This window comes from Chenopodium album, chromosome 8 (genome assembly GCF_948465745.1).
Source record: "Chenopodium album chromosome 8, dcCheAlbu1.1, whole genome shotgun sequence".
In the NCBI taxonomy this organism is placed as follows: Eukaryota; Viridiplantae; Streptophyta; class Magnoliopsida; order Caryophyllales; family Amaranthaceae; genus Chenopodium; species Chenopodium album.
Genome location: NC_137841.1, coordinates 29,056,127 through 29,128,215, shown reverse-complemented (window position 1 = coordinate 29,128,215; position 72,089 = coordinate 29,056,127). Strand labels below are relative to the sequence as shown.

The 72,089-nt window shown below is 37.0% G+C and overlaps 1 protein-coding gene, 1 non-coding gene and 1 pseudogene across 2 annotated transcripts; 1 reads left to right on the top strand and 2 right to left on the bottom strand.

The window, feature by feature from the left end:
• The first annotated feature begins 21,501 nt into the window (after nucleotides 1-21,501).
• Nucleotides 21,502-21,608, top strand: LOC145557096 (small nucleolar RNA R71). The gene has a single exon (XR_014092170.1). It is a non-coding gene; the product is annotated as a small nucleolar RNA R71 (small nucleolar RNA).
• Nucleotides 21,609-32,654: 11,046 nt separating this feature from the next.
• On the bottom strand, nucleotides 32,655-65,247 carry LOC145641810 (acetyl-coenzyme A carboxylase carboxyl transferase subunit alpha, chloroplastic-like). Its single transcript, XM_081692777.1, has 11 exons — nucleotides 65,092-65,247; nucleotides 64,570-64,932; nucleotides 64,416-64,490; nucleotides 37,614-37,721; nucleotides 37,302-37,462; nucleotides 36,949-37,063; nucleotides 36,717-36,871; nucleotides 34,809-34,860; nucleotides 34,661-34,729; nucleotides 34,331-34,408; nucleotides 32,655-34,106 (listed from the first exon to the last, which is right to left on the bottom strand). The coding sequence occupies exons 2-11, from the start codon at nucleotides 64,921-64,923 to the stop codon at nucleotides 32,970-32,972; spliced, it is 2,304 nt and encodes a 767-aa protein (XP_081548903.1). The 5' UTR covers nucleotides 64,924-64,932; nucleotides 65,092-65,247; the 3' UTR covers nucleotides 32,655-32,969.
• Nucleotides 46,492-46,605, bottom strand: LOC145556964 (small nucleolar RNA R71; annotated as a pseudogene).
• Nucleotides 65,248-72,089: the final 6,842 nt, after the last annotated feature.

The following is a 72,089-nucleotide window of genomic DNA, read 5'->3' as shown; positions in this document are numbered from 1 at the left end:
GGCTTTTGACTCACACACAAATGCGAAACTCTATCTATCCTATATGTCCTCTTAAGTCTACCTACAATTTTAATTACTATTCCAATTTTAATCTTTTTAGGACCTTGAAAACTGATACCACTTTGTAACACCCTAAAATCTCCCTCTACGGAAATACCAGTATAATACTTATAATTATACCGTAGAGATAGACTTAGGCGTATTACCGCCGTGTGATTATGTAAGGCTACTCAACTTACTATACAAAATAATACATTGCAGCGGAAACTTCAAAACTCTTCTTATTAATAATAACTATAAATAGAAACCAATGTCATGATTACTCAAATTAAATACAAAGACCAAGATTCCCAAATTAGTGAAACCAAATCCCGGGACTCCATGCATCACTTTATTCACTTCACCTGAAATAACACTGCTTACAATTACGGTAAACAGGGCGAATCAAAACAAATAAGAAGTACGGGTTAGCAAAATATGCTAAGTACGGTAAGTGCAAGATAATTAAACTCAATTTATTTGCAAAAATGCTTTAAAACCAATTCCAATAATCAATCCAATAATTCCAAACTCATTACTCAAAACCAAATTCTCAATATTCCAATCTCAATAATCAATAAAACCAATTCCAATTATTTTAAAACCAATTCCTCATATTATAAAAACCAATTCCTCATAATAAACCAATGAAAGCAATTAAACCAATTCCTCTCCCAAGTGTGCACACCCCCCAAGCTAACTTCTTCATGTTACAAGGCTATTCTTGAGGAAAGACCCGGTTATACAAAGTCCAAGGCCTTATCAATAAACCAAATCCGCATAGTGGGATTACTAACATGCTTATAAAGCATTAATAATAATAATAATTCAATGATTCAATAAATCCTCTTTTAAATCCAATAATTCAACCTTTAATGAAAACAATCCAAACTCCTTTTTAATAAATTCAACATTGCTTTTAAAATCAATCCCTTTTTAAACATGAATAATAAATTAATTAATCAAAACATGTTATAAAAATCAATACTCCAATTTAACTATTAAAACCAATCTTTTAAACATACTTTTATTACATAAACCAAAATTTAATTCAAGCAACATAAATCATTCAAACATGTTCATTCAAATCGATCACTTTCAACGTATCTAGCCACCTAACGTACCTTGATCCTTGCTTAGCCAAAAATAACTTCAAAAGAACTCTCAAGTAGCTTGATCAAAAACACCCTACAAATAGATATAACCTTAACTAATATAAGGCTATCAAATAATCACAAACAATATAATTAAACCCTCCCAACTATATGTACATGTACCTTTTAAATTAATTCAACATAAACATCATTAAAATCTGATTTTATATAATTAAAACTACTCATAATAATTTTATATTAATCTCCCATAATAATAATAATAATTGAATTTGAGAAAAGGAGAAGAAGTGTAAGAAACCAAGGAGAAAAAAGAATTGGATTTGCGTTGGAAAAAGGAGGCAGAACTTGCAGAGGCTATAACGCCTTCGTTATAACTCCGAATTGGGTAATTCTTGAGCCTAACCTCAAGGATTTTTTTAGAGGAACAATTTTTTGTGAAACATCAATACCCCAAAACTGACCAGAAGTTCCCGACAATTGGCCTCAAAGATAAACGGGATAATTTATGTAAAATTGAGGAGAAGAAAAGAAGAGAATTGGTGTGAAGAATGTGAGAGGTATGAAGGGGAATTTATAGGCTAGTATGATCATGAATTATGGTAGGAAAATGTAGGAAGAATTATGGTAAGTAGGGTTTAAGGGATTACTTGGAGAAGTGAGTAAAGATTTAAGGAAAGTTTTAATATTGAAGAGATTGTGTATAATTGAATATGGAAGGTATGTATGTCATGAAAAATATTAAGGAAATTGGAATCACTTGGGGAATAATTAAGAAGAATGAATGGCAAGTAAATATAATGATTGGATATTAAAAATATGGAGAATTAGAATTAAGAAAAAAGTAGATTTTAAGGAGATAATTAAAAATACAAATTACCAAAATATTTTTCCCAAAATCTACATGGGATGGCCGAAATTTTTGAGCTTTCCTAATCTCATATTTTCGGCCCTCCTATTTAGTATTTAGGAAATTATTTTGCTAGTTTTAAGGAATTAAAAATAATTGTGTATATAATATTTATTGTAATAAATAATTAAATAATAAAATACCAAATATTCACCAAATAATTTAACTAATAAAATCAGATTTTCTCATAGGAAAATCCAAAATTTATTAGTCAAATAAATGAGAATTTCGGACTTATTAAAATAATAATAAAATATAGCTTTTGCCTTAATTAAAATATCCAAAATATATAAATAATCCGGTTTTTAAAATAAAATAAATGGATAATAAATCTTATCCAAAATAATAATTTGTTTTTAAAATACTTTTGGCGCCAAAATTCAAATATCATTTTGGCTCCAAGATTTAAATAGTAAGTTAAATTACTAAAATACCCTTTTTAGAAAATAATAATTGATTAATTAATTAGGAAAATACGTATGAAAATACGGGGTATTACAAGACCCCTCTTCAATCAATGGTTGCTTCAAATTGTCACTAGATTTAGCAATTGCAACTCGATCTGGCGGAACACTTACTGTAGGCTCAATTTCCACAACTTGCTTGTTTATTTCCACCTTCTCATCTTCAAAGCCAAGACCGACAGTGTAGAGGGCTCTTTCTATTGCATCAATTTCCCTTTGCCATTTGTCTATTTCATCTGTAGAGGGTGCAACACAAGACACCGCCTCCAAGGGATCTTTTACAAGAGCTTAGGGCTTGTTAGAATAATTATGAACCACATTAACACTAAAACACTTCTCCTCTGTCATGGGGCTTTTAAGGGTATTATTCAGATTAAAAGTAATTTTATCGTCCCCGACTGATAGCGTCAATTTTCCACATCTCACATCTATAATTTCTCCTGTAGTGTTAAGGAATGGTCTACCCAAAATAATTGGGGTTTGCATATCCTCAGCCATATCAAGAACGATATGTCTAGTTTATATAGTGTTTTATCCCCGTCCCTTGGTCGTTATTAGTAGTGTTTTTGGCTCTTTCGGGCCACTTTTATTACTAATTTGTGTGTTCTAGTGTTTTCGTAGTTTTAGTTGTATTTTACAGGAAATTGCACTCTTGGAGCATTTTCCCGGGCTTATTGGATCGACTACGGAAGCTAGAAGGACACGACCACTTTTGGAGCCCAGGTTCGGTGAGAGCCGGTGATTAAGGGCTCGGTAATTGGGATCACGAGGCATTTGGACCAAGTATTCGAGACCCGAGAGGAAATCCGGATTGGGCCGAGAAATCTAGCCCAATCGAAGTCCAAGCCTCGAAGAAGAAGACTGGGCCCGATCGGGCAAGCATATGCCCGATCGGGCGGATGCGCGCAAAGGCATCCTTAAGGAAGAAGCGCGCCCGATCAGGTGAGCGTAGGCTCGATCGGGCGCGGCATGCCAGCAGTGGGCGTTGTGAAAAGGCAGGTCCGATAGGGCGGCCCTTCGCCCGATCGGGCGCGTGTTTTCTTAGAAGCTGATTAGTTTAGTTCTAATTCTTGTTTTTAGGAGAGGTTTAAATACGATTTGTACGAAATTATTAGTTAGCTTCTTTCTTAGACTTTCTCTCTCTACTTAGTATTTTTCTCTCTCTTAAATTCTCTCTAAACTTTTGTTCTTAATACTTCCTTTAATTCCAGGTTTATTTTTGGTACAATTTCTTCCCTTTTTAATTTCAGCTATTTTAATTGTTTTCTTGATTATGCTTTTAATTATTTACTTGATTAGCTTAGTTATGATGATTAGTGAGTAGTCCCATTCTAGGGTTTTTGGGGATCCATAATTAATATGAAGGGATAGTTTGTTATTATTGATTATTGATATTGCATGATAAATTCCTATTGAATTGTTTTAATTCTTTGCAATTAGATTATGAATCGAGTAGATGTAATTTGATTGTGAATGTTTAGCAATATTGAATTGATGAATCGAGCAGATATTGATTTAATATTAAAGGCTAATTTTAATAGGAACTTAGGTCTAGTAAATTGCGAGAGCCTGTTAGATCTATGTTGATTAATAAATTGCGAGAGCCTGTTAATCATGTTATCTGTGCATTGTTAATTATTAATTACTTCGTTCTATCCCGGAATATTAATTATTGGTGAACCTGTGACCCTAGGTTTCCTTATTATTGATTCTTTTCTCCCTAAACTTATTCTTCGTAGTATAGAATTCATACCTAAAAATATTGGTTACTTAGATAATTTAGATTATAATAATAAATTAGAATTAAAAAGACTTGTTTCCCTGTGGAGTTCGACCCTACTTCCCTATCTACTTTAGTTAGAGATTTAGGTAATTATTTTTTATTAGGGGATACGACTTTACCTTGTCAAAATTTGGCGCCGTTGCCGGGGAAACGGTTTTATTTTTATTTTCTGATTATATTTTTGTAGTCTAGATTATCCCCCCTTTTGCCTCAGAGAACATTAGTTCTTTGAGGCAAATCTCATATTTGTCTTTAGTTCTTTGTTTATGCCCAGGTGTTCCAGATCAGGTGACATCCCTTTTGATCCTGAGATCGAGCGTTCTTTTCATAGGCAAAGGAGACTCTATAGACAAATTCTGGCGGGTTCTGAGGAGGACAACGATCGAAGAGATCCTCCCCTGATTCTAGTGACACAGATATTCCTTCAGATTCAGAATCAGAGATGACGGCCCAGAAGAAACTCAGTGATTATTCGCAACCGAAGCTCACAGATTTCCCGCACCTTACTCCCACTCCGGCTCTAGATGGAGTTCAATTTGAGATCAAGCCCCAATTTATCACAATGATAGAGAGGAAGCAGTTCAGCGGAGCTAAGGGTGAAGATCCCAATCTTCACATCGTAGATTTCTGCCAATATTGTAACACCATTAGACAAGCCGGGGTCACGCAAGACCAAATCAGGGAGATTCTTTTTCCCTTTTCATTATGTGGCAAAGCAAAATTATGGTTTAATGGTTTGAATAGAACTGCACTTGGTATTACTGACTGGGAAACTCTTGCTTTGAATTTCTATAATAAATATTATCCTGCAGAGAGAACAACGGTGCTAAGGAGTACTATTCAGAACTTCGCTCAAGAGGCCGACGAAACATTATATGAGGCTTGGGAGAGGTTCAAGGATCTACAGAGAGAGTGCCCCCACCACAATCTAGCACAATGGCAATTGATCCAAGCATTTTATAATGGACTTGGAAATTCTTCTAGATCAGTACTAGATTCGGCAGCTAGTGGGAGGTTTATGAATTTAAATGTGGATGATGCAGGACAGGTTATCGAAGACATGGCAATACACAATTCCCAATATGGGAATCCGAGAGGGTTTGCAAATAAAGGAAAACATAATGTCGATTCCGTATCCTTTTTGCAAGCTCAATTAACATCTATTTGTCAAAAATTAGATAATCTTACTGCTGCTCCTAACTCTGTAGCTAATGTTTCTGCTGTTGCTAACCATGAAGCTTTTTGTGAAAATTGCGGAATTGTAGGTCATTGGGAGCAAGATTATAGGAGCTCTATGGAACAAGTTAATGCCTTTCAAACCTATAGGCAAAATAACCCCTATTCCAATTCCTACAATGCCGGTTATAAAAATCATCCTTATCTTTCATACCGGAGTACCAATGTACAAAATCCTCCACCTCCACAACAACCACAACAGCAAACACCACCACATCAAAAATATTATCATCCTAATGCCAGCCAGAAAAGCCAAGCATCACCCTCATCATCTTCCGACCCTGCCATGACAGAAATTAGAGCAATGCTTGCCAATATGCAAAAGCATATGGAGAGTAGGGATGCGCAAATTGATTCTATTCTAGCCCATAATAAAATCATGGACAATCAAATTGCACAACTTTCATCTACCCTACAATCCCGTCAGCAGGGAGCTCTACCATCACAACCTATCCATCCTACAGATCATGCTAATGCAATCACTCTAAGGAGTGGTTCACATTATGATGGACCTCCTATGCCAAAGGAAGATAGACCAGTTCCTGATCTAGATTCCTCTATACCAAACGGTAATCCTGCTAGCCCTGTAGGGCTACAAATAGATACTAACCCTACTAATGTTTCTGTGCAGGGAAAATCGCAGGATAAGGGAGGAGATGTGCAGAGCCCAGTTATCAAGCTTCCATTCCCTAATAGACAATTGAAGAGTAAGCTTGATAAACAATTCAGTAAGTTTTTAGAGGTTGTGAAAAACCTACAGGTAACAGTTCCTTTCACTGATTTAATCACTCAAGTACCTGCTTATGCTAAATTCATGAAAGACATTCTGACTAGGAAAAGGGCTTTTAATGAAGTAGAAACTGTAGCTTTCACAGAGGAGTGTAGCGCTTATTTGCAAAATAAATCCCCTCCTAAATTAAAGGATCCCGGTAGTTTTTCTATCCCTTGTCACATTGGGAATGTTTTTATTGATAAAGCTCTGTGTGATTTGGGTGCTAGTGTCAGTGTCATGCCATCATCTATCTGCGCTAAATTAAATATGGGAGAATTAAAAATTACTAATATAACTTTGCAAATGGCAGATCGTTCGGTAAAATACCCCTTAGGTATTTTAGAGGACGTACCTGTCAGAGTTGGTAAATTTTTTATTCGTGTTGATTTTGTTGTTTTAGATATGGCAGAGGACACACAAATACCCATTATATTAGGTAGGCCTTTCCTCCATACTGCAGGAGCGATTATTGATGTGAAAAATGGTAAACTAGCCCTTTCTGTAGGTGACGATAATGTTACCTTTAATTTAGGGAAGGTTTTGAAAGGGCCTATGTTAGAGGAAAATTGTTGCTATATTGATACAATTGATATAATGGACGATATTTGTGATGATAGCTTGCCACAGGTTCTTGCGAAGGATCCCTTAGAGGAAGTTCTCTACGGGAATTTATCTAGCGACAATGCAAGCGTTTGGGGTAATGAGGTACAGGATATTGAAAAGGCTCTTTCCTTAGAAGAGTTAAGCCCCAAGGAGACAATGAAGGTAGTAAATTTAGTTCAGGAATCAAAACCTGCAGAGGTCAAGAAACCTGAGCTAAAACCTCTCCCTTCTCATTTAAAATATGTTTTTCTCGATGAACATGAAAGATGTGAAGAGTGCAACTTGGTCCTTAATTGGGAAAAATGTCACTTTATGGTGACAGAGGGAGTAGTCCTTGGCCATATTGTATCTGATAAGGGCATACAAGTAGACAGGGCTAAAATATCAGTGATTGAGCAATTACCTCCCCCAGTCAATGTAAAGGGAGTTAGAAGCTTCTTGGGTCATGCGGGGTTTTATCGCCGCTTTATCAAAGATTTTTCTAAAATTGCTCAACCACTGACACAGCTTTTGCTCAAGGATGCCCCATTTATTTTTACTGACGAGTGTCTTGAGGCTTTTAACAGGATTAAGCAGGCTTTGATATTGGCACCCATCATATGTGCTCCCGATTGGAACCTTCCTTTCGAGATCATGTGTGATGCAAGCGACTTTACCCTGTCAAAATTTGGCGCCCTAGGAGCCGTGCTCGGACAGAGGAAGGACAAGGTTTTGCATGCTATTTATTATGCTAGCAAAACCTTGGACGAAGCCCAAGTCAACTATGCCACCATAGAAAAGAAGTTTCTTGCTGTTATTTATGCTTTAGAAAAATTTAAATCATATCTAGTTGGTTCTAAAGTTATTAATTTTACTGATCATGCAGCACTAAAATATTTGATAGCCAAGGCGGAATCAAAGCCAAGGCTACTCCGGTGGGTTCTCTTGCTCCAAGATTTCAACATAGAAATAAAAGATAAAAAGGGAGCAGAGAACGTAGTGGCAGACCACTTGTCACGTATCAGGTATGATGAGGGTAAGGATTCTTTACCTATAGATGATTCTTTCCCTGATGACAACCTGTATGCAGTTGTAGAGCATCACCCTTATACTGATTTTGCTAATTATATAGTGGGTGGTACTCTACCTCCTGACGTGTCCTACCAACAGAAAAAGAAATTCCTTTATGATGTTAAACATTATTTTTGGGATGATCCTTTTTTGTTTTGTGAGTGTGCAGATGGATTATTTCGCAGGTGTGTTCCTGAATGGGAGGTTCACGGCGTCCTTAGCAGTTGTCATACTTCACCCTATGGTGGACATCATGGCCCCGCTAAAACGGTGGCTAGGATTAATGAGTCAGGCTTCTTTTGGCCTACTATGTTTAAAGATGCTAACACTTTTGTGCAGGCTTGTGACTCTTGCCAGAGGACTGACAACATTTCGCGGAGGCATGAGATGCCCCAAACTGGGATTCTCGAAGTTGAAATATTTGATGTTTGGGGTATCGATTATATGGGGTCGTTCCCATCTTCCAATGGGAATTGTTACATACTTGTAGCCGTAGATTATGTGTCCAAGTGGGTAGAAGCCATAGCTTCACCAACAAACGATTCTAAGGTAGTCATCAAGCTCTTCAAGAAGATCATATTTCCCAGGTTTGGTGTTCCACGAGCTATTATTAGTGATGGGGGTACCCACTTCCATGAAAAACAATTGGATAACCTCCTTAAGAAGTATGGCGTATATCACAGAACAGGGCTTAGTTACCACCCTCAAACTAGTGGTCAAGTTGAGGTCTCTAATAGAGAAATCAAGGCGATCCTGAAAAGGTAGTAGCCAAGTCAAGGAAAGATTGGAGCATGAAGCTTGATGACACACTTTGGGCATACCGAACAGCATTTAAGACACCGATTGGTACTTCACCTTATAGATTGGTTTATGGTAAGGCATGTCATCTTCCCGTAGAATTGGAGTACAAAGCCTTTTGGGCGATCAAAGAGCTTAATATGAATTCTAAGGCCGCGGGTAAGAAGAGACTTCTTCAACTCAATGAGTTGGATGAGTTTAGATTGTCGGCATATGATAGTGCGCGGATCTACAAGGAGAAGACCAAGAAGTGGCATGACAAGAGGATCTTACCAAGAGAGTTTGCACCGGGTGATAAGGTTCTTCTCTTTAATTCTAGATTGAAGATTTTCCCAGGAAAGTTGAAGTCTAGGTGGTCCGGTCCCTTCACTGTCACAAAGGTGAACAAATTTGGTTCGGTGGAGTTGTTGAATGACAAAGGTGAAGAGTTCAAGGTAAATGGCCAAAGGTTGAAAGTGTATCATGAAGGTGCTACCATTAGAGATGTGGAGGAGACTCTCCTAACTCCACTTCCAACATGATCTTCAAGGTGGTAAGAGGGTCGTGCGGAACCTAGATAAACCGGCGCTTTGCGGGAGGCAACCCGTATTTCATGCTTTCTAGGCTAGTTTTCCTTTTCCTTATTTTTGTTTTTTTTTAGAGAGGCGAGGAGAGTGATATTTCACCAGTTTTAAGTGTTGTTGTACAGGTATGAATTTGACAGGTATAAAGACTTAGAAAAATTTGACTAAGAAAAGAAATCGGTGAAAAAGGGCTGCTCGGGCCTGATCGGGCGAGGCTCGCCCAATCGGGCGCGCAAGCAACCCAGATTTCAGCCGCAAATTCGCCCGATCGGGCGCGCAAGCAAGCTTGAAATCGGACCTATTTTCGCCCGATCGGGCGCGCAAGCAGGGCTGAATTCAGAAGCATTTTCGCCCGATCAGGCGAAGCTTGCCTGATCGGGCGCTTTTTGTGGAAAATCGAGTGAGAAGGAAAAGATATGTCGGGCGACTACTAAAGAGTAGTACTAATATTTTTGATAATACATTGCAAGGTACAACTCCAGGGAAGGTAGCAACTCCAGATAAGAGTGTCGGTTATCAAACTTCTATTCCCCAATCGTCATTTAAATACAAATTTGGATACGCAGTTTGGTAAGTTTCTTGAGATGGTTGAAGATTTGCAGGTAGCGGTTCCCTTCACAGAATTAATTACACAAATTCCTGCATATGCTAAATTCATGAAGGAAATATTGACTTGAGATCTATTAGTGAGGTAGAGACAGTCGCTTTTACTACATAGTGTCGTACTGTAAAATAAATCTCCACCTAAATTGAAAGATCCGGGTAATTTTTCTATCCCTTGTCATATTGTCAATCTAATGATTGATAATGCATTATGTGATTTGGGTGCTAGCGTTAGTGTCATGCCATTGTCTGTGTCTTCCAAGCTAAATATGGGTAAATTAAAAGCTATTAATATTACTCTACAAATGGTCGACCGTTCTTCTAAATACCCCTTAGTTGTTCTAGGGATAAGCAACAAGTCTTCTAATGTTACCTCTAATTCGAAGTATTCTTATTTGATTAGTGAGAGGGAATTAGAAAAAGAGATTTGCAGCAACAATGTGGTATATATACTTTTTTCTAATGAGATTCGAATTGATCAAAATAAACAAGCAAAGAGGCCGTATGAATTGGAATCTGTTTTAGAAGAATTCAAGGATGTCTTTCCTAAGGAATTACCTCCGGGACTACCTCCTATTCGTGGGATAGAGCATCAAATTGACTTGATTCCAGGAGCACCATTACCTAATAAGGCAGCCTATAGAAGTAATCCGGAAGAAACAAAGGAGATGCAAAGGCAAATTGAAGAGCTTATGACTAGAGGATACGTGAGGGAAAGTATGAGCCCTTGTGCCGTGTCTACTTTACTTGTCCTAAAGAAAGATGGGATTTGGCGCATGTGTATTGATAGTAGGAGTGTGAATAACATCACTATCAAATACCGATTTCCTATTCCAAGATTAGATGATCTACTTGATGAACTACATGGTTCAAAGTTGTTTTCTATGGATTTTATTGTGGGATTGCCGAGAACACAACGGGGGAAAGACTCTATTATGGTTGTTGTGGATAGGTTTTCTAAGATGGCTCACTTTGTTCCTTGTCACAAAGTGGATGATGCTATGAAAGTGGCGGAATTATACTTCAAAGAGATTGTTAGATTGCATGGAATTCCGAAAACTATTGTGAGTGATCGAGATACAAAGTTCATGAGTTTCTTTTGGAAGTCTTTATGGAAGCTTGTGGGAACTAAATTGCTCTTTAGTACATCTTACCATCCACAAACTGATGGACAAACCGAGGTTACTAATCGTACTCTTGGTGCGCTTTTGCGTGGGTTAGTGAGTAAGACACAAAAGGATTGGGACATCAAGTTAGCTCATGCGGAGTTTGCTTATAATAGATCACCTACATATGCTACCAAACATAGTCCTTTTGAGGTAGTCTATGGAGTCAATCCGAAACTTCCAATTGATCTTGTTCCATTGCCTAAGGGTGAGTTAATTCACAAAGATGCCGAGTCTAAGTTGAAGAGTATGCTGAAATTACATGCTCAAGTTCGAACAAGAATAGAGAAAGTAAATGACATGTACAAAGCTAGAACAAACAAGCATAGAAAGCAACAAGGTTACAAAGGGAGAAAATTCTCTTCGCGTTCGCGCCCGATCGGGCGGAGCTTGCCCGATCGGGCGCGCAACTTGAGTTCTGGAAATTCCACCTTTCGCCCGATCGGGCGAGGCTCGCCCGATCGGGCGCGCCATCAGTCCGTCCCCCTTTATCTTCTTTTCTCTTCTTTCTTTCCTCACGTTCTCCTTATTTCATCTTCTTCATTTCACTTTCTCTCTCTAAAACCTCCATTTTCAAACCTTCAACCTACACTTCAATCCAAGATCTCCTCCAATTCTTCCATCCAAACTCAAAAATTCTTACATATTCCATCTCCCCTCATCCTCCTCTACGATCTACACTAATTTTCCCCTATTTTCTCTCAAATTTTCTCAAACCCTAAGAGAGAGAAACCTACAATTTGCCACTATTTTATAAAGAAGATGGCCTCAAAGCGTTCAAGGAACCAAAGGGGTGAAAGTTCGAGGGCACCACAACCAACAATCAACCTGATGTGAATTATTGATCCGAAAATCAACAAAACACAAGGGATATGTTTAAGTCTAATTCTATACAGGAAATCCACCAAGAATTAAACAAAAACTAAGATTAATCAATTAAGAATCCACCTAATTAATCAATCCAAAGGAATGTTTTAACTAAAACAAGTAAAACAGCAATTGATCACAATCAACAAAAACTCAAGTATGCAACTTAAGAAATAAATCTGAATATTAATCTATATATGTTTATTCGTGTGTTTACAACCCTATTTATAAGACTTAGTTTACCTAGGAAGATTAGGACAAGTCCCTAATTCAATCCTAATTAAACTAGAATTCTAACTTGCTTGAAGAGCAAGCACCTTGGCGCACAAGCATACACCAAAATGATTTATTTTGCTAACTAACTGATTTTTAAAGCAACTAAATAAATAAATAAAAACTAAAGAACTAAATAAAGATTAAAGATCCTAATGCTTGAACCAAGAAAAACCCTTTCAAGTGAAAGGTAAAAACTTGTAAGCAAAATCTAAGTAAAGAAAATTCAAGAAAGTTCAAGAAAGTGAACTAGACTCCAAGAAAAGCCACTAAGCAAACCGTGGCTTTGCTTTGATATCCAAGAAAGTGTCCATGCAATTCTTGGCTTGAATCAATGTTTAGGGACAAGCTATCTTGATGCATGATAAGCAAATCTTCGAAGTTCTCCATGCTTAGACTTGCATCATCCTCCTCTTCTTCGAAAGAATTTGTCCTCAAATCTCGAAGTTCTTCATCAGGAATATACTTAGCCAAATCGCCAACATTGAATGTAGCACTAACTCCATATTCTCCCGGAAGTTCTAACTTATAAGCATTGTCATTGATCTTCTCAACAATCTTGAAAGGACCTTCACTTCTAGGCATCAACTTATTCTTGCGTTTTCCTGGAAATCTTTCCTTTCTCAAATGTAACCATACCAAGTCTCCAACATTGTAACTTTGTTGCCGTCTATGCTTGTTTGCTCTAGCTTTGTACATGTCATTTACTTTCTTTATTCTTGTTCGAACTTGAGCATGTAATTTCAGCATACTCTTCAACTTAGACTCGGCATCTTTGTGAATTAATTCACCCTTAGGCAATGGAACAAGATCAATTGGAAGTTTCGGATTGACTCCATAAACTACCTAAAAAGGACTATGTTTGGTAGCATATGTAGGTGATCTATTATAAGCAAACTCCGCATGAGCTAACTTGATGTCCCAATCCTTTTGTGTCTTACTCACTAACCCACGCAAAAGCGCACCAAGAGTACGATTAGTAACCTCGGTTTGTCCATCAGTTTGTGGATGGTACGATGTACTAAAGAGCAATTTAGTTCCCACAAGCTTCCATAGAGACTTCCAAAAGAAACTCATGAACTTTGTATCTCGATCACTCACAATAGTTTTCGGAATTCCATGCAATCTAACAATCTCTTTGAAGTATAATTCCGCCACCTTCATAGCATCATCCACTTTGTGACAAGGAACAAAGTGAGCCATCTTAGAAAACCTATCCACAACAACCATAATAGAGTCTTTCCCCCGTTGTGTTCTCGGCAATCCCACAATAAAATCCATAGAAAACAACTTTGAACCATGTAGTTCATCAAGTAGAACATCTAATCTTGGAATAGGAAATCGGTATTTGATAGTGATGTTATTCACACTCCTACTATCAATACACATGCGCCAACTCCCATCTTTCTTTGGGACAAGTAAAGTAGGCACGGCACAAGGGCTCATACTTTCCCTCACGTATCCTCTAGCCATAAGCTCTTCAATTTGCCTTTTCATCTCCTTTGTTTCTTCCGGATTACTTCTATAGGCCGCCTTATTAGGTAATGGTGCTCCCGGAATCAAGTCAATTTGATGCTCTATCCCACGAATAGGAGGTAGTCCCGGAGGTAATTCCTTAGGAAAGATATCCTTGAATTCTTCTAAAACAGATTCCAATTCATACGGCCTCTTTGCTTGTTTATTTTGATCAATTCGAATCTCATTAGAAACAAGTATATATACCACATTGTTGCTGCAAATTTCTTTTTCTAATTCCCTCTCACTAATCAAATAAGAACTCTTCGAATTAGAGGTAACATTAGAAGACTTGTTGCTTATCAAAGGTTTTAAAGAAACCGGTCTCTCTTTTTCTTCTTTTCTCACAACATACACATTAGTCCTTCCATCAAACTTCACAAATCTATCATATTGCCAAGGACGGCCTAATAGTATATGACAAGCATCCATAGGACAAACATCACACAAAACTTTATCATGAAATTTACCAATTGAAAAGGAGATTAAGGCTTGTTTAGTTACCTTAACATCACTCGAATTATTAAGCCAATGAAGCTTATAAGGGCTTGGATGTTCAGTAGTTGGCCACTTCAATTTGTCTACCAAAGTAGTAGATACCACATTAGTGCAACTCCCCGTGTCTATGATCATGTCACACAACCTATCTTCTACCTTGCACCTTGTAAGAAAGATTTTCTCCCTTTGATTGTTTTCCATAGGTACGGTTTTAGAGTGTAGCGCCCTTCTTAGAACCAAACTTTGACCATGAGTCTCGGGATCAATTTCGTCAATATGCCCCTCCTCTTCTTCAAAGTTTTCCTCTTCGTTCTTTTCTTCATAGTCACTACCCTGCTCACACTTAGCTTGTTCTTGTTCCCACTCTTGAGCAGTCATTACTCTTTTTGATGGACAATTAGTTGCAATGTGACCAATACTACCACACTTGAAGCACTTCCTATCTTCAACAAGCTTTTTAGGAGCTTCAAATTTTGATTTAGTCTCCTTGTAATTCGAACTAGAACCACTTTTCTCCAAGTTGTTCTTCTCAAAAGGTTTAGTGAAACCTTTTACAAAGGGCTTAGTGTACGTCCCTTTCTTCCCCTTTATCTGTTTTTCAACTTTCAAAGCTACCTTGCAAACATCCTCAAAGGACCAATATTGTTGCAATTCAACTTTTTCAGCAATATTATCATTCAACCCCGAAATAAATCTAGCAATCTTATGCTCAACAATCTCTTCTAAGCCACATAGCATGCATAACTTTTCAAATTCACCAATATAATTCTCAACAGTTATAGAATTTTGTTTAAAAAGTTGCATCTTAAGATAAACATTTTGAATATAATCACTAGGTACGAACCTTTTTTTCATGTGCTTCTTGAGTTGTTCCCAAGTTGAGATTCTTGCACGCCCCTCCTTATGCCTCTTCTTCTTTAGATTATCATACCAAAGACTAGCATAACCGGTCAGTTTTAATTCAGCCAATTTGCATCTTTTCCTTTCATCATACTCCTTGTAATCAAAGAGTGTCTCGGCCCTTCTAATCCACTCAAAGTATTTTTCAGGTTCATTCATACTCCCATTGAATTCGGGAAGATCTAATTTAAGGTTCCTATCATCATCCTTTGGTCGATCTCTTCTCCTAGGCCTTGGTGATTCATCACTTGAGGAATAATTATTTCGTGGCCTCCTTGGGTTCCTCCTTGGTTGTTCTTCCTCACTTGAACCAGAATTAGGGTTAGAATTCCCTTTCCTTGAAGAATCTCCAGCAAGAGTATCAAGCCTTTTTAATATCTCATCCATCCTTGCTGCCAACTCGTCAATTCGCCTATCTCTTCTAAGATTTTGAGCCTGTTCTAAGGTTAATCCCCTTGGAACCTGTAGAACCTCCTTGTCACTCATGATTCCTACACAAACCAAGTCAGTTTATGCAAAAATCTTGATTAAAAGATCGAATCTTGAAGGAAAACTAGGCAACACAAAAACCGGACTCCCAACCGCAAATCAGTGCACAAACAACAAACGTTTGAGGCTGTGTAGAACGCCTTACTCAACTAAAAATTATGAAATTTTATATGGTGATAGCTGGACGTTTTTAGAGTTCACTGCAAAAAGAATCACGTAAAAATTCCCAGCCAATTGTTCCCAGTTTAATTTTTGCCGAAGTTGCGCAAACCTGGCTCTGATACCAAAGATGATGTGAATTATTGATCCGAAAATCAACAAAACTCAAGGGATATGTTTAAGTCTAATTCTATACAGGAAATCCACCAAGAATTAAACAAAAACTAAGATTAATCAATTAAGAATCCACCTAATTAATCAATCCAAACGAATGTTTTAACTAAAACAAGCAAAACAGCAATTGATCACAATCAACAAAAACTCAAGTATGCAACTTAAGAAATAAATCTGAATATTAATCTATATATGTTTATTCGTGTGTTTACAGCCCTATTTATAAGACTTAGTTTACCTAGGAAGATTAGGACAAGTCCCTAATTAAACTAGAATTCTAACTTGCTTGAAGAGCAAGCACCTTGGCGCACAAGCATACACCAAAATGATTTATTTTGCTAACTAACTGATTTTTAAAGCAACTAAATAAATAAATAAAAATTAAAGAACTAAATAAAGATTAAAGATCCTAATGCTTGAACCAAGAAAAACCCTTTCAAGTGAAAGGTAAAAACTTGTAAGCAAAATCTAAGTAAAGAAAATTCAAGAAAGTTCAAGAAAGTGAACTAGACTCCAAGAAAAGCCACTAAGCAAACCGTGGCTTTGCTTTGATATCCAAGAAAGTGTCCATGCAATGCTTGGCTTGAATCAATGTTTAGGGACAAGCTATCTTGATGCATGATAAGCAAATCTTCGAAGTTCTCCATGCTTAGACTTGCATCACAACCCGGATCTTCAAATTCCGGGATGGGAGGAGGTTGTCATTACCTCGGAGGAGCAACGGGTTAGGATGGTCAACCTCATCGATCGTCAGGTACTCTCTACCCATTTTATTCATCATCCCACATTAGTTAGGTTAGACCTAGATAAATATGTGGAAAAATTGTTCAAAGGTATAGGCATGAGTGGTTTTTTTTTCAAATGTGCCATGATACATATGATTACTTAACATTGGAATTTATCTCAAGTTTTAATGTTATTAAAATGAATGCACTAATTACTCATGTACAATTCCGATTATTAAACAACGATGTGAGACTAACTCTTAAAGAATTTGGAAAGTTGTTTGATTTAAAATCGGATAAACCTATTGAACCCTCTCAAGACCACACCGCCGTGGTCTATAAGAGGCTAACTGGGGAGGATTTAGTGAACCTCCAGCATGCCAAAGGGACATGGATTCAACATCCCGTCCCAAAACTTTGGCAAAGATTTGCCGGCCTCACTATTTTTGGGAGGCATGAACCGGCAAATGTTAGGAGAGATGAATTGGAACTATTGGCATCCTGTATAATTCCTACTGCTGAAAAATTGAACATACCCCATAGGATAGCCAATCACTTCCAAAGGGCGGCCAATGCGGCCGAAGCTAGTAGGTCTAGGGCACCTATTTACTTTGGGGGGTTAGTGACCCACATTGCTAGGAAACACCTAGGTTGGAACCCGGATGGGCATAGAAAAGTTGTGGGATCGAACCTCATGGACCTACCCTATTTAGGGGGTTTGAACTGTGTGCAACCTGCGGGGAGTGATACTTGGTGGATAGTCCACCGACAATCGGGTAGGAGAGACCAAGCCTTTACCTTACCCAACCCCGCCTTGACCAAATTCGAGAGGGGGAAGCCCTCTTATACTTTTGAGATAAATGGTCAAGGTGAGGTTCAACCACCTCACCCCTCACCACAACCCCACCATTCCCCCATTCACCACTCACCACACTACCAACCACCTCCACCCTTCACCTATGGCATGCCCACTTCCTCGGTCGATTACAACGTCGACCCCAATGCCCCATATGACTTTTCGGCTTTTAGGAGCCAATTAGACCGCATCGAGACGGGGCAAGGGAGAGTTGAGGGTATGATGCAAAACCTAGACTCTAGGTTAAGCACCTTAGATGGGCGGGTTGGTCATATAGAGAGGAACCTAGGGAGGGGCCTTTATCCCATGTACGATGATTACGCCCGTCGGGGGGCTATTCCTCCCGATTCACTTACTCCCGATTGGTTCCAATACCCCCAAGGAGGGTATTCCCACCCCGGTGCGTATAGTACTTACGTGGACTACTCTTCGGTCCACGGATATGGGGGTGATGCTCCTTTTGGGGGTATGGGTGGGAATGTGGACCCTAACTACTATGCAGGTGGTTCGGGGTATGGAGGTGGTGGCTCTAGCCATGGAGGAGCCGGTTCTAGCCACGGCGGGGGCTATTCGAGGATGGATGAGGATGAGGAGTAGGCTACTCTCCCAAGTCAATGAGGGCATTGCTTGATTTGGCTTGGGGGGGTGTTCTTTCCCTTGGTAATTCTCTTCCTTTTCTCTCTTTATTTGCTTTCTAGTTTAGTTTTTATTTGCTTTCCTAGTGTAGTTTTTATTGCTTTCTTTATATATAAAAATACAAAAAAATTTGAAAAATAAAAAATTCAAAAATACGTTCCAATAAATTATAAATCATGCTTCCCTGTGCCCCGTACTTGAGAATCTTGAATTCTATATGCTCTTGTGGTTTGCTCTACTTGACAATTGTTGGGGAGGAAGGGTGATTAGATGAATAAGATTGATTGATGTTGAAGCATGTTCACTAGATTTGCCTTGAATCGTTGGTTTTATATTGGATTATTGGGGTGAAGTATGTTTTATGTGTTCATTGATGAGCTCTTTGCTTAGGGACAAGCAAAGGTTTGGCTTGGGGGAGTTTGATATGTCTAGTTTATATAGTGTTTTATCCCCGTCCTTTGGTCGTTATTAGTAGTGTTTTTGGCTCTTTCGGGCCACTTTTATTACTAATTTGTGTGTTCTAGTGTTTTCGTAGTTTTAGTTGTATTTTACAGGAAATTGCACTCTTGGAGCATTTTCCCGGGCTTATTGGATCGACTACGGAAGCTAGAAGGACACGACCACTTTTGGAGCCCAGGATCGGTGAGAGCCGGTGATTAAGGGCTCGGTAATTGGGATCACGAGGCATTTGGACCAAGTATTCGAGACCCGAGAGGAAATCCGGATTGGGCCGAGAAATCTAGCCCAATCGAAGTCCAAGCCTCGAAGAAGAAGACCGGGCCCGATCGGGCAAGCATATGCCCGATCGGGCGGATGCGCGCAAAGGCACCCTTAAGGAAGAAGCGCGCCCGATCAGGTGAGCGTAGGCTCGATCGGGCGCGGCATGCCAGCAGTGGGCGTTGTGAAAAGGCAGGCCCGATCGGGCGCGTGTTTTCTTAGAAGCTGATTAGTTTAGTTCTAATTCTTGTTTTTAGGAGAGGTTTAAATACGATTTGTACGGAATTATTAGTTACCTTCTTTCTTAGACTTTCTCTCTCTACTTAGTATTTTTCTCTCTCTTAAATTCTCTCTAAACTTTTGTTCTTAATACTTCCTTTAATTCCAGGTTTATTTTTGGTACAATTTCTTCCCTTTTTAATTTCAGCTATTTTAATTGTTTTCTTGATTATGCTTTTAATTATTTACTTGATTATCTTAGTTATGATGATTAGTGAGTAGTCCCATTCTAGGGTTTTTTGGGATCCATAATTAATATGAATGGATAGTTTGTTATTATTGATTATTGATATTGCATGATAAATTCCTATTGAATTGTTTTAATTCTTTGCAATTAGATTATGAATCGAGCAGATGTAATTTGATTGTGAATGTTTAGCAATATTGAATTGATGAATCGAGTAGATATTGATTTAATATTAAAGGCTAATTTTAATAGGAACTTAGGATTAGTAAATTGCGAGAGCCTGTTAGATCTATGTTGATTAATAAATTGCGAGAGCCTGTTAATCATGTTATCTGTGCATTGTTAATTATTAATTACTTCGTTCTATCCCGGAATATTAATTATTGGTGAACCTGTGACCCTAGGTTTCCTTATTATTGATTCTTTTCTCCCTAAACTTATTCTTCGTAGTATAGAATTCATACCTAAAAATATTGGTTACTTAGATAATTTAGATTATAATAATAAATTAGAATTAAAAAGACTTGTTTCCCTGTGGAGTTCGACCCTACTTCCCTATCTACTTTAGTTAGAGATTTAGGTAATTATTTTTTATTAGGGGATACGACTTTACCCTGTCAAACAACAAAATCAACATGTATATAAAATTTACCTACTCTAACAGGAACATCCTCTAAAACACCTAAGGGGTATTTAAAAGAACGGTTGGCCATTTGTAGAGTAATATTAGTAGCTTTTAATTTACCCATATTTAGCTTGGAACACACAGACAATGGCATAACACTAACGCTAGCACCCAAATCACATAATGCATTATCAATCATTAGATTGCCAATATGACAAGGGATAGAAAAACTTCCCGGATCTTTCAGTTTAGGTAGAGATTTATTTTGAAGTACGGCACTACATTCAGTAGTTAAAGCTACTGTCTCTAACTCACTAATAGACCTTTTTCTAGTCAATATTTCCTTCATGAATTTTGCATATGTAGGAATTTGTATAATTAATTCAGTGAAGGGAACTGTTACCTGCAAATCTTTAACCATCTCCAAAAACTTACCAAACTGCTTATCCAAATTTGTTTTCAAGTGACGATTGGGGAATGGAAGTTTGATAACTGGCTTTGGAGCATTACTGCTCTTATTTGGAGCTTCTACCTTCCCTGGAGTCGTACCCTATAATGTATTATCAGAAATATTAATGCTACTCTTTAGCCCTGCAAGGCTATTAGCTACATTGTCAGGTTTAATGGAATCAGAATTAACATTATTTATTAAAACAGGTTCATCATCTCTGGGCATAGGGGGCCCTTCATAGTGTGAACCACTCCTTAGAGTAATTGCATAAGCTTGATCTGTAGGCCTGGTTGGCTATGCTGGTAGGGCTCCCTGTTGACGGGCTTGTAGAGTAGCAGAAATCTGCGCAATTTGATTATCTACAATTTTATTATGTGATATGATCGAATCAATTTGGGCATCTCTACTCTCCATGTGCTTCTGCATACTAGCCAGCATTGCTCTAATTTCTACCAAAGCAGGGTCGAAAGATGAGGAGGGTTATTGTGGTTGGTTCTTCTGGCCAGCATTTGGGTGGTAATATTTCTGCTGAGTTTGTGGTGGTGCCTGTGATTCTTGTGGAGGTGGCGGATTTTGAACATTGGTGCTCCAGGAGGAAAGATATGGATGATTCTAGTACCCAGAATTGTAGGTGTTGGAGTATGGGTCATTCTGCCTATAAGCTTGAAAGGCATTGACTTGCTCCACGGAACTCCTGCAATCTTGCTCCCAATGACCTACAATTCCACAATTTTTGCAGAAAGCCTCATTAGCATTATTATTAACTGCAGAAACATTAGCTACATTTGCGGTACTAAGATTATCTAATTTCTGGCAAATAGAGGTTAATTGAACTTGTAAAAAGGATACAGGGTCGACACTATGTTTCCCTTTATTAGCAAAGTCTCTAGGATTCCCATATTGGGAATTATGAATTGCCATATCTTCAATAACTTGACCTGCATCATCAACATTAAGGGTCATAAACCTCCCACTAGCTGTAGAATGCAATATTATTCTAGATGAATTTCCAATCCCATTGTAAAAGGCTTGGATCAACTGCCATTGTGCCAGATTATGGTGGGGGCATTCTCTCTGTAGATCCTTGAACCTCTCCCAAGCCCCATATAGAGTTTCATCGGCCTCATGGGCAAAGTTCTGAATAGGACTCCTTAGTACAGCTGTTCTCTCTCCTGGATAATATTTATTATAAAAATTTAAAACAAGAGTCTCCTCGTCAGTTATACCAAGTGCAGTTCTATTTAATCCATTAAACCATAATTTGGCTTTTCCACATAAAGAGAAAGGAAAGAGAATCTCCCTGATTTGGTTCTGTGTGACCCCAGGCCAGCTTGCCTGATGGTATTACAATACTAACAGTAGTCTGCAATATGAAGATTTGGGTCTTCACCCTTAGCTCCACTGAATTGCTCCTTTCTATCATCGTGATAAATTGGGGTTTAATCTCGAATTGTACCCCATCAAGAGCCGGAGTGGGAGTAAGGTGTGGAAAATCTGTAAGCTTTGGCTGTGAATAATCACTGAGCTTCTTAGGTACCGCCATCTCTGATTCTGGATCTGAAGGTATCTCTGAGTCGCTGGAATTAGTTGGAGGGTCTCGGCGATTGTTATTATCACCAAAACCCGCCAGGATTTGCCTGTAAAATTCTTTTGTCTATGGAAGGATCGTTCGTTCTCAGGATCGAATGGGATATAATCTGATCTGGAACACCTAGGCATAAACAAAGAACCAAAAGAAAATATGACACTTGCCTCAAAGAACTAACGTTCTCTGAGACAAGAAGAAATAACCTAGACTACAGAAAACAATCAGAAATAAAAATAAAACCGTTTCCTCGGCAACGGCGCAAAATTTTGACAGGCTCAAGTCGTATCACCCAATCTAAAGTAATTCCTATATCCTCTAACTAATGCAGATAGGGAAGTATGGTCGAATCCACAGGGAAACTGGTCTTTCTATTCCTAATTAGTTAAAGCAATCTAAATTATTAAGTAACAAAATAATATTATGGTGAAAGGAAACTAAACTACGGAGAGTAAAAGTAAAGAAGAATAAGAATAGAGAAAATCAATGAATAAAAGACCTAGGGCATAGGTTCACCAATAAACAATATTCCAGGGTAAAACATAACAATCAATCATCAATGCATCAATTAATCAGATCATAAAGGGCTTTCGCTACGTATTACAATCACAGAATTAATTTACCGGTATTAAATCTCATATCTCGAATCTCGACTTAACCATTTATAAATTAACCTGCCTATTGAAACTAGACCTAAACATTAATTCTCATCTCCCGAATCTCGAATCAATATTGTCAAACTCATGCATAAAAGATCAGGCCTAATCTAGTCACAGAGCATTAAATCAACCAATAGAAAATTAATCTAGCATTGATAATCAACAACAATAAATTACCCCTTCATATTATTCATGGATCCCCACAAACCCTAAAAAGAAAACTATTCATACATAATTAAATCTAAACTAATCAAAGCAATAAAATAAGACATGATCGAAGGAATAAAATAAATAACTGAGATTAAGAGAAAAGAAATCGTTACCAAAGTTATCGGAATTAAGAGTTGAGTAAAGAACAAAGTATAAAGTGTAGAGAGAGAAAATAAGCTAAGTAGAGAGAGAAAGTCTAAGAGAAGAAGTAAGAAAGAGTAAAAAGAGATACTAAGCTTGCTTAACAAAATCGTACTTATACTAAGAAAGTAATCCTAAACTAAAACAAACTTAAACGACGCTTAAAATCTCCTAATGTTGACACGCGCCCGATTGGGCGAGGCACCACCCGATCGGGCCCGCCTTTTTGCTATCAAGTGCATCTCTCGCACCCGGCAGGGCGCAAATTTGGGCACCAGCTGCTGATACAATTACTCCGCCCCGCCCGGTCGAGCGCGCCTTCGGGCGGGAGCTCTCTTGGCCGGGTGGCACTCGTGGGCTACAATGGACTCCTCGTTTGGGCTTGTAATTCAAGCCCGAACCAAATATCCTCCTTGGGTCTTGAATACTCGGTCCAATTGCCTAGGAATCTCAAATGCTAGGCCCTTAATCACCGGTTCAATGGCTCTAACCGGCCCTGGGCTATAAATCTGGTCGTGCTCCTCCAATGCTTGTAGTTACTCCATAAAATCCCGGGAAAATGTTCCGAAAGTGCAATTTCCTACAAAACTCCACCAAAACTACGAAAACACTAGAAAACACCAATTAGTAAAAAAAGTGGCTTTATAGAGCCAAAAATACTACTAATTATAACCAAGGGACGGGGGTAAAATACTATATAAATTAGACACATCAAAGTACTTCATACATTGTGATGTAGTGACGATTGATCTTGATATGACAAGGCATGCTTCAGCAATGTGTTAAGATTTCATGACAAAGGGCTCCTAAGGGAAGTATATTTGGTCATGTATCTGTGCAATGTGTGAAAGTGACACTAAGGTTAGGCCTCAAAGGCTAAGTGTATGGAAAGATATTATTTTGAGAAGAGCCAAAAGATGGTGACTCTTAGGCTAGGTACGCTAACAATGTAGGGGTCTAGGTCTAAGTAGATAGGGATGAGCATAGGGGATTCCTTGATATGATCATTTATGAAAGTAGATATGAATGAATGAATTTTTATTACGGCTGCACCTTGATGTGAGGTTGCCTACGTATCCGTTAGGAATCAGGCCGAACGTAGCTCTAGCCGAACCTCGCACAAGTGTGTGTTCACCTCAAAAAGGTCTTTTGAAGGGTTATAACGTGATTAGGCTAAAGGTTTGAAGAAGAAGGGGATAAAGGCTCAACACCCTAGATAAGCCCCCAAGGTGTACGTGCAACCTTGCTTTTGAATCTTTATATTTTATGCTTGAGGGTTTTAACTCTTTTTTAGCTCTCTTTTCTTTTTTTGTTTTTGCATTTTTTTATTTTGAACCTTTTTTATAAGTGTGGGAAATCCCGATCATGCGATCTATCACTCACTTGGCATTCATGTTTCTCAGGCACGGTACTGAGCACTCGATAAGAGACGCAATCTGAGACGTGATCATATCGAAGACATTTTCATATCAAAGACATTGGAACACTTGCCCTTTTGTACACTTTTATTATTTTTTTATTGCTTTTTTATTTATTTTGATCTTTTGAAATCACTCAAGCTTTTTAAAATTACATAAGTTGCACACTATCCCATCCCAAGGTTAGGTAGATGTGGGTTGAAGAAAGAAAGGTCAATCGTTAGACGAGGCTCAAAGTGGTTTATCAAAAAGGATTGTATATTTGAAATGTGAAAGGAGATATGATGTGGCTAGCTACAAGGGGTGCCTCAAATCATTGGTATACCTTGTGTTTTGTTCGAATTTTTTTTTTTTTTTTTTTTTTTTTTTTTTTTTTTTTGCAATGTAATGATCATATGTAAGGAAATAAATGCTCATTTTTTTTAAAAAAAAAGTAAAGGGTAAAAATCAAACTCTAAGAAATAAATTAAAGGAGGATGAAGGGTGTCTATGCTAGACTGATTGGGGAAAGGGTTTTGAAAAACATAAGAAGAAAGCATGAAATCTTGGTGAGAAGCTTGCCTTGTGCATTTGTTTCATCATCACACTCATTTTTTGTTTGTCAATCACATGACTCAAACTCGATTCAACATGCATGGATGGAAGAAGGTAGGAATAATGAAGGTTGTGATATGGATAAAGCATGTAGAGAATGAAAAGATGGTGTAGATGGAGAGATATGAAAAAATTAGGAATAGATCGAATGTACCCCAAACTCAAATGACGGAAAAAATCGACTCATGCATGAACCTTAGACATGGTCATGGTGACATATACACAAAGTGTGTGCTACGACTAGTGAGTGTAGGTGAAATGTTAAGACTTGTGTCATGACCATGTGGCTAGACTATGTGACTAGAATCAAGCCAAGACTAAGTTAAGACTTCAGGTATATGCATTAAACAGGACAGGTTGTGGTATTTTAGTCATAAATTTTGATCTGAGACTCTGATTGCGATGAAACCAACGCCAAATTAAAGATAAAACTTGGGGCTACAGATCCATAGGTTGTAAAACCCGTAAATCTTCCTAGAACTCCGGCTATGACCAAAACAAGTTGACGCTTGTGCAATATACGGGAATAAAATTCGGGTTGACTTAAAGGAACTATGACTCGATTAAAGGTATATTTTTTAGCTCAAATTAATCAATAAATTAATTAAGCAAAGCCCTTTAGTCATTGGTTAGTTTATTAAGACTTATCTACAAACACAAGTTAAACCAAACGGTTAGTTTAGTCACATAATAAGTATGCACAAGTAGTCAAGTAGTCACAACATGATGCAATGAGTTTGCAACCTAACCATGGCTCTAGTTTTCTAAATTTCGGGATATGGGTTAGTCAAAGAGGGTCCATGGTTATGAGTCCGGATGCACCGCGCGGAAGCCTTACCTTTGGAAGGGTTGTCGCAAGTGGATGGGACCTCGCGAGTTAAACTCGCTTCCATGGTTTGGTGAATTCAACATTCTCGAATGTACCCTTTGTTGCTCAGAGCGTTCAATCGGCTAGATGGAGCATGAATTCCCAGTGGGTTATTTCCATATGTAGAACACATATGGGTTTCAGAAAAGAGAGAAAAACTCAATCAAAAAGTAGAATCGAGCCAACAGTGCTAGAACTGGTCGAAATAAGAACGCATATTTCTGGCTCGGTATTGGAAGAACGCAGCGCCAGCCAACAGAGACTGTCTCCGGGATATGAGCCCTGTCGCCTGGCAACAGAATTTTCGCTCCGCAACAGAGCCATATCTTTAGTGACAAGCTCTGTTTTCTAGACGCCAGTTCCTACATGCCTCAGCAGCTGTCTGCGTCCTTAAATTTTCTAGTTTTTCGCAGCATTATTTCGATTCTAGTTGTGAAAGATATTCCTCAAATTTCCTACGTGTAAAAATCCTATGTTTTTAACTCATTACGGATGGTCTTTCCAATGAGAACCTTTTTTTATCCATATGACAATAATGTTAATTAAAATTACGGACATGAAATACTTAGAACTTTTCGAGTCTCATCCACTCATTCTAAATCATTGCCAAAATAAATTTCAGGAATTAAAATAGAAATCCTCCCCAGTGGAGTCGCCAAAAACTGTAGGGAATATTTCAAACATTACCCCAAACTTGAACCCCACTGTGATCATACACTTAAGTATGGTGGCGTCCAAAGGGAAGGAAGCTAGAGCAAAATAGTCGCTAACAAGTTTTAGGAACTTGTAAACCGTTCACAGGGTGAAGGTTACACCCCTTAACGATCTATGAGATCGTTAACTCCAATAGGTCTAGAACCAAGATTGGAAGTTCGGGGATGAAGGTACAAATCCAATCTAAAAGAGAAAGAACCTGCCCTAATATTAGGCCTCTACTTTATTCTTCTCGTATTCATGTGCGCTTTCTAATTAACATGCAATCAATAGGTTTACCCTAAAGCTGTTTAATCTATGTTGGTTGAATATTAATGCACAAACAAATCTATTATTGGCGATCACTTGAATTATAATCATATTTACCCTAAATAAGATTATTAATTATCTTATTAAGCGTGATTACAAGAACAAATTCCCTTTAAACATGCATAAAAGGCGTGATCAAGAAATAACAATAATAAACATCAAGCAACGTAATAATCATAATAATAATCATAACAATAATCATAACAATTATGAAAATAATCATGTTAACAATAAAGCATAATAATAGCAAGATCCTAGGCATGATACTAACAAGATTAATAACAAACCCTAACATATCACTAAACAATAAAGATCAAAGCTTTAACCCTAACATGATACTAACATGTTATTAAGAAAGAAAATAAAAAGCATCATAGAAATCATAATTGATATAATTAAGAAACTTATTCTTTACCCTAAATATCATACTAAGAAAAGCATCCTAACATGATACTAGGAATCAAAATAATAACCTAAACATGTTTTCAATATCCAAATATCAATTCAACAATTAAAGTACTTACTTGGATGCCTCGTATCTCTTTCTAATAACAAAATACACACGTTAGTAACTTCAAGGAAAATAATAAAATCAAAGAATTAAATTAAATAATTAGAAAAAGAAAGTTTAGACTAGATTTGGGACCAAACCCTCAGAAATATCAAACCTTTCACGTCTAGGTCAAAGGCAATTTCGAACTTGCCTAGGTGTGTCTAGATCTTGTGAATGCGGAATTTTTTTGTAAAAAGGTTGGTTTAGAAAAAGAGAGAGAGAGAAAGTATCAAGATTTTCTTGATGAGAGTTGGTTAAAGTTGATGGGAATTGATGGGAATTAATGATTAAAAACGGAGGTCTAAGGACGCTATTTATAATGAAAACAGTCCGGATTTGATAAAAAAGAATCAGAGTTCGAAGAGGAATAAAACACGCCGCTGTCGCCGGCGCCGCAAGACAGTTTTTGCGGATTTTGTTTTTATTATATCTTTTGATCCAGAAGTCCAAATAAGGCATATAATATGTCGTTGGAAAGCTATTAAAGTCTAATTTTCAACCTAATTTGAATCAGATTAAAAGATTTTGTAGATAAAAGATATAGTCGAAATAGTGGAAGGGTGTCAGTTTTGGATAGAGTTTCATATTCCATTCATATCTTTTTCGTTATAGCTTGGATTTAATATTATAATATATCATTGGAAAGATAATTTTAAGATCTATCCAACCATATAAAATTTGGATAAAGATTATGAGACACGAAAATAATATCTGAACATATTCCATCTCGTACAAAACAAGGGTTCTTAAAAGGAGTAGTTTTATTCAATTTCAAACTCTTTGAAACATAATTATCAATCCTAACTCTATTAGGATTTAAGAGAACCTTTTAGAGTATTCTAGAAGACTATAATCAATCCTAATATCTTTAGGAATGATAATTAATAATAGGCCCTCCTCTAGATCATTGGGATGTATGTAAGAACTAAACCGGGCCCAGTTTAGTATTTTGGTCATAACTTCTTCATTATTCATCGGAATTGGGCTTATAATATATCGTTGAAAAGGTCTTTTCAAATCCCATCCAAATACATTATTATTGGACCCTTGTCATGGACCAAACTAAACTGGAATGCACATTTTTTTTATAAATAGGGTAAGAAAAGAAATATTTTCAAAAACAGAAAGAAGAGATATTTTAATAAAAACATCTTCATCACTAGACTTTCCACACCTTCACTTCATTCGATTATGATTTAACGTGAAAGGTATTTATCACCGGGTTTGGTTTTGGGGAGACACAAATGGGTATCTACAATAATAATAATACAGAGTGCAAATAATAAATCATATCACACATAATAATACGAAATATCAAACATGTCCAAAGTTTCGTGTGATTACATATAATAATAATAATAATAATAATAATAAAAATTACACATACATCTCCAAATTTATATAGTGGGATTACATAAAATAATACAATTAAATTAAACATGCATCTCTAAAGAAGTTTGTTTGATTACCTTCAGGCACATAAAATCTCAAACTATAAAAGTCCAAGATTAATTTGTTTGATGAGGAACATTGTCAACACACTACCCAATCCTTTACTCGTACAATACAATTTCATGAATATATGAGATGCATACTATATCAAAAATAATAGTTGACCTTGATTTTTAGATAATATAATTGCGAATTTGCTTCACAAAACACAAAGAAAGTTCATGAATTTTTTTTGTGAAAGTCGGAATAGCAATAGAGGATAAAGCTAAAAGGTGGAGTACATGGAGGCAAAGCTGAAAATAATTGGGTATAAATAATATTTATAGTTTTGTAAACAAAGAATCCTACTAGATATTACTCCCTCCGTTTTTAAATACTTGCCCCATTTTTATTTTTTGCACTATTCATTTGTCCTACTTTGACTAATGTTTGTGATTTATACATAAGAAAAAATATAGTCTTGTGGGTACTTGTTGGAATCATCTCAATGAATAGATTATTAATTTTGAGCTGTTGGAATTTATACTTATTGATAATTAAAGATATTAGTGATCAAAGATTAGCATCGACATGCGTGTCCAAGAGAAATAGAGCAAGTATTTAAAAACGGAGGGAGTAATAGGGTTAAAAACACTTTATGAACTCTAAATAAAAATATGAGATTAAGAATGTTATAAAATAAACTATATTTTTATAAAATATATTATGTAAAATCATAAATTATCCGGGTATTACAATAATCGATCCCTCCTAAAAACAAGTTTCATCCTCAAAACTTAAAATAGAAAACTTTAGAGTATTACAAGCGAATAATAAGAAAATGTTGCATTTAAAATAACACATAGGTACTCCCTAACCTTTTGAATCGATTTGTTGATCTGATGACTCAATTCAAATTATTCTAGGTCAAATACTCCTTTCACGAAGTATCCAAATCTTCTCTAATCTAGGTTTTAAAATTATTTGATAAAGTTTTTCGAGCCCTTTCTCTAAATAATGTTGGGAAATTATCTAATTCCCAAATTACAACTACTCTTTTTTTAATTCCCACCGAATCGTCCACGTCAGCTAAGGAAAACAAACCGTTTTTTTTTTTTCTCGATCCAGCAACAAACTGCTACTTCAAGTAGCGGTTTGTTCTGTAAGGTTTTTTTTTTTTTTTTTTAAAAAAAATATCTATAAATAAGTAAACCGCTATTTGAAGTAGCGGCTTTTAGTAGCACACCGCTACTAGAAGTAGCGGTTTTCTAATAAACCGTTTTAAAAAAAAAAATTCCCAATGAACCGGTGACGTGGACGGTATGGTGGGATTTAAAAAAAGAGTAGCTGTAATTTGAGAATTAGATAATTTCCCAACATTATTTAGGGAAAGGGCTCAAGTTTTTCTTATACCTACTGTTTATGGTCAATTTTCAACCGCGTCCTGACGCACGACCTGTCGCACGACAATGTGAGACGATGAACGAGCTCATAAATGATTCAACGAAAGAGTGGATCAACCAAGGCTTAAGATAGTACTGCAGCTATTTCTTGGCAACACAGGTAACCTATTTAAATCAAAATCCATCCAGAAAGGTTTTCAACAAAAAGATAAGCTCAAGACTTAGTCTAAACAACGGTCGTCTGATATACTAGGGAAGTGGTTTGCTGCTTCCAATGGCATTATTAGCTAGGGTAAGGCATCTTAGCTGATATTATAAATAGCATAGCACTTGTACTCAGTAGAAAAAAAAAACAAACCGCTACTTCAAGTAGTGGTACCGCTACTTCAAGTAGCGGTTTGTTATGTAAGGTTTTTAAAAGAATATCTGTAAATAAGTAAACCGCTATTTGAAGTAGCGGCTTTTAGTAGCACACCGCTACTTGAAGTAACGGTTTTCTAATAAACCGTTTTTAAAAAAAATTCCCAATGAATCGGTGACGTGGACGGTATGGTGGGATTTAAAAAAAGAGTAGCTGTAATTTGAGAATTAGATAATTTCCCAACATTATTTAGGGAAAGGGCTCAAGTTTTTCTTATACCTACTGTTTATGGTCAATTTTCAACCGCGTCCTGACGTACGACCTGTCGCACGACGATGTGGGACGATGAACGAGCTCATAAATGATTCAGCGAAAGAGTGGATCAACCAAGGCTTAAGATAGTACTGCAGCTATTTCTTGGCAACACAGGTAACCTATTTAAATCAAAATCCATCCAGAAAGGTTTTCAACAAAAAGATAAGCTCAAGACTTAGTCTAAACAACGGTCGTCTGATATACTAGGGAAGTGGTTTGCTGCTTCCAATGGCATTATTAGCTAGGGTAAGGCATCTTAGCTGATATTATAAATAGCATAGCACTTGTACTCAGTAGAAAAAAAAAACAAACCGCTACTTCAAGTAGTGGTACCGCTACTTCAAGTAGCGGTTTGTTATGTAAGGTTTTTAAAAGAATATCTGTAAATAAGTAAACCGCTATTTGAAGTAGCGGCTTTTAGTAGCACACCGCTACTTGAAGTAACGGTTTTCTAATAAACCGTTTTTAAAAAAAATTCCCAATGAACCGGTGACGTGGACGGTATGGTGGGATTTAAAAAAAGAGTAGCTGTAATTTGAGAATTAGATAATTTCCCAACATTATTTAGGGAAAGGGCTCAAGTTTTTCTTATACCTACTGTTTATGGTCAATTTTCAACCGCGTCCTGACGTACGACCTGTCGCACGACGATGTGGGACGATGAACGAGCTCATAAATGATTCAGCGAAAGAGTGGATCAACCAAGGCTTAAGATAGTACTGCAGCTATTTCTTGGCAACACAGGTAACCTATTTAAATCAAAATCCATCCAGAAAGGTTTTCAACAAAAAGATAAGCTCAAGACTTAGTCTAAACAACGGTCGTCTGATATACTAGGGAAGTGGTTTGCTGCTTTCAACGGCATTATTAGCTAGGGTAAGGCATCTTAGCTGATATTATAAATAGCATAGCACTTGTACTCAGTAGCATCATCATTCCTACGCTCTCTATTCTTATCTAAGCTCTCATACTAGTGTACCCAAAGATATTCACAGTAGAATGGTGGTCTTGCAATCACTCGCAATTTTTCCCGCATTTGGGTTTACGACGTCATCAAAACACCTTGTCTTTTATTGTTTTTACTGTTAAGTCTATTAGTTTTCCATAGTTAATTCTCTAGCCGTGGAACGTCACATCCTTAGGTCGCCCTTGGGTGAAATTTGGTATAAACACCTACTGTAATCCATTTCTAAAAAAGCAGGGGAAGTATTATACTTCCATGTTTTTTTCAATAGCAAATTAATATTTTATATTTAAAACTACATTAAATTTTCAGCAGCTACCTCTACTTTCAAAAGCTAATATTTTCAACTTATCATAAAAGCTAACTCCACCACTAAAACCTACCCTAACCACTATTTTGCCAAACACTCACATTTTTTGTTAAATAGTGGTTTGACCAAGTCAAAGCACTAAAAGCTACCTAAAAGCTACTCAAACGCTAGCGCTGAACACGCCCTGTATCATTTGGGTTGGGCCCGAGATTTTTTTAAAAAAAAGTGTAAAAATGAAGTATATCAAAAGTGCCCATGAGGGAGAAATAAGGTGTGAATACGTGTCGTTATCACATGTGAACAAGGGTAATTAGGGAATTTTGTGTGTAAGCACAACCAAAAAGTTAAGAAAAAATACATAGTACCATATAAGAAAATGGTTCCTTAATACAAGTAGTATTAAAGTATAGGATGTTGGGTGCACGGTGAACCTAAATTTTAGTTCAAATTGTTAAGGCAGAAAAAAAGAAAAAAAAAAATATTAAATAAAAAATCTAGTAAATTACAAGGCCCCTTGTTCAAATGTTGGCAGCACTTTCCTGTCACCCTAAAATTACAAGAAATCTAATAAAGTTTGACTCTTCCACTTTTCAAGTGGATGCGAAGCAATTCATAAGGAATAATAAAGTAAGAAAAATGGACAACATGCATAAGTAATAAGAGAACAAATGGATTATAAATATACTAAGCATAGCTGCGCCCAGCTCCAATGTTAATCTCATCCACCTTTGATCCAGTGTCAGGACTTTTACTTGAACTACCATTAGATTTTAGTACCTTTTCAATCTCAGATCTAAGTTTTCCATGCTTTTCAACAAGCTCAGAAGTACTCAGAGTCTGTGCGAGACTCTTCTTTATATCATTAGTCAAAGCCTGAATTCTGTTTTGCAGTTCTGCATCAGCATTCTTTCCAGCCTTTGCTAGCTCCAATTTCAACAAATCTATTTTGTCCCTCAACTCCGATGTGTTGACAGTGTTCTGAATTTTTCCTTGTATTTCTTCATTCAGTTCTCCAATCATGCTTTTTAGGTTTAAGGGCAAACTTCCATCAACAGAAACTACAGCATTTGGTTCTGCAATCTTTAGATCCAAATCTAGGGACTTAAGAACATTTGCAAATTCTACTTCTATCTCTTTCTTTACCTCCATGATCTTATTCTTCAGTACATGGTCAAAATCATTCGGAGTGGATGCCCCAGAATTCTTAATTTCAGACTTAAGCATTTCAACCTTCTTCTTTACATCAGGATGATTTAGGATCTCTTTAAATTTCTTGTTCACCTCCTGCTTCAACATGGCTGACCTGCTTTTACTTTCAGAGATTTTCTTGGCTTTGGATAATTCTTTCAGCATGTCAAGCTTATAACTAAGGCTTTCGTAATTAGGAGCTGCAGATAGACGTTGACTGAAATCGTCCTTAAATTTTTCAACCCTTTCCAGCTGCATTGGATGCATGTTATCCTGGGCATTTCTTGCTTTTGAAAGTTCTTCCCTCAACTTCAAAAGCTGGTTCTTCAAGCCTAAGGCTTCAGCAGCTTCAGAAAATTCATGGTCAACCTCTTGTCTGAGCTTCTGGATCATTTCATCTACATTTGGAGTTTCAATTGACAAATCCTTGGATTTTAGGATTTGCTCCTTCAGCTTTTCAACCTCATTCTCCAGCTCCAGGGTTGAAGCCTTGCTTTGAAGTGGTTCTTCTTTCTTCTTCATGTTCACTTTTTTCTTAGGGTCAACTGGTAACCCCTCTTGAAAACCACCAATTTTCCGGAACTTCTGTGTCCTATGATGCAAGAGCTCTTCAATGTCCATTTGCACAAGCTCCTGCCAAAGACCAACATTTGATTGTAGCATTTTAAACAATTCGAAAAGTTATACTGCCCGTCATATCCCTGTGGCCCTATTATTTGCCAAGTTTCATTGAGAAACTTGTTTATTGTTAACAGTTTTCTGTACACGGCATTTAAAAAACACAAGATGCGTGTAACCCATTAGGGCCTGTGGTTAAATTCTCATGCCCCCAAGAATGAACTGTCATGAATACTTACATCCATCGATTCTACAATTGCCTTCTTGATTTGTTGTGATGTCCATGATGAATCAGCATGTGCACCACCAAGCGGCTCCTGCCAAGCACCCAAGACAGTGAACTTAAATAGGGTGCCTTACTAAAGGATTGATACCTCACGTAGCAAAGGATGCAAAAAAGAAAGATAAAGAGGGGGGGGGGGGGGGGGGAGGGGATATACTGAACCACCATTCCACCAATGGCATGTGAAACAACTAGGGAATATTGGAAAGATACAAAAAGATTCATGTTCTGCAGTAAACAAACACCACGAAGTGAAATGAAAAGGTATTCAAGAGAAATTCATTACAGGTATGACACCATCTGCAACCTGCAATCTGCACAGTTCATTAGCAGTTATCCTCAGCTTTTCTGCTGCCTGCATGAGACAACATAAGTATAAGATGTCAATCATATTCTTATTTCCATTCATATATAAAGTATGAAATTGTATATACCTTGGGAGCAGCTTTAGCACTCTTCCACAAGATAGCTGCACATGCCTCTGGACTGTATAGAAATTCAAAATGTAATATCATTCAATATATTCCAATATCAACTTAATTCCGGGGTACAATGGCTTTTTAAGCACAGGAGAACACCCCCTCCTCCGTGCTCCCTCCTAAAAAGAAGGTTTGGGGTAGGGTAGAATTGGCTGCTGAAAGATAACTTAGTAATTTGACCAGTATAAGTCTAGGCAATTTTTCACTATCTACTAGATTTTATCTTAAATTTGCCAATTACTAAAGAGATACTTCGTATTATTTTAAACCAGGATTTAAAAGAAACCTTATCTTAAAAAGCAGTAAACACATGAACTACTGGAGGAAATACAATGCTGTGCCAATTATTCATCAGTAGATTAATCAATCAGAAATATCGTTTACATGCATTTCCGAAGCAACATAAGAAAATGAATTTAAGCATCTTTTATGGAATGAGGAATAGTATCAGCAAATGTTCAACATTCTCTCCACATATCTTTGAAACATACATTATGACCAACACCAATACAAGCAGACATAAAAATCTTGAAGATATGAGAATACGCTCTTTGAATATCAGTCGTGACAAGTACAGATTGCAAGAATTTTGAGTATACTGCAGCTGACATATTAGGCCACAATTATCTACATCAACCGCAAAAGTGGATCATTTCATTGACCATTACACATGTTGACCTCTATGATGTTTTGATGATGACCCAAAGAAAGCTTAACTAATGTTTCTATTCAGTTTCTGTGCATAGATGAATGGAGTTCTCGAGAAGGAACATGGAAGAATCTGCAGACTTAGCAAAACAAGTGAAGAAAATCAAGCGTTTATCTTGTTTCTCTTGGGGAACAAGTGTTTATCATGTTCCTTTTGGTGAACAAGTGCTTATCATGTTCCTTTTGGGGAACAAGTATATGTCATGTTCCTTAGGGGCATGATCCAAGCTTGATACGAAGGCATGAAGCAACTTGAAGCTATAGAGTTAGAGCTTTGAATAGTGAAGACATAAATAAATTTATTTTAGGATTTATGTAAGTGTTGGTAGTTTGTAGTGATATGGAACTCAATAGGAACACACTTGGTTTAGGTTTTTGGAAATTGGGTTGAGTTAACTCTTGTTGTAATCAGGCTTTGAGTTAAGTCTAAGGGTGTGAGAGAGAGCTTCAGAGTCAAAGCATGTGAAGATAGTTGTTTGAGGGAACTGTAGGAATTTGAGTATATTGAGAAACTTAGTAAAGGTCCAAATAATAGGTTGTACTAGAGCAGTTACCCTGTATTGAAAGAGTAAGTAAGATTCCAAATGGTCGTGGTTTTTCTTGATTGGGCCCATGAAATTTCCACGTGAAATTCTATCTTGCATTTTCATGTTCCTATAACTTTCATTTAAAATTCCGCTTTAATTTTGCTATAAGTTCCCGTCTACAACCCCCCCCCCCCTCTCCTTGTAAGTTCATATGGTTAACAACACACACATTGAGAATACTCTACACCAGATCTCTCTTGCCATGAGTTCACAAAACACCAGCTTCTTTATTTAAAAAAAAAAAACCTTTTATTCATTCTCAGTTCCTAGTTATACAAAAATCCAACCACGTCTTATATCATAAACCCGTCATACTAATACTTACTCCATATATAGATAGACATATACTAGATTACTAAAATAAAATTGAAAATTTAAACAACACCATGCGTCATTTACTACACATAATATGCTCTTATTATGTTCATAAAGCAAAATTTAGGCATCCAAAGAACCATATAAGACTAGCATAGTAGCTTTGATTTTACGACAAGGGAAAAATATTTTACACTTTTTGTGTATTATCAGTGATTTATTTAAGACATGAAAAAAACACTCGAAACATCACCTGGCTACATAGAAGACTGCATTTTCTAGCATCAGTAATTTGTTAGCACATCCAATGGCTAAAGCACCACCAGAACCACCTTCACCTATAACGATGGATATAATTGGTACTTTTAACCCAAACATAGTCCTTAAATTGTGGGCGATGGCTTCTCCCTGGATTCCAGTATAATGAACAATTAATCAAAAACAGCATGTTCTCATGAATAGGAAAGCAACTTGTAGATACATACTTGCCCTAGCTCCTCTGATTTTAAATCTGCATACGCCCCTGGTGTATCAATAAAGGTGACAATGGGAAATCCATGATGATCAGCATAGTACATCATGCGAAGAGCTTTCCTATATCTGTTATCAGAGGAAGAATAGAAATAAACTATCAATTTGAAGCAATTAACAAATATGCATTAAATGACTCTTGATAATTTTGATCAAATAAGGATGGACCCCTCTAATAACAGCCATGCTAATATTTTTACACGCACTAACTTGCTAATATCAATATAAGCAAGTGTGTGTGTGTGTTTACTTTCCAAACAATCATTAATTTGCATATTGATGAATCAAAATATAATAAAACACACACCCATGAGGAGTAGGCATTCCGAAATTGCGTTCAATATTCTCCTTTGTGTTCCTTCCCTTTTGATGACCAATGAACATGTAGCTCCTACCATCTATCGTACCAAGACCAGTAACTATAGCAGGATCATCGTAACCAGCTCGATCTCCATGAAGTTCCACAAACTGATTATACAAAAAAATGCGATATAGAATTAAATGAGCAACCTCAGTACTTAGGTTGATAGAACAATAGTGTGCGTGTATTTTAGAAGATTGAACAGACACTATAGGGAAACATTTTAAAAAATTAAATTCAAAAAAAAAAGTCAACAACCTTCTCTGTGATATTAAAAACATGGTCAAGAAAAGTAGGACGATTGGGATGCCTTGCAATATTCACACGTTGAATAGGGGTAAGATGTAGGTAAAGCTCCTTCAATGCCTACAAAGAGATATATTGACAGTTAGAAGAAAACACAAGAAATTATTAACAAAAAAACTATCATCTCGACAAATACTTACATGCAGCAAATAAAGCCAACAGACATAAACATAAGCCCTTAATAAAATCACATATGATCTTATCTGTAAAATCAAGGAACGGCAAATGCTGTTCATGGTGGAGTGTTACATTAAAGCAATAAGAGGTTAAAAGGATAAAAATGACAGTATCAATGCTTTGGTGCAACAGCTAACAAGGTTTGAACTGTGATAAAATTAAGGTTAATGTTATACCTTTTTTTTTTCTCAGTAAATTTGACAGCTTTGGCTTAGTGTATATTATTCCTATTAAGCATATTTCTAATAAAAGGCTTAGTGTATATTATTCCTATTAAGCATATTTCTAATAAAAGTAACTTAATTTTGATGACCCTAGCCTATAGTAAGTATAGTTTATCATAATTTTTGTTGTACTCTTTTAGTTGAATGTAACGTGTTTTTAGTCTCGGTGAATCGAGTTGGATTCATGCCGAGATGACCAACTGTAGATGTTATTCACCTTATTAGCCAAACAATGCAAAATTATAAAGATAGAAAACACACGGTGATCATTGACTAGGAGGACATGAAAATATATTAAGAGAAGTTCTGTGAAGAACAAAAACGTGGTAATGTTTATGAAGGAGTTACAATGCCCATGTCTTCTTGATTTGGAAGCTTCTGCTCTATTTATCCTCTGCAATCTCAACCCCATGTACCTACTAAGTCTCTATGGTAAATGATATAGATGCCTTTTTCTCTTCTTTCTTCTATCCAATCTGCTATTCAATAAAGTAGCCGAAAGTATCTCGTTCCCATTCCCATTCCCATTCCTTAACCATGTGAACCCCTCCCCCTCCCCCTCCCCCTCCCCTCTTTTCTGATTTTTTTTTTCATAAAGTTCTTAATTAGTTACTCCATCCGTCCCTCATTTACATGCCTGTATTCCTTTCAAGGGTGCCCAGAATGCTAATCTTTCGACTTAAAGCATGTACTTTTTAACAATATTACCCTCATACAATTTACTACCTTAGTTTCATATTATCTGCAACATTTTCCAAAACTGGATGCTACATATTATCTGCAAACAAACCAAAACTTTCCATTTCTAGTAAAATTTTTTGAATGAATTTACCAACATACCCTTACTAAAATTCAATTAACTCTTTTAATTTGATGTTTTACACATATTATTAACTTAATTAAATTTAATGTTGTTCACATAATTCAACCATAAACTAATTAATTCAACCTTTTCAATTCACCCCATCCAATTAAAATCATCTTTCAACTCAATTCCATTTCTGTTTCTCCACCTTCAATGGAAACTCACCACCACCTACAATGGCAACCACTACCACCTTTAGTGGAAACCACCATTCCACCTCCACGGATCTCAATTCTCTTTATCCACCTACATATTTCTCCTCTCTTCGTCTCCCTTCGGATTTCGACCGCCACCTTGAACGGGACCAACTCACTCGCCGCCCTCTTCTCTTCAACGCCGCCATTGCCTTTTCCTTGCCACCACCTCCCCCTTCTCTCTCCTCCCTTTCTGTTTCATCCTTTCTACTAAAGCTCTAAAACTTTTTATGGTCAAATATGACCATTAAAACTCTAAATCTAGAGTTTTTATAGTCAAATTAGACCAAATTAAGTATAATTGATGATAATAAAGGTAATAATTTGTCAATTCTTGTTCATATTTTATGGTTATTGGTTTTTTTTTTTTGTATGGATGTCGGTTGTTTTTGTTGTTGGTGTTGAGGTTTATGGTGGTGGTGGTGGTGGTGGTGGTGTTGAGGTTGTCGGTTATATTTCTTGGTGGAGGTAGTATGACTGGTTGTTGTTTATGAGGTAGCTACGGTTAAAGACGGTGGATTTACGCTGGGGTGGGTAAGAGGTGAATGTCAAGATCTGGTGGTGGGTAAGGCGGTTTTGGTGGTTAGGGTGTGTGGCGTTGGGGTGGTCGTTAAGGTGTTTGGGTGGGCATACTAGTGGGGGCAGATGTTCTGGATGTTGTGTGGGTGGCTTAATTAAATCATCCCACTTTCTTTTTTACCCTTAATCACTTACCCTTTATTTTTGCTAATATGCTTTTACAGTTTTACCAAATTTTGTCTTAAGGAACGTGCAACCAAGTTTGTTGCAGATAATACGAAACGGAGGTAGTTTTTTATTCCTTCCATCTTCCCTTTTATTTGATGAGTTGTCCTTTTTTGATAATAGATGCTTTTTGTCATCAATTCCTAACCACACCTTTTCTCTTTCTTTTCTCTCTCTTTTTATTAATTTCCAACCACTTTTTCTCTCTCTCTATCTCTTTTATCAATCCCACATGCACCATTGTACTTCCAATCAAGTGATTTAAGGAATCTCCAATTTTCTTAATTCATGTGAAAAAACTAAAACAGCATGTTATTGAGGGACGCAGGGGGTATTAAACTTAAAATTGAGTTTTTTCTACATACTAAAAAAAATTGCACCTCATATATGAATGCTACGTCAAAGACATGAAGACATATTGAATATAGAGGGTTTAGGCTTAGTAGGAGCAATGGTTATTAAAGTGTAGACGTTGTGACGTTCGATGGTAAGGAGTTACCTATTAGCGAATGTTTATAGTACATATAACCGATTCCACAAAGAAATAGAGACATTGATCTTTGAAATTCTCAAATTGAGAATGGCCTAAAGGCTAAAAAGAAAATCCTACTAGAAAGCATTTAAAGCTACATTATTATGGGTTAGGGTGTTTATGAAGGATCACATTAAAGAAAGGAGTGTAGTAAAGATATGTATGTTAAGATGGATGTGTGAGTAAAAGTTTAGGGATAGAATTAGAAATGTAGATAATTGGTGGAAAGTTGGAGTTGCGGTAGTGGATATTGACTAAGATGAGGAAAAATGGTTATGATGGTTTGGACATGTGAAATATTGACATGAAGATACACGGATAAGCAATGTGTAGGGTTAATTATAAAGATCACATGCACAAGACCAAACTTGACTTGAATGGAGGGAATTGAAAATCACATGAAGAAAATGGACTTACAAGGAGCAATAGCATTGGAGAAGCTAACAAAGGAGCAATTGTGTGCTCGACCATACATGATAGGCTATTGATTTATGAAGCCTCAACATATTTGGGAATAAGGTTATGCGTTATTATTTTGATCAATGATGGCAAGAAACCATGATCCATGTACATGAATGTTTCGGCTATAATGCTATATTTGGTACTTCTATTAATTTAATCGCTGATATTATTGCCTAAAACTCTAAAAGTCCACATCGCCAATAATAACAACAATAATAATAACAATAACAATAACAATAACAATAACAATAACAATAATAACAATAATAATAATAACAATAATAACAATAATAATAATAATAATTTCAATATCGTTATTGCAAACTAATTTTACACTCTAATTTAGAATAATTTCAACAATTCTACTAACACATTTGTCAGCCAAAAATTATGACAATAGTAATATGTTATTATAAATTATGACAACAGTAATATGTTATTAAAAGACATTCGACATTCCCACTATTCATATTAAGTGTGATCGCTTACCAAGGAACAAAGTTCAAAAGTAAATGTACCATGTTATTATCACATGCACTTAATTTTCTATTCTTATTTGTCACTTAATTTGATGTAGAATCATGTAATGTTACATAGATTATTGGATAGGTACTTGGCTATTAAATGCAATGCAAGGTTGAGGGTTCGATGAGTGTCAATTATGGCACTCCAAGAAATAAGTTTTAGGTTATGTTTCCATAATTTTTCATTTTTTTTTCTTCCCTTTTTCTTTGATTTTCCTTATTTGACTCATTTAGAGCATTTTCTAATTATTATATGTATTTAGTTCATATTTTTGTATTTTGTAGATATTTCTTTTATATTACATTTTTAGAATTAGGATTTAGTTTTGCGTTAATAGCTTTTATATTTTCCTCGTTTAATCTCTTCTATTTTCTTTTATATTCTTTTGTTTTTGTCCTCAATAAATGTTTAATGTCTTGTGTTTCAGTTTACTTTTGTGTTTTGTTGCATTTAGATTCTTAAGTTTATGGCATAAGTCAAGGTCTCAAGGAATGATCCAAGGCTTCAAGCAAACATGCAAATATTGTGCTGCCAGCTTATCTTACACCCCCACCCCCCTTTAAACTTCCCTGCAACTTTAGCTACCAATCCACCCAAACAAACAACTCCTCTTGTTGTTGCAGCCCCTCAGCTTTTCCAGTTCTCCCCTTTTCCCTTGTACCTCAAACATGCACAGCAGCAACAACACTTCCCTGCTCTCCTCCTCCAATTCCCACAGGCAGTCATTGCAATCGCCACAAATCACCTCATAGCATTCCCAGCCATCCCACCACAAGCAACAACTCACAAACAACCAGCACCAGTTCAGCTCCCCTCTCTTCGCAACTCAGCAACAACGGCTCACCAACTACTCTCCCGCTCACTGCACCAACTTTAGAGAAATGAAGGCAATGGCAGAGAAACGGAGATGGGAAGATGAAGTTCCATTTCTCTTCCAAATCTATCCAATTTTAGATGAACAGTGTAGAGTAAAACGGGAGAGAAAATAGAACCCTCCCTCTCCCTCTCCCTCTCCCTATCTATCCTTCTCTCCCCTGCCTCTAATCCACATTAGTTCCCCTCCCTCCCCCTAGCCCTTCCCTCTCTTTCTCTCCTTGGTTATAAAAAGCGCGCCTCACTCCTAGGCTCTAGGAAATGGGCTGTAGCTAGGCAAGGCTCAGTCACCTACGGAAGGCGCGCGCCTCAAAGCGCCTTTGGTAAGGCACGCCTTTGCACCTCAAGGAAAATAACTAAGATTTAAGTTATAAATCAAAGAATGAAGGACATTTTTTCAAATTCAGACTACCTTAGCTTTACATATATCATTATTTAATTTACTATGAATCTTTTTAATTGGTATTAAGTACAACCAAAATTGTTGGAGATTAAGTGGCCTCCAAAGTCTATCCTATCTTAAACAAGTATTTGCTACTTGATTTATATCACTTAAGGGGATAATATCTATAATTTAGGAAAGTAAATAAGATGATATTTATCCCGTAAAGAGTTGGTTACACCTAAAATTTTAAGTGATAAGGACTCCTGATATGATAAATATGACATCAGTTGTAGCCAATAGACGTACAATTTCACAGAGAAATAATCCACAAAATTGAAAGTGTTTTCCATTAGAGTCATCGTCCTAGACTTTGGGTTTTGGAGTGTGACAATCATTGAGGACTCTGGTAGCCCTCTTGGTGCGGTTCGTAAGGCGAGTTCTAGATCTTGTTGAGCTTCCGCTAGAAAGGTAAGTATCGTGACTTACCCATTTAATTCCTGTATTGGTATCAAGAGCCCATGTACTCGTTTTCGCCGTGATTATAATTCATGATATCATGTTTTGTCAACAAGTGTTAGTCGCATAATTATATCAACATGTTTGCTGTCATTTGTTATCTAATGTAGATGGTTGACTTCTTGATTTCATGTTTTTTATTTTACGAGATCATTCCCCTATATTTAATTATTTATCATGCCGGCTTGAATACTTTATTCCTTTTAATATCTCTGATATGTTTGTAGAGTAATATAAAGTATGTGGTGCAATTTTATAATATGTAATTAGTTTACAATTGTATGTCATATCTCCTAATTGGCATATTTCATCAAGTAATATTATTAGATGAAATACTTTTATTGAAATCGTCTTGGTCAGATCCATTTTAGCTCAGCAATTTGCGTGCAGGATTGTATATAGTTAGTCTGAATATTATGTCGTATGATGATCCCAAGTATTTATTTATTTTGTTAGTCAAAAAAATCATGATTGCAAGATGAATAAGTTGTGTACTTCTCTTCAAAATATAAATCGGTGTACTTTAATTCCTTGATGATTAGTTCTATAAATTACATAAATTCACATGGATTTTTCAATTAGTTTGATTAATCTTCTTTGTATCAGTTCACAATTTCAAGCAGAAATTTTTTTTATGTATTCTTGTTTTGTACAGAGTACATGATTACTTAACTCATCAAAACCCCTAAAAAAATTATTAATTAATTAATTACTCTTTAAAAGTGTTTGTCACACGCCCTTGTATCAATCAATTTTAGACTTTTATTTTTATGTTGTATGCGGGGGTTTGTCTTACCGATATATGTATTAGTTACATCAATGTTTTGAATAGGTGATACAAGAAATAAGTGGCGATTTATGTGATCGTAAGGTGGGGTATTTTCATATATTGGTGAGAGTACTTTGTGTATTTTATAATAAAATATAAGAAAGAAAACTAGAGAATGGGAGGGATGTGTTTCTTTTGTGGATGTGTTTCTCTGTTTTCATTCTAAATACACGGACTATTTGTATTATGGAAGTTTAAATATTTAAAAAAAATGCAAAATGGAGTTGGTCTCTTTTATAGTTGAGCTGATGAGTGTCATTTATGGCACTCATAGGGTAGTGTTTTAGGATGTTTTCACTATATTTTTCATGCTTTTCTTTTATCATTTTAGTCATTTCTCCTTTAGTTTCTGTATTTCTTCTTTCTTCGTGTTTTACTTTCCTTTATGTGCTTTTCTTCGTGTTTTCAATTTATATTGCTCTTTTTCTCTTCTATTTTCTCTCTTTGGTTTCTTTTGTAGGTGCCTAAGGACTTAGCTTCGCAAAGGAATCAAGAGGAGCAAAAAGAGTTAAGCAAAGGAGATTCAAGCCTCTTAAAGAGGGCTCGAAGAGTGCGCTCTGCTTCTTCTCTTTGTTGCGGGCGCGGGTTAAGGGCATCAATTTGGTGATTTTGGGCAAGAACTCTCCACGCCCTAGCCGCGGGAGTGGAGAATCTGGAGATACCGCTCCAGATAGAGAGACCCGCGGCCCCCTATCTTCACCAGGGAGCCGCGGCCGCGGGTCTTGCCCATATTGCCCGAGGAGTTAGTTATGGGTTCTGTACCCATTTCTGCGCGCCCGCGGGATCTTCTTGGAGAGGGCGCGGCCGACAGTTTTTCTTCTTTGTCTATAAATACTCTTGTAAATCCTTTTGAAGGCAAAACTTTTAGATAATATTTCATTTGCTTAGTTTTTAAAGAGAAACTAGAGAGAAGTTAGAGAGAAAGTAGAGATTGTAATTCTTGGATTTGATTTGTAATTCAACATTGCTTCTTCAATCAAGTTTAGAATTCTTTTTCATATCAATGAAAGTTTGTGAGATTTCTTTCCTTTGAATTTACTTCAATTGCAATTTTCTTTTATGCTTGAATATTTGGTTTGGATTTTGATTTAGTTTTGAGAATTTGTTGATTGATTGTATTTCTTTTTGATTTAGCTAGAGATGAATATGTTTATGATTAATTTGTTTTGGCTTTAAATTTCACAATGATTAGTGAGTAGGTTAGTTGCTAGGGAGAAGGGGAAGCATGCTTGATTGATGATTTTTGCTAGTTGATGATCATTGATTGATTGAATTTTTGCAATTAAATTGGTTGACATAGTTGTGCATGTGATTAATTAGACTAGGAGTGATCAACCTATAAGATTAATCTAGATTGCATTGCAAATTTCAATGACATGAACCCTTGATTTGAGAATTGCTTTAATTGATTGAATTTGATTGTGATTCTCCTTGTTAGCCCTTCATAGTGAACCCTAGCTTGGTTTATAGGAGATAACATTTGAATTCCTTTAATTGCAACTATTGTTTGTCCCTTGCAATGTTTGAATCAATTAAGCGATCTATCAATTAGCATAATTATTGAGCTTGCATGTGGAACCTATATCCCTAGTGTTTAGCATATTGATTGAATTCTTTGACTTGCCTTGATTCTTGTTATTCTAGTTACAAAACTCAACCATTGATATTCTTCGATTTAGCTTAACATTAGACTATAGCATAGCTCCGATTCATTCCTTTGGGTTCGACCCTTGACTTACCGCGTACTAGTATAAGGTTTGTTAAGTGTTTACAAATTTAGTTTGACCAAGGGAGAATTAGATGACGACCTAGTTTTACCCCTTGTCAAAATGGCGCCGTTGCCGGGGAAAGACATTGGTGCTTTGTTATAGTTGTTGAGTCTATTTCATACTAAAAAAAAAAAAAAAACAAAAAGATTTTCCTCTTTAAGGCTACACTTGTAGCCGTGCTACTCATCATTTCCTTTGAGTTGTATGCATAGAGCACGTGGTCATTCACTAGTGTCGTTTGATTCGGAGATTGAGAGGACTATTACAAGATTAAGGGTTGCTAGGCGATCTTTGAGCTCTAACATTTCAAGTAGGAAGAATAGCAACAAGAATAACAAGCAAGGATGGGAGAGAATCCGAGAGAGGCATTGAGAGAATTGGGGATTCCCGGTGCATATAGATTTGAGAGTGGAATTGCTCCACCTACAACACCGGCAAATGATTTTGAAATTAGGCCGGCTATGATCACTTTGATAGAGAGGCGACAATTTAGTGGAGCCAAGCATGAGAGCCCGCTAAATCATCTCAGGGAATTTGAAAAATATTGCAATACTATCAAGGTGAACGGAGTTTCCCAAGAATTCATCCGCCTCAAGCTCTTTCCCTTTTCTCTCATTGGGCGTGCTTTGGAATGGCTAGACAAAGAGGTTAAGCCGAATTCTCAAACTACATGGGACGAGGTTAAAAATGTGTTTTTAAAAAAGTGTTTTTAACCCGTTTCTATCCACAAAAGAAAACGGCGGAGGTAATAGCTTTGATTCAAGGCTTGAAACAAAAGCCAAGTGAGAGCCTCTATGAAGCATGGGAGAGATATAAGGAGTATCAAAGGGAGTGTCCTCACCACGGGTTTCTAACCTATCAAATTATTCAGATTTTCTATGGAGGCCCAAGTCCCCCAGGCAAGTCATGCCTAGATGGAGGAGTTGTAGGTCCCATCATGAATAGGACGGAAGAAGAAGTGGTGGACATCATTGAGGATGTTGTGAGGTACTATAGAGATTGACAAGATGGTGAGAGAGAATCAACTAGCAAGAGTAGCTCTTCGGTGTACTCGGTTGATCATTTAAATGCAATCAACAATCTCTGCTCACAAATGGCAACTTGGGGAAGGAAGTGAATGCAATCAAGGATAAATTGGAGAGTTCTTCTTCCCAAGCTTCAAGTCTTCCCTCCCAATTTAAGGGGAGAGGTACTCCTTCTAACTCTCATCCCCCTCCTTCTTCTTGTAACATTCCTAGTGGTTGTTTGTTTTGTGATGTGTGTGGTTCATATGATCATGATTCTAATAATTGCCCTCATTCTTTTCCGGATAGTAATGATGATTTTGATAATAATGAGAGTGAACATGTGAACTATGTGTCAAACAATAATAATGTGCAACGGTTTGATAACCATAGGGGTCAATGGAATAGGAATTACCAAAACTATGGTAATTTTGACAATTATAACCAAGGTGGTGGTTATAGGAACCAAAGGAACCAAGATTCTCGAGGTAACTATAACAATCAAGGTTATAGTGGCCAAAATCAAAACCAAAATTATGGTAATCAAAACCAAGGTTATGGAAATCATAATCAAGATGGTGGTAACCATAATCAAGGTTATAGTCAAAATCAAAATAGGGGTAATTGGAATAATCAAGGGAAAGGCAATTTTCAAAATAATGCTCAAGGAGGCGCTCCACCCGGATTTGCTCCAAAGACTCAAGTTGATAATTGTTATTCACAATCCTCTTCTTCTAGGACTAATTTGGAGGAAATCATTGAAAATCAAACAAAGTTGTTGAGCACTTACATGGCCGTAAGTGACAAGAAATTTAATGAGGTGATGACTCATAATAAGATGCTAGAAAACCAAATTTCTCAACTTGCCAATGCTTTGAAAGACCATGCTAGCCCTTCTTCTTTACCTTCCCGAGGCTTAGATCCCAAGAGACCCGTGAATGCTATTGTTACAAGTGGTAAGGTTCTTGAGGAGAGAATGAGAGAAATGGTGCATCTTTGAATGAGGTTGTTATTGAGACACCTAGAGAGGTGAGAGTGGAGAAAGAAATTGTGAAACCCAAGCTTCCATATCCACAAATATTCATGAGACATAAGTTGGATGAACAATTTGGAAGATTTATCGACATGCTTAAGCAACTTCATCTTTCTCTACCTTTTACCGAAGTTGTTACCCAAATGCCCAACTATGCAAAATTCCTTAAAGACATTTTGAGTGGTAGGAGGACTTGTGATGTGGTGGAGACGATTAACTTGACCGAGAATTGTAGTGCAATCATAATGAACAAGATGCCACCCAAGTTGAAAGATCCCGGAAACTTCTCTATCCCTTGTGCCATTAACAAGATGCAAATTGATAATGCCTTAAGTGACTAAGGAGCTAGTGTTAGCTAAATGTCATATTCGGTTTATCAAAGACTTGAGTTAGGGAAACTTATGCCTTCCAAAATTACCTTGCAATTGGCCGATAGGTCAATTAAGATTCCTAAGGGGAAGGTTGAGGATGTTCCTTTGAGAGTAGGGAAGTTTGTGATTCCGGTAGATTTTGTGGTTCTTGAAATGGATGAAGATGCTACCATTCCCATTATTCTTGGTAGACCTTTTTTTGCTACCTCGGGTGCTTTGATTGATGTTAAGAGTGCGAAAATTTCACTCATGGTAGGAGAAGTGGTCATTGAATTTGACTTGAATGAAAGCATGAAGTATCCATGTTCTTCTTTAGAAAATTGCGTGGTGATTGATTCTCTTGATCTTCTTGTATTTTCCATGCACGAGCACTTGCTCACTTCTAATAATCCTCTTGAAAATGTCTTGTTGAACAAGGATAAGATAGGTGCTCCTATTAAGGAAGTGGCAATGTATGAGGATTTGCTAAATGAAATCATTGAGGAAGTGGATGAGCACATGTGCATGAATATTTCAAGTCAAGAAGCTTTACAAGCCGCCATTTCAAAGGAAGGTAAAGGTGTACCAATGGTTGAGCTCAAACCTCTTCCATCACACCTTAGGTATGAACTTTTGGGACCCAACTCTACTTTCCCCGTGATTGTTAGCTCTTCTTTAAGTGAGCTCCAAGCTCAAAAGTTATGTGATATTTTGAGGAAGCATCAAGGTGCTTTGGGATATACCATTGATGACCTCAAAGGTATAAGCCCCACTTTGTGTACACATCACATAACTCTTGAGGAGGGTACTCTACCATCCATTGAGAGGCAACGAAAGCTACATCCCCAAATGGGAGAGGTAGTGAAGAAGGAGATCACCAAACTTTTAGATGCAGGAATTATATTTCCCATTTCTAATTCTAGGTGGGTTTCTACCGTTCACGTCCCAAAGAAGGGAGGTATAACCGTCGTTGAGAAGGAGAAAGGTGAGCTCATTCCAACGAGGACAATCACGGGATGGAGGATGTGTATAGACTATAGACGTCTAAACACATCCACAAAGAAGGATAATTTCCCCCTTCCTTTCATTGAAGACTAAAAAGACACAAGTACTATTGTTTCCTTGAAGGTTATTCGGGATTGTTCCAAATTCCTATTCATCCAAATAACCAAAAGAAAACTACTTTTACTTATCCCTATGGTACCTTTGCCTATAGGAGAATGTCATTCGGCTTTTGCAATGCTCCCGCTACTTTCCAACGGTGTATGATGAGTATCTTTGGAGACATGTTGTAAGAGGAGATGGAGATGTTTATGGATGACTTTTCCGTAGGTGGAGTTTCCTTTGAGGCGTGCCTTGAAAATTTTGAAAAGTGTTTGGCAAGGTGTGAAAAAGTGAACTTGGTGTTGAATTGGGAAAAATGCTATTTCATGGTTGAAGAAGGAATAGTACTCGGGTACAAAATTTCTCACAAAGGCATAAAGGTAGACAAGGCAAAGATTGAGGTTATTGAAAATTTGCCACCTCCGGTCAATGTGAAGGGTGTGAGGTCATTTTTGGGCCATGCCGGGTTCTATTGAAGATTTATCAAAGACTTTTCCCTCATTGTAAAGCCCCTCAATGATCTTCTTCAAAAAGATGTCGAGTTTGTATTTTGATGATAAGTGTTTGGAGGCATTCAATAAGTTGAAGAAAGCTCTAATCTCTACTCCTATTGTCCAAGCTCCAAGATGGGATTTACCATTTGAGTTTGTGTGATGCAAGTGATTCGGCAATAGGAGGTGTCTTGGGTCAAAGAGTGGACAAGAAGCTTCATGTGATCTATTATATTTCCAAGACTCTCAATGGAGCTCAACGGAATTACACTACAACGGAGAAGGAATTCTTGGTTGTAGTTCATGATTTAAGAAGTTCCGTTGTTATCTATTGGGTTCCAAAACCATAGTCTTCACGGATCATGCGGCTCTCAAATATCTTTTTGCCAAGAAAGAGTCCAAGCCAAGGTTGATCCGGTGGGTTCTTAAGCTCCAAACCTTCGACATTGAGATTAGGGATAAAAGAGGAGCGGAGAATGTTGTGGCAGACCATCTTTCTCCTCTAGATGATTCTCAAATTCAAGATGATGGTTTTCCAATTGAGGATAAGATGCTTGATGAATTCTTATATGCTATTGAAGCAAAGGAGCTCTCATGGTTTGCCAATTTGGTGAATTTTCTTGCATGTGGGGAGTTTCCTCCTTCATTTTCTAAGAATCAAATAAAGAAGCTCAAGAGAGAGGCGAGGCATTATGTTTGTGATGAGCCCATCTTATACAAGCGAAGGGTCGATAGCTTACTTAGACGATGTGTGCCAAATGAAGAGGTGTCTAATGTTTTGAAAATGTGTCATTCAAATCCAAGCGGGGGCCACATGGGTGAATCTAAGACCGCCACTAAGGTCCTTCAATGCGGTTTTTGGTGGCCACATCTCTTTAGGGACTCATGGAGCTTTGTAAAGACATGTGACCAATGCCAGAGAGTTGGGAACATCTCCAAGAGAAACGAAATGCCTCAACAACCCATACTCGAGTTGGAGGTATTTGATGTATGGGGTATTGACTTCATGGGGCCATTTCCTTCATCTTTCGGAAATCAATTTATCCTTGTGGCGGTCAACTACGTGTCTAAGTGGGACGAGGCCATTGCCTCCCCAACTAATGACCACAAGGTGGTTATGAAATTGTTTAAGAAAATAATCTTTCCAAGATTTGGGGTGCCGAAGGCAGTGATAAGCGACAACGGTTCTCATTTTATTCACCATGCCTTTCAAAATATGTTGAGGAAGCATGGAGTCCATCAAAGATTTGGCCTCCCATATCATCCCCAAACGAGCGGTCAAGTAGAAGTCTCTAATCGTCAAATTAAGCTCATCCTTGAAAAGACGGTTGCGAGAAATCGAAAAGATTGGTCGGAAAAATTGGATGATGCTCTTTGGGCCTATCGAACGGCTTTCAAGACCCCCATAGGTACCACTCCATACCGCCTAGTATATGGCAAGTCATGCCATCTCTCGGTTGAAATTGAACACCGTGCTTTGTGGACAATCAAGAACATAAATTTTGACTTGGCAAGTGTAGGGGAGAAAAGGTGGTTGGATCTTCATAAGCTAGAAGAGCTTCGGCTTGATGCTTATGATTGTGCTAGTGTGTACAAAGCTCGTTCCAAGGAAACACATGACAAACTTATTGAGAAGAAAGATTTTTGTGTTCTGATAAAGTTCTTCTCTACAATTCAAAAATGAAGTTGTTTCCCAAAAAGCTTATTTGGTCAAGAGTGTCTTTCCAAGTGGTGTTGTAGAGGTTCGATGATGGATTCTTCTTCTTCGTTTAAAGTCAATGGTCATCGCCTCAAGACCGACAACCACCTTGAATAGGTGGTAATCGTCGAGCTAACGACGTCAAACAAAAGCGCTTACGGGAGGCAACCCGGATTCTAAACCTCTCTTCTCTTTTCTTTCCTCTTTTATTTTTGTTATTAGTCTTTGTTTTTACTATTTTTCTTGTTTTTGTTTGTTTTGTAGGTTGCTTTCCATCATCAACTATGGATATAGGGTGAATGATGAGAAGAGTACAAGAAGAGTTTGTGATGCAGGGGAGAGGGCACCCCGCGGGCATGGAGAGGCCGCGGGGTTTCTGAGCTTCAAAATGACAAATTTTGCAAATTTCGACCATGAACTCTCCGCAGTTGCCCCGCGGAAGGAGAGAGGTGCGGGTCAATTAGAGAGGGCGCAGCTCCTCATTAAAGCAAAATTTGAAGAAAAACAATCAGTTTATGGCCGCGGGCTCCCCGCGGGCGCGTCAATATGGAGAGCCCGCATACCCTCATTAAGGTAATTTTCTCCAAATTTTCCAGGAACTTGCCGCGGGCTGTCCGCGGGCGCGGCGATGTCAGCGCGGGTGCAGGGGGGTTTAATTTTATGCGGCCGATTCTTTTTCTCTCTCCTCTCTTATTTTTCCCATCACTCATATTTTCCCCTCTTTCTCTCTCATCTTCCTCTCAAACCCTAACCCCCAATTCATAATTTTCTCATCAAATTGCTTGATTTCTCTTAAATTTTCACCTTAATCTCTTACTTTTCTCCACTGTCATCAAGTTTGGAACCTTTTTCTCGTGATTTTTCGGGAAAATTCGGGTTTTTGAAGCATTTTTAAACTTGCTTGGTGCTGAGTCCGTTTTGGTACCTTGTAGTATTGGGGGTGTTGTGTAGTTGTGTGGAGTATTGGTGGTGGAATTAGTGTTGAGAAATTGTTGGTGTGATTTCTTTTGAGCTATTTGCTGTTTTTGATTTGGTTATCATGGATTTGTTGAGAAAAGCCAAGGGTAGCAAGAAGCGTTCCCATCAATCACCCGGCCAATCTTCTCATAGCCAATCTTCTCAAAGCCAACCTCCTACTAATCCCAATCCTCAAGATACAACCCATCTCTACCTCTTCCACCTCTTAAATTCTACAATCGGTCTAAACAAGCTCCCATATATAATAAAATGAAATCCCGAAAGTTTAGACAGACTCGGAATTACTATCGTGATGACATGGTCAAGTTAGGAATTGAATCCGACCTTGACATCCTCCTCCACAACCTCCGTTTGACTGAGTTTGTTCGAACTTCTCCTAGAACATACTTGGAACCCACCGTCGAATTTTTCTCAACATTTGAATATAATAGGGTGGGGGATTCAGAGTATCTCATTTCATTCCAACTGTTCATTGTCAAACACACTTTAAACCTCTTTAAATTCAATGAAGCTCTCGGGTTCAACCCTCATGCAGATATTCTTGAGTCACTCCTTTCAAACCCGACCACTTACAATGAAGTTGCTTGGTGGAGAACCATTGCTCATAAAAGAACTTTTGATTCCAAGAATTCAATTGCTAGTGAAATCATTCATCCGGCCCTTAGGATTCTTCATAGGGTCCTTGGTTATGCCGTATTCAACAAGCAAGTTCTTGGTAAGCTTTCTAGAGAAGAGATCATGGTTCTATGGATGGCCACCAAATCGGATTTTAGGCCTCGGGTTAATTTTGGATACATTTTATGGAGTGTTGTCGGGTGATTATTAGTGGGGTTAAAACCGGTGAAATTCATTGTGGAGGAATGGTGACGAGGTTGATAACTCATTTGAAGAAAGACGGGTTCTTGAAGTCTTGCACTCCGGTTGGAGGGAGTGAAGACATGTTACTAAATTTGAAGTAACTTAACACCCTTCGCTTCATTAATAGTACAAGGAACGCCGATATTTATTCTTGGCTAGTGAAAAATGAGCACCACTGCTTGCTCCCAAACCCGGCCGCAACTTCTATTAGTCGGGAGGCTAGGAATGTTTGGATTCCTCCTAAGGATGCGGGGCAAGTAGTAGTGGATATGGAGGAGGAGGAGGATGAGGATGAGGATGTCAATGATTATGATGATGATGGTGATGATGGTGATGGTGATGGTGATGAACAACAACACTTTCAACAACATCGACAACTACATAACTACCAACAAGATCCCTACCTTAGGGAAATGACGGCAATGCGAGAGCAAATGGAGCGCATGCAATTAAGCATGCAAGGTATGTATGTCGGTAACCAAAACATGGCTTTTCAAACTAGCGCCTTATACGATGCTAGTGTACGTAGGGGGGAGGTCACTCCTCCGGTTAACTACCCTTATGAGCAGGCCCAACTAGGGCCCGTGCCATCTTGGGGTGGTGACAACCTCCCAACGTACCCTTATTAGCAAGGGGTCTCAAACCCCGATGTACCTAGGCGTGAATTCCCTGACAAGTCCGGTCATTATGACTACCGGGTTTCGGGGGGGAGTGACTATAGGGGTGATCCCAACTACCCCTATGTTCACCCCACTCACCCCGAGTTTTGCATCCAACCCGAGCCATATGACCAATTGTCCGCATCCCAACTTGACCTTTTTAAAGGTCAGTATGGGTGGCCACCCGGTTACACCGGTGGTTGGGATCCCTATGGCCCCTCATCGGGTTTCTCTTATGATGGGGATGCGGGTGATGGTTGTGTTGGGCCTAGTGGGCATTAGTCCCCCTAGGGTTGTTTATTTACCCCTTTTTGATACCTCTCCTATAGTTGCCTTTGTGTGTAGAGAGGTGTCGTAAAGGGTGTTTTAGGGTAGGTTTGGGGGAGGCACCTTGGACTTGTGGGATATGTTTGAAAAGGTTTTGGTCGATTTTCTTGCTTTGCTTTTTGGTAGTCAAGTTGGTATGTTGTTTATTATGTTGTCTTACCTTTGATGTTGTTTTGGGATTTCCACCATTGATGATGATGATGATGTTTTTCTAGGTTTTTCTATATAGTTTTCTATTGAGTATTCTTTTGTTTGCTTTTGTTTGGAAGTTACTAACAATTTTCTTTGTATATAGTTCTTTATTTTTCACTTTGCTCTATTGCTTATGCTTTGGATTACAACGATTCGTAAGGTGCTCTTTCACCTTGATTATGTAGCATAGCTTTGGCGCCCGGTAAGATCTTTCTATTTCTTTTCTTTTTCTTTTCTTGGTTGCTTAGTTTAGGATTAGCTTTAAGATGAGTTGAATGGTTCGAGGATGTTTGCTTTGTAACACCTAGCGTGTTTGGGGTCATTGGCGTTGTTGCCGAATGACCATTTGTTTGACGATTGGGTATTACTTGTAATTGCTTACATTCTTGTGCTTTTCTCTCTTTATTTTGATTTTTAGTTCTTTTCTTTCTTTCAAATAAAAATAAAAACATTTTTGAGGCTATTCTTTTTCTTTTTGCTTGTTTAGCTCTTTCTTTGGACATTCTACAACTCGGAATTTTGCCTTTGCATGTATGCTTTCCTATGTTTTATTGGTGTGCATGTTTTGAGAGTATTTGCGGTTGACTCTAGGATAGGGTATGCTAAGGTAGCGGTTTAGACCTTTTGGGGCCTTGAAGCCGGATTCCTTTGGGTTTGTGGTAAGACGGAGTTGCTTCCTTCGGTGGATTTGACACCTTTAGTGAGTTTTTGCTACAACCTTGTGAGAATTTTTCTTTTTCAAGCATTCATCATGTATTGATTGTGCGGCATGGATCCTTGGCCTTTGCATACCTAATCTTAAATCTTGACTTATCATTCTCAAACACGAGACCAAACCAACTAGGGAGGACAAAGGCATCTTTTCGAGGTGGTAATTTTTCATTTCTAGGATTTTTCTTTCTTTTTAGTTCATTGGGTTTACATTTGCCTTCTTACTAACCATTTGAGCCTTTTCCCTTCTTTTCAAGCCACATCTTTAGATCTTGAGCCTTTTGCATTTTCGTTTCCATTATTGGTTTTGTGAAGCAATTGATCTTTATTGTTGGAGTTTGTGGTGAAGAAGTTTGGGTAATTGGTTCTCTTGAAAGCAAGTTTATTTTGTAATATTTGTGTGAATAACGGCAAGTGAATAAAGTAAAAGTCGTCTAAAGTAAAACAAAAGGCAAGGACAATGCAATTGCAAATTTGTAAAAGTCGTCCCAAGTTTAAGAGGCATGGACAATTGTTTTGATAGAAATGAAAATACAAAAAAAAAAAAAAAAAAAAAAAAAAAAAAAAAAAGGAGTGAAAATGAGAAATTTTCAAAAAATATTTTGATGTAAATTCTTTTCCCTTTCCAAGAGGACAATGCTTCCTTTTAGCTTGGGGGAGAAACGTTTATGCTTTTTGTATATATGCTTGTGTATATAGCTTTGAATAAGCTTGGGGGTGTTCGTTTGTTTTTGTTTGGTGACTACTTGATTGTGATTCTAAGAAAGGGACCGTTCTTTGCTTCAATTTTAGGGATACCACCAAATTTTAAAATTTTAGCCTACCCCTAACCTTTTGCCCTTACGTTACAACCTTTGGGAAAGTCCTTTCGACCTATTGGTTAAGTCATATACCGAGGGAGGGCATTATGAGTTAAAGCCTAAGGAAAAGGGATGCAAGGTCAAGATGTCGAGAAAACCCTCAAATTCTACTCTTTTTCCGGTTCCTTCGAGGAACCATAGAGACGCTTACTAAGGGAAGATTTGAAACCATAGGCGGCTAGATTGGTTGGAATGAAAGAGGATTACGCCTCATTAGTTCTCTACGCTTAGCATACCTTATGTTTCAATAAACCGTGAATATCTTGAAGCATGCATACCCATTTCATATAGAAAAGTGTTCATGCATTTACATTTGACCGTTTGTGAAAGTCTTTGTCAAGAGCTATTTGTTTGGATATTAGTTTTCCTTTCTTTTCTTTTTAAATGATTTTTCCTCATTTTATTTCAAAGAGTTGTGGGTTAAACTCTTAGGAAACCCTTACGAGACCTCACTTGTCCTCTTAGGTGACTTTGGGGTTTAAAGGGCTTGTAGCTAAAAACAACCGTGATTCCTACGATAGTGAGTCTTAGTGTATATTCTTCTTCTCTCTTTTTCTTTTCTAAATAAACCCTCCTTATTCTTTTTTAGCTTTTGTTTTGTTCGGGACGAGCAAAAGTCTAGCTTGGGGGAATTTGATGAGTGTCATTTATGGCACTCATAAGGTAGTGTTTTAGGATGTTTTCACTATATTTTTCATGCTTTTCTTTTATCATTTTGGTCATTTCTCCTTTAGTTTCTCTATTTCTTCTTTCTTCGTGTTTTACTTTCCTTTATGTGCTTTTCTTCGTGTTTTCCTTTTAGATTGCTCTTTTTCTCTTCTATTTTCTCTCTTTGGTTTCTTTTGTAGGTGCCTAAGGACTTAGCTTCGCAAAGGAATCAAGAGGAGCAAAAAAAGTTAAGGAAAGGAGATTCAAGCCTCTTAGAGAGGCCTTGGAGAGAGCTCGAAGAGGGCGCTCTGCTTCTTCTCTTTGCCGCGAGCGCGGGTTAAGTGCATCAATTTGGTGATTTTAGGCAGGAACTCTCCACGCCCTAGCCGCAGTCTAACCGCGAGCGCGGAGAATCTGGAGACCGCGACCCCCTGTCTTCACCGGGAACAGGGCATCTGCCGCGCCCTAAGCCGCGACCGCTACAGTACCCGCGAGCGCGGGTCTTGCCCAGATTGCCCGCGGAGTTAGTTATGGGTTCCGTACCCATTTCTGCGCACCCGCGGGATCTTCTTGGAGAGGGCGCGGCCGATCAGTTTTCCTTCTTTGTCTATAAATACTCTTGTAAATCCTTTTGAAGGCAAAACTTTTAGATAATATTTCATTTGCTTAGCTTTTAGAGAGAGAAACTAGAGAGAAGTTAGAGAGAAAGTAGAGATTGTAATTCTTGGATTTGATTTGTAATTCAACATTGCTTCTTCAATCAAGTTTGAAATTCTTCTTCATATCAGTGAAAGTTTGTGAGATTTCTTTCCTTTGAATTTACTTCAATTGCAATTTTCTTTTATGCTCGAATCTTTGGTTTGGATTTTGATTTAGTTTTGAGAATTTGTTGATTGATTGTATTTTCTTTTGATTTAGCTTGAGATGAATATGTTTATGATTGAATTTGTTTTGGCATTAAATTTCACCATGATTAGTGAGTAGATTAGTTGCTAGGGAAAAGGGGAAGCATGCTTGATTAATGATTTTTGCTAGTTGATGATCATTGATTGATTGAATTGTTGCAATTAAATTGGTTAACATAGTTGTGCATGTGATTAATTATACGAGGAGTGATCAACCTATAAGATTAATCTAGATTGCATTGCAAATTTTAATGATATGAACCCTTAATTTGAGAATTGCTTTAATTGATTGAATTTGATTGTGATTCTCCTTGCTAGCCATTCATAGTGAACCCTAGCTTGGTTTATAGGAGATAACCTTTGAATTCCTTTAATTGCAACTATTGTTTGTCCCTTGCAATGTTTGAATCAATTAAGCGATCTATCAATTAGCATAATTGTTGAGCTTGCATGTGGAACCTATATCCCTAGTGTTTAGCATATTGATTGAATTCTTTGATTTGTTTTGATTCTTGTTATTTTAGTTACAAAACTCAACCATTGATATTCTTCGATTTAGCTTAACATTAGACTATAGCATAGCTCCGATTCATTCCTTTGGGTTCGACCCTTGACTTACCGCGTACTAGTATAAGGTTTGTTAAGTGTTTACAAATTTACTTTGACCAAAGGAGAATTAGATGACGACCTAGTTTTACCCCTTGCCAGGAGCTTGCAATATTATGTATAAATAGTTGTATTCCACTATCTATTTTAATCTCTAAATTACTAGTTGTAACATTCTGTAAATTTTTGCATGTCACTTGCATGTCTTTGTGACGAGTGGCAAATTTTACTCAAGCATGTTTGACTTTATATTGTAAATATATTTAGCATATTTATAAATAAATCATGCACACATGTTTCCTTGATCATATATCTATGTGAATGATTTTTTGGCTAATTTGTTTGGCACTATATTAAATATTGGGATATGAATTGATTTCATAAGTATATATGTATTGTTTCTGTATGAGCAATAATTAAATTGTTATTCTTATTTTCTTTTATCATAAGTGATTATTACTAGCTTAGTGAAATTTTCGAACTTGTGGTATAAATAAAAGTTTTTAATAATTTAATTAATTATTGTGCCTAATGTCCATTATTAAATATTTGTAGAAATGGGATTCAAAACCTTGGTTGGTGATTTGTCCTCTACCTGACAAACTTGATGGCACCAATTATGACATAGGAAAATTCAATATTTGCTAAATGAACGCGAGGTTCTAGAACCCTTAACCGCTAATGTGACCAAACCTAAAGATCCTAAACATGAGAATTACGATGAAGAAATGCAAACTTACCTTGAATGGTCCAAAAGGGAACGTTCTGCACGCTATACTATGTTGTACTGCATGCATAATGACCTCATTGGTGAGTTTTGGAGTTGTTCCAATGCTCAAGAGATGTGGAACAAACTTAAGGTCACATATGGTCAAACATCTACTACAAGGCTTCGTGCTTTAAACCTGAAATGGATGCAATACTCAAAGGATCCAAAACACACCATGGCAGAACATCTTCGTGTGATGGGAGCCTTGATTCGTGATCTTAAGACTGATGAAGAACAAATCTTGGTTGTGATTCGTTCATTACTCGATGAACCTGAACATCGGAGGAACTTCAAGGCTCTCATGACTCACACTGAGAATATCAAGACCTTTCAAGACATCTCTAGACACCTTGAAATGGAGGATGAACGCTTACAAGCAGCTGGTCCTAAGACTGCTAGTGCCCATGTCGGCCAAGATGTGAAGCGTAAGGCTAAAGATCCCAAGCAAAAGAATAAGGCTACGAGTAAGCGTTCTTCCAAAGGACCTAAAAATGGTGAGATTCGTAAGCACCAAAATGGTAAGTCCCAGGAAAAAAAATGTAGCTCACATGACATGCTACAATTGCCGAAAGAAGGATCATTTGGCTCGGGATTGTCCCGAACCAAAGAAGGTATTGTTTTTCTCCAACTATTCTAAGTGTTTTCTATGTTCTGATGCATTAGTTGCTAATACTCTTCCTCGATGGATTGTAGATACAGGAGCAAGCAAGCACATAGTTTGTGATAGAGTTGGCTTTGTGGAATACCATCAAGAGTTCCGGTGGGCACGTAAACTGTCATGCTTGGAAATGGTAGTGATGAAGAAGTCCTTGGTGTTGGTACCTACCAACTTAAACTTCGTGGAAGAAAGACCTTGCTATTGCATGATGCTCTTTGTAATTTGATTTTCTGTCGTATCATTGCTACGTTTAGAATTTTCATTTAATTTCCAATCTGATAGTTTAGATATTCGTTATCATGACATTTTGTATGGACATGGTAGTTTGGTTGATGGTTTCTTTAGACTTGATTTGGATGATAATTATTATAATAATAATTCCACGTTTGCCTACGTCTGTACTGATAATTATGAATCTGACTCGTTAAAATGGCATGCTAGACTTGGTCATATTGGCCAAGAAAGAAAGACAAGATTAGCTAAAGAAGGTTTGCTTGAAAATATCACTAGGGCTAAGTTACCTAAATGTGAACCATGTTTCGCAGGTAAAGCATTAAAGAAGCCTTTTGGTAAGGCTCATAGGGCATCTTTTCCCTTAGAATCAATTCATTCTGATATTAGTGGACCCATGAATGTTAAAGCACGTAATGGTGCTACATATTTTCTCACATTAATTGATGATTATTCACGTTTTGGTTATGTATATTTGTTATCTCATCGTTATAAAGCACTTAATTGTTTCAAACGCTTTGTAGCGAAAGTTGAGAACCAAAGGGAGATCAGTGTCAAAACTCTTCATAACGATTTTTGTGAGAAAAAGGGTATACTTAGACAGCTTACAATTCGCGACACTCCACAACAAAATGGTGTTGCGGAACGGAGGAACCATACCTTACTAGACATGGTAAGATCAATGATGGCCCATGCCAACCTCCCTATTAGTTTTTAAGGGGATGCACTTTTAACGGCCACCTATATCCTTAATCGCGTGCCTAGTAAAAGTGTACACACCAATCCATATGAGTTATGGACTAGAGCCCTACACACAAGTATGGGAAACTTGGTGTTCATTAGATACCCATCCCAATCAAAAGGGTATGATATGTATGGTGAACATCCTAATGGAGGCATGATTGAAATGGAGTCTCGCAATGTTGAGTTTCTAAAGGATGAGTTCCCTAGTATAGGTGAGATGAAGAAGGACCTAAAAGTTACAAGAAGATCCTTCACTTGGAGTGGGAGGGGAATTTGAAACTCCTAATGAAGTCTAAATGTTACCCACTAGTGATCATGATCCTACAATCTTAGGTGATAGTGGGAAAGAGTCAACTAGTTTGAGCGACAATGGTGGTCCTACTTTAAGGAGGAGTGAGCGTGGAAATATACCACGATGGTACTTTCAAATTGAAGGTGAAGTGTACCTTTGCACTCCTTTAGCTATAGATGAACCTTCTTATGGAGAAGCAACAAACTCACCTAATAGTTCGGAATGGATGGATGCAATGAGGGATGAGATGGAATCAATGGCAAGGAATGAGGTTTGGGAATTGGTCCATCTCCCAACCAATCGTAAGTCTATTGGAAATAAAAGGGTCTTTAAAATTAAAAGAAGGGCAGATGGATCAATTGATAAATTTAAGGCCCGTTTAATAGCGAAAGGCTATACCCAAATGGAGGGCATAGACTATGAAGATACCTTTTCTCCTGTGGTGAGATTAGCGTCTATTCGCTTACTTCTAGCCTTGGTTGCCCATTTGGTTTTGGAATTATTTCAAATGGATGTTAAGACCGCGTTCCTAAATGGAAAGGTAGAAGAAGAAATTTATATGGATCAACCCATTGGTTTTATCTCAAAAGAAAATGAGGACAAGGTGTGTCGCCTCAAACGATCCATATATGGTCTTAAGATGGTACTTTAGATTCCATGAAGCTATAACTGCAATTAGCTTAAGCGTTGTGGATGAAGATCATTGTGTGTATGTCAAGAAAACAAACAAAGGAATTTTGTTTCTTACTTTGTATGTAGATGACATACTTATGCCTAGAAATGACATGGAGATGATCAATGTCACTAAGGCGTGGCAATCCTCCACTTTTGAGATGAAGGATATGGGTGAAGCCAGGTTTGTCCTTGGTGTTGAAATCATTAGAGATCGTTCAAAAAGGCTAATTGGTCTCAGCAAGACATTGTTTGAACAATTTTGAATGCAAAATTCTAAACCCGTTGATACTCTAGTCGAAAAGTGACTAACCTTAAGCCTTGACATTGTCCCAAAACAGAAAATGAGAAAGCAAAAATGAGTACAGTTCCTTATGCAAGTGCAATAGGGAGCTTAATGTATGATATGTTATGTACACGGCCTGACATATGCTTCGCGGTTAGTTTGGTAAGTCATTACCAAAGTAATCCGGGGCCCACTAAAAGAATCTTGCGTTACCTTCGTGGTACGATTGATCTAATCCTATGCTATCAAGGTGGAGATTTGAAGTTAAAGGGCTACACAGATGCACATTGGGGTGGTGATGTAGATGAGTCTAAGTCTACCTCTAGTTTTGCATTTATTTTGGGAGGTGGAGCAGTTTCTTGGTGTAGTAAGAAACAAGATTGCATTGCACTGCTACCATGGAGGCAGAGTATATAGCAAGTTGCCTTGTAGTACAAGAAGCAATCTGGTTTAGAGTCTTTCTACAAGATCTCTAACATATACTCATATCCTAATGCTATCAAAGAAAAAGAAATAGTCCTTAAACATATTCCCACTTAAAAGATGATTGTTGATCCTATGACTAAACCCATCCTTAGAGATGCATTTCAAACTCATATGAAGAATTTGGGTTTACGTAAAGTTGATGTGTCTAATTTATATAGTGTTTTACCCCCGTCCCTTGGTCATAATTAGTAGTATTTTTGGCTCTTTAGAGCCACTTTTATTACTAATTGGTGTTTTCTAGTGTTTTTGTAGTTTTGCTTGAGTTTTGTAGGAAATTGCACATTTGGAGCGTTTTCCGAGTTTTTTCATGGAGCAACAACGAACATTAAGAGGACACGACCATTTTGAAGCCCAGGACCGGTTAGAGCCGGTGATTAAGGGCTCGGTGTGTGATACCAGGGCATTTGGACCAAGTATTCAAGACCCGAAGAGGAAATCCGAATTGGGCCGAAAAATCAAACCCAATCGAAGTCCAAGGAAGAGACCGGGCCGGGCAAGCTTGCGCCCGATCGGGCGGGCGCGCAAAAGAAGGCATCAGCAAAGGCGCACCCGTCGGGTGAGCATTAGCTCGATCAGGCGCGGCTGCCAGGAGAGGTTTGAAGAAAAAGGCAGGCCCGATCGGGCGGCCCGGGCGCGTGTTTTTGGAGGCACCTAATTGCCGAGATCTTAGTTTTTAATTAGGATTGTTTTAGAAATGTTTAAGTACGATTTTAGTACGTAATTTTTATTTACCTTCTCTTTTAGACTTTCTCTCTCTACTTAGAATATTTTCTCTCTCTAAAATTCTCTCGTTCTTAATTCAACTCCTTAATTCAGATTACTTTTGGTAACGATTTCTTCTCTATTAATTTCAGTTATTTTCTTTAATTCTTTCATCATGTTTTATTTTATTGCTTTTATTAGTTTAGATTTAATTATGCGTGAGTAGTTTTATTTCTAGGGTTTATGGGGATCTAATAAATAATATGAAGGGGTAATTTGTGATTGTTGATTGTCAATACTTAATTATTTTCCAATTGATTGATTTAATGCTATGCAATTAGGTTTACCATATTTAATTGTATGAGTTTAGCAATATTGATTATAGATTCTAGAGATGAGAATTGATGTTTAGGCTTAGTTTCAATAGGCGGACTAATTTATAAATGGTTAAGTCGAGATTCGAGAGATAAGATTTAATAACGGTAAATTAACTTTGTGATTGTAATACGTAGCGAAAGCCCTTTATAATCTGAATATCGTTTATTGGTGAACCTATACCCTAGGCTTTTCTTTCATTGATTTATCTCTTATTTTAATCTTGGTCGCACGCTCCATTACTCGTATGGAATGGAATCTCTATTTTTTTTTTTTTTTTTTTTTTGGATAGCCTATAAGCTAAGTGGGAGGTATAATATAGCCTTTGTGGCCAAGTAAGAGATGTTGGAGATTATGTGGCCTCCAAAGTCTATCCTATCTTAAGCAAGTATTTGTTACTCGATATATATCACTTAAGGGGATAATATCTATATTTAGGAAAGTAAATAAGATGATATTTATCCCGTAAAGAGTTGGTTACACCTAAAATCTTAAGTGATAAGGACTCCTGATATTATAAATATGACATCCGTTGTAGCCAATAGACGTACAATTTCACAGAGAAATAATCCCCAAAATTGAGAGTGTTTTCCTTTAGAGTCATCGTCCAAGACTTTGGGTTTTGGAGTGTGACAATCATTGAGGACTCAGTGCGGTTCGTAAGGCGAGTTCTAGATCTTGTTGAGCTTCCACTAGAAAGGTAAGTATCGTGACTTACCCATTTAATTCTTATAAATATAAAAAAGTAATTTGAAATAAATATATAAATACATGCGCCTTGCATACAAAAGAGCACGCCTTCGCCTTGCGCCTCGCACCTAGGCTGCAAGGACCATTTGCGCCTTGGTGCGCCTTGCGCCTTGCGCCTTTTAAAACTAAGTTTCTCTCCACTACATCCTATGTAAACAAAGTGTATGATTTCTAATGCATCAATTCTACATTCAATTAAGGAAAATTTTCTGCAGGAAAGAACTTAATAGTACCATATGCAAGCAAATATAAAAACGTGAATAAGTCACCTGCTGATATTTATTCTCCAAAGATGCAATCTGATCACTGAAGTCCAAACCAGTCTCATTTGCCATCTTCCTTACCTGTAAAAAAGAATAACTTAGAACATTGAAAGCCCTTTATCACAAATAAAATAACCCATAAACAGACTATACGACTCACATCGATAATCTTCTTTTGAAGGTCCATCAGAGGCTTCTCAAAGTCCAAAGTGACCGGCTTCGGCTTCGTCTTCAAGGGCTTGAAAGGTGATAAATGTGTGAGAATTCCACCCTTGACATTGAGATCAGGATCTTCAGGCCAAGGATACTCATGCTTCTTCACTTTCCTTAACTTTGCAGACACTGATAAGTTCATCTTCTTCTTCCCAACACAAAGTAATCGGGTTCGGGTCATTCCAAGCTCCCTCAAAGGGATGCCATTCAGACAACTATTAGAGCTTCGAAGCCCCTGAGCCAAGCCAGGAGCGCCAGTTGCCCTGCTTCCAGGGAGCAAAGTCCCAATTTCATTGTTCATCACTAATTTCTGCAACACATTAGCAATCAAATTTCATTCAATAATCAAGTTTATAGTTAAATTCTAACATATAGCAAATAAAGTTGATAATCTACCCAATCCCACCTGCATTACAATAGTTAATCACTATAAATCGATTTCACAACATGAATCAAACCAACATCTTACCTCAGAAACTGCTTCTTGGAAGAAACAAAACTTCACAAGTGGCTTCAATGGAGAACGTGGAATTGATATTGATCTTCGATGATTACAATGAGATATAGGACAGGTCTAGGTTTTGGTAAGAGGTTGTTAAGTGTTAACTTACACATGTACTAATCTCTTACAGCACACATTAATTAAAGGAACAAGCTAGACCCCAAAGTTCGGGCCGGGCTAAAATAGTCTATATCTCGGGTTGAGCCCAGATTTGGGCCGGAAATTAAATTCCAAACTGCCTAAATTGGTTGGGCTTTTTCGGATTGGGCCAAAAAATCAACTAAAAGAGTAGAGAAACTTATGCTTAAGCCTATTCCAATTACAAAATTTACCCCACGCCCTATACAAATTCATAGCTATACCAGCCTAGTGTAGCTAAGTTAGCTACAACAATTTTAAATATGAACAAATATTCTCTCTGTTTTTAAATATTTGCTTCACTTGTCTTTTTTGACCGTTTTTAAATACTTGCTCCATTTCCTTATTTGAAAAGGTTTTACAATATTTAATTGATTTCTCTCACATAGTGGACCCACCATGATCATATTTTATTAATTTCATATTCTCTCTTTTCCAATTCTCTCCACTACTTTTGCTTTTTATAATTTTTTTTATTTTTCCACCTACCCCACTACCTCCATATTTTATTACTTTTTTCAATTTCTCCTAAAAAACTCCGCGCACGGAGAAATTGATCAAGTATTTAAAAACGGAGAAAGTAGTATATAAAAAATGAACATACGTTTTTTTTCTCTTCCTTATATTTAACTCCATCTCTCTTCTTCTTTCTTAGCTTTATTAATTTTCTCTCTCTTCTGGTTTATTCTCAATTCAAAATTTCTCTCCCGCTTTTTTCCTTTCCTTAAAGTTTACTTTTTTACATTCCTTCAATCTTTAAACTTCTTTGTCCTACTCCGAATATTCTCCAATTCGTCACCACCGTAGCATTCTCCATCGTCATCATCTTCATCGCGATTATAAATCTTGAGGTAATTTAATTTAATATTTTTGTGTGTGTTTTTGAATATGCATGTAAATATTGTAAAATTGTTGATTTCAATCAATTTTGCATTTGTGATTAAAAATCTATCATGTTATTGATCAATAATTATTGTCTCTATGATGAATCAAGATTAGATTTAAGGTGGATATTCAAATTTTTAGAGCTAAAATAATTACAATTAAACTTGAATATAATTTTTGTATAAAGAATGAACACGGAGTACTTTAAAATTGAAAAAGTTTGTACAAAATGAACATTTAGTAGACTAAAAATGAACATTACATAAAAATGAACATATTTTAACGATTTATGTTAGCTTTATTTTTCGTAAATTTATTACTACCTCCGTTACATATTAGTTGCAACTTTTGCCAAAACGGGGTGCTACACATTAGTTGCAACTTTCCATTTTTTCCTATTTTAGTATGTTTTTTTAAATGAAAGTACAAAAATACCCTTACTAAAGAACTCATATACACCATTAACTACCTAAATCATTTTATTAAATTCTTAATCTAACTTATTAACATAATATTTTTCACCATATTTAACTCATCTAAAACATAAATTAAATCAACAATTTAATCCAAATATTATTCAATTGAATCAACTCCCACGAACAGTCGAACACCAACTTCTCAACGTCGTTGCCGTATCCAACCACCATCGTCAACGTCGCCGCTAAATCTACCACGCACTACACCACCGTCAACATCGTTTCACCATATTATAAGTCGTTGTCGCATCTAACCTTCTCCAGTGTTCTTTTCTCCCTCTCTTCTTTTTCTTTTTTTTTTTTTTTGTTAAATCACTTAGATCTAATGGTTTGAGTGGTGATTGAGATAGTTTGGGGTGGTTTAAGGATGGTTCGGGGTGGTTTCGGTGTGGTTCAAGGTGAGTAAAGGTAGTTTTGGATTGGTTTTGGACTTTTGGGGCTAAGTGAGGGTTGTTGTTTTCGGGTGGTTTATGGCGAGTGTTGGTGGTTTATGGCGAGTGTTGGTGGATTTGGGATGGTTTGCCTGAGAGGGGTTGGTTTCGGTGTGGTTCAAGGTGAGTAAAGGTAGTTTTGGATTGGTTTTGGACTTTTGGGGCTAAGTGAGGGTTGTTGTTTTCGGGTGGTTTATGGCGAGTGTTGGTGGTTTATGGCGAGTGTTGGTGGATTTGGGATGGTTTGCCTGAGAGGGGTTGGTTTCGGTGTGGTTGGAGTTGAGATAAGGTGGTTTTGGTGTCATTTGGTTTGAGAGGGGGTGATTTTAGGGGTTGTTCGAGTTAAGATCTGGTGGTTTTAGGGTTGTTCGGAGTGCATGTGGGTGGTTTCCAGGTGGTCCGCATGAGAAGCCGGTGGTTTCGAGCTAAGAGGTGGTGATTTTGGGGCTGTTCGGGCTGCGTGTGGGTGGTTCCTAGGTGGTTCGGGCTACGTGTGGGTGGTTTCAGGCTGTGAAGTGGGTGGTTTCGTGGTGGCTATTGTTGGACAACGGTTGTGGTGTGGCTGTTGGTGGTGGTGGTGGTGGTCAATTTATTAATTATCTTCACTTTCTCTCTCCTACCTTTAATTTACTATTCTTTAATTTATTAATATAACACCCTAGAAATTCCTTTCTTTTAAAATACTTGTTTTGCCCTGTTTACAAATTTACATAGGAATATCTAAGATATTACCGCCACCGTGAAAACGGCTAAGGCAACCATCAAAGACACACAGCGGAAGACTAATTTCAAAACCATTCAAAACAAGTCAACTTGAAAAGTCAACCAACAAAAGTAAAGTCAAAACCAAATCAAAGGAAGTATAATAAAACCATCCTACAACTTGGAACCATTGTAGGCCCTTATTAAAACCAAACCAACTTTAAAACTTTTGCATTAGTCATGCATGATAATAATATCATAAATAATTAAAGCATTAAACACATCATATACTTATAGAAACTAGCATGATTCGCTCTTCACTCATGCCCATTCATGAATATGCTTCATCACCTGAAAACCTCCTCTCTACTTGTCCCCACTACTTGTCATTAGAAAATGGGTCGTCGTAGGGCCAAAATAAAGACATGGCCAAACACACAAACACACACAATCAGCAAAGCTGAGTACATAAGCGTAATTAAACACACTAACATGCTTTCACCTATCAACACACACTTACCTCATTACACCTGTTTACAATCACACAAAACAATCAACAAGACACATTAACTAGACACTAAATAATTCATTTAGCGTTGATTACGCATCGAACGGGTTTCCAACTATACCTCCCCCAAATAAATTGAGGTTGACTGACACGGGAGCTAACCGTGCCAGCGACAAAACCACTCAAAGGTGGCGGAATTCCTGCGCATAATAATAAATAAAAAGGAATGTACAGCGTCCTGTACTCCATTAGAAATTATGGTTAAATATAAAACCCCCCATAACTCCCCCCATTGTTCATACTCAAGGTATGTACGTTCCAAGAGTTTTGGTGCGTAATCTCTTTCACTTTACGTTATTTACATGTTATTGACTTGGTGATGACTCTCAAAGCATAATAAATCAATCAATAATAATTATTCAATCAACCAAACATACCAATTTAATTCTTGAATAATTAGTGACCACATATTATTTAATGTTGAACCCTTTTTAATTCTACCTCAATGTCAAAGACACTTTAAACGCATAAAGCGCCAAAAATCCTATCTCTCGGTGTCAAAAACACCTTAAGTGCACAAAGGCGCCAATATACAATTTATCCCTTGTGTACATAGACACTTATATAGCTCCTTCCTCATGCTTAAATTAAAACATCAATAAAATTTATTTGAACCATAATTAAAATCCTTTTCAATATTCCAAACATAATTAAACATGTAGTTTAATTAATCATGCATTCTAACATGCCATAAATAAAAGTGTGGTTCAAACACAACGTGTCAAAATATAATTTTCCAATCCATAACCCATCACAAATAATTCATGCTTCACAATTCAATCACCAACACCATTAATTCACAATTCCATACTTAAAACCTTAGCATGATACTACTTGTAATTGATTAACATCAAGCCTAGCATGATTCTACATCATCAAAATATACTAAGTACGCGAACGTACCTCAAATAAGCCCTTAAAGTAGCCGATTACACTACAACAATTCCCGAATTAAGTCTCCTACATAAAGGGACAATAATACTATATTAATTCTCCTTGTATACACAATTTCCAGCAACTTAAATTTACTTTAGAATACTTAAAATAATCTGAAACTTATTTAAAAACCCCTAATTAAACTCATTTTTAATGGGTAATCACACCCTTTTATTAAAATCACAATTATACTACTTTAAATAAAATTCCAGCATTTTAAACTAATAAAAAACCCTTTAAAACTTCATCAAAATACATCTTTATACTTAAATTATCCATAGAAACATTAAATTATCTCTTACCCCTTTTAAACTCAAGGATAAAATTTAAAGCATAAAAAAAACTTCGCTAAAAATCAAAAACTGCCCGAAAATCATATTTTAAAGGCTGAATTTGGCCACGAGAGGGTGGTGCTCCTTACCAAAGGTAGTGAGTCTTTCTTAAAACGTTGTTTCCACACGAAAAACACTTCTTTTTTTTTTATCAAAATCGGAGGAGTTCAGAACCTGATCGGGATTAAAACGGGATTAATATTAACGAACGGAAATCTAATAATTAAAACATGAATTTACTTGTTCAAAATAATCTGGAATTAAGTTAAACTAATAAGTAGTTATAATTACCAAAATTTCAAAACATCATTACTATAAAAGCCCTAAATCAATTATTCATAAAAACCCTAAAATCATGATTTTCAATAATTAAAAACCTTAGGTTGTAAAATTTACAAAATCTGAAAATTATAAAGTTTAATCATCAAAATACAATTTGATACTAATTAAATTAATTTCAAACAATAAAATCAAAATCCATAAATCAATAATTATAAGTACACAAATTAATAAAAAAAAGGAGAGAGAAAATAAGACTAACCTTTTTGTGTGGAAAATTTTTGGGGATTCATGGGGTATTTATAGAGTAGAGAGTGTAGGGTTAAATTTGGGCTTATAAAAATGTGGGCTTGAGTTATGGGATATGGCTTAAGTTATGGGTTTTGGAATGGGTTATTCCAATAAGAGTATGTAGGAATAATTTACATTGCCCAATAATTAATAAACGTTTGGCCCAAAACATATTTTACTTTTATAAAACTTTATATTTAAAATACTTTAACCCTTTAAAATATTTAATTAAAATACTTGAGCCCTTGACAATACATTTTATTAATACTTAAATACTTTATAAAAATACATAAAAAATACGGGGTATTACAATTAATCGACCATTATGAAATTTTGTCTTAAAATCCGTGTCGAGTTCAAAGTTGCAACTACTTGAAACATAGGTAGTATATACAACGAATTTGAACCTATATGAATATATGAAATCATGTTCATTTTAATATATTAAATATTCATAATATTTATTTGACGTGTTCATTTTTTTTTTTACGTTTTTTATACTAAATTATCATTTATTTAATGTGCTCATATATTTTTTACGAAATGTTCATTTTATTTGGTATGGTGTAGCTATTTTGTGGTTGTATGATAAATGATCATTTCTAATATACCAAATGTTCATATCTTTTTTTTTTTTTTTTCATATTCACTTTTTATTACTAAATGTCCGTTTTTCTTACGCGTCCATTTTTATTACTGAATATTCCTTTTTTTACATGTTCATTTTTTTTACTAAATGTTCGTTTTTAAGATCGTGGTCTAGCAAATATATGATTATATGATAATCATGTTCATTTTTAATAAAATGACCATTTTTTTATACAGAGTAACATGTTCACTTTTTAGTATTACATGTTCATTTTTTATTATAAGATGTTCATTTTTTTCATGTTCATTTTTGTAAACTAAATGTTCATTTTATAGAGCGTGGAGTTGATTTGGACAGGTCTCGAATATATTATCTGGGTTATTTGATTTGGGTCGTACGTTTGGGATTTTCCTTGTTGCAGTTATAATAGCTACATTAGTATGTAGCCAAGACCCATTATTGGTCTTGGTTGCACTCTTGTGCAGCCAACAAGGCCCAAAAGCCCAACACAAACGCGGACTAGAATAAAACGGCCCACCCGACCATACTTACCTCAATCTTTCGGTAAAAAAGAATGAAATAAACCGTCTTTGATTCAAACTCCTCCCAAAATTCATTTACATCAATTTATTTTCTCTCTCCATTCTCTATTTATCTCTCTCCTTTCTCTAGTTTTCTCTCTCTAAATATTTGCAAACTCCATGGAAAGCAAGCTTCAACCCAAATCTCCGAAAAAAGGGTAAGTTGTTATGAAAATTAGCATAATTTATGTTGAATTTCATAATAGTCTGAAAATTTTTATGTTGAATTTATGTTGAATTGTTTAGTGATTTATATAAATTGTCCAAAAAAAATTTCAAATATTTACTTAGTTTTAATTTTATTTTATGAAAAAATTACTGTTTAGGGTAAAAAAATACCCCAAGTACGTGGCCCAATCAGGCGGCAGCTGCCGAGGTCAAAAAGTTGTTAGACGCCGGGTTCATTCGGCCATGTAACTTCCTTGATTGGGTTGCGAACGTAGTGCTTGTAAAGAAACCGAATGGTACTTGACACATGTGCGTTGATTACACTAACTTGAACAAGGCATGTCCAAAGAACAGTTACCCGCTTCCAAAGATCGACAGCCTTGTCGACTCCACATCCAGGCATGCCTTGATGAGTTTTATGGATAGATGCCTACTCCGGCTTCCACCAAATACCCCTATGGAAAAAGATCAAGAAAAGACGGCCTTCATCATAGATTAGGGGTTATTTAGTTATACGGTGATGCCGTTTGGCTTGAGAATGCGCCGGCTACTTTTTAACGGATGATTAATACGGTCTTTATTAATTTGA

Coding starts and splice junctions, on each gene's coding strand:
- LOC145641810 (XM_081692777.1), bottom strand. CDS start 64,923: ATGAACAATGAAATTGGGACTTTGCTCCCTGGAAGCAGGGCAACTGGC. Junction 64,491..64,569: donor TTCAAAAGAAGATTATCGAT/GTGAGTCGTATA, acceptor TCTTTTTTACAG/GTAAGGAAGATGGCAAATGA. Junction 34,107..34,330: donor CAATTGTAGAATCGATGGAT/GTAAGTATTCAT, acceptor GGTCTTTGGCAG/GAGCTTGTGCAAATGGACAT.